This window comes from Syzygium oleosum, unplaced genomic scaffold (genome assembly GCF_021117445.2).
Source record: "Syzygium oleosum isolate NSW1041296 unplaced genomic scaffold, Sole_v2.1 Sole_v2.11, whole genome shotgun sequence".
Classification (NCBI taxonomy): Eukaryota; Viridiplantae; Streptophyta; class Magnoliopsida; order Myrtales; family Myrtaceae; genus Syzygium; species Syzygium oleosum.
Genome location: NW_026607495.1, coordinates 8,344,721 through 8,415,248, shown reverse-complemented (window position 1 = coordinate 8,415,248; position 70,528 = coordinate 8,344,721). Strand labels below are relative to the sequence as shown.

General features: G+C 38.3%; 5 protein-coding genes and 1 long non-coding RNA gene across 13 annotated transcripts in view; all 6 read left to right on the top strand.

The window, feature by feature from the left end:
• The first annotated feature begins 1,036 nt into the window (after positions 1–1,036).
• Positions 1,037–10,178, top strand: LOC115686676 (katanin p80 WD40 repeat-containing subunit B1 homolog KTN80.2). 3 transcript variants are annotated; one of them, XM_030612045.2, is made up of 18 exons: positions 1,037–1,205; positions 1,844–1,974; positions 2,328–2,445; positions 2,617–2,843; positions 2,928–3,030; positions 3,685–3,755; positions 4,024–4,098; positions 4,177–4,320; positions 4,454–4,634; positions 5,534–6,049; positions 6,534–6,590; positions 6,677–7,521; positions 7,623–7,748; positions 8,169–8,243; positions 8,342–8,454; positions 8,919–9,035; positions 9,126–9,194; positions 9,741–10,178. In XM_030612045.2, exons 1-18 carry the CDS (start codon positions 1,181–1,183, stop codon positions 9,799–9,801), a joined length of 3,054 nt encoding a protein of 1,017 aa, XP_030467905.2. In that variant the 5' UTR covers positions 1,037–1,180; the 3' UTR covers positions 9,802–10,178. The 3 variants fall into 3 exon arrangements, with proteins under 3 accessions (XP_030467905.2, XP_030467908.2, XP_030467909.2); XM_030612048.2 differs by lacking the exon at positions 1,037–1,205 and having other exon boundaries at positions 1,958–1,974; positions 2,612–2,843; XM_030612049.2 differs by lacking the exons at positions 1,037–1,205; positions 1,844–1,974 and having other exon boundaries at positions 2,642–2,843.
• Positions 10,179–11,394: 1,216 nt separating this feature from the next.
• On the top strand, positions 11,395–16,134 carry LOC115686677 (uncharacterized). Its single transcript, XM_030612051.2, has 5 exons — positions 11,395–11,786; positions 13,829–13,878; positions 14,152–14,229; positions 14,606–15,143; positions 15,395–16,134. The coding sequence occupies exons 1-5, from the start codon at positions 11,649–11,651 to the stop codon at positions 15,899–15,901; spliced, it is 1,311 nt and encodes a 436-aa protein (XP_030467911.2). The 5' UTR covers positions 11,395–11,648; the 3' UTR covers positions 15,902–16,134.
• A 13,622-nt stretch (positions 16,135–29,756) lies between these two features.
• Positions 29,757–36,951, top strand: LOC115686690 (uncharacterized). Of its 5 annotated transcripts, none has more exons than XM_030612062.2 (16): positions 29,757–29,911; positions 30,975–31,076; positions 31,156–31,263; positions 31,732–31,767; positions 31,926–32,036; positions 32,177–32,281; positions 32,357–32,475; positions 32,996–33,097; positions 33,461–33,577; positions 33,661–33,726; positions 34,023–34,089; positions 34,884–34,937; positions 35,799–35,891; positions 36,036–36,062; positions 36,216–36,251; positions 36,416–36,951. In XM_030612062.2, the coding sequence occupies exons 2-16, from the start codon at positions 31,017–31,019 to the stop codon at positions 36,563–36,565; spliced, it is 1,251 nt and encodes a 416-aa protein (XP_030467922.1). In that variant the 5' UTR covers positions 29,757–29,911; positions 30,975–31,016; the 3' UTR covers positions 36,566–36,951. The 5 variants fall into 5 exon arrangements, with proteins under 5 accessions (XP_030467922.1, XP_056172084.1, XP_030467924.1 ...); XM_056316109.1 differs by having other exon boundaries at positions 35,799–35,895; positions 36,416–36,524; XM_030612064.2 differs by having other exon boundaries at positions 29,764–29,911; positions 30,978–31,076.
• A 3,757-nt stretch (positions 36,952–40,708) lies between these two features.
• On the top strand, positions 40,709–46,236 carry LOC115686731 (secretory carrier-associated membrane protein 3). Of its 2 annotated transcripts, none has more exons than XM_030612118.2 (14): positions 40,709–40,869; positions 40,997–41,077; positions 41,440–41,499; positions 42,186–42,311; positions 42,408–42,470; positions 42,918–42,951; positions 43,243–43,365; positions 44,463–44,525; positions 44,622–44,715; positions 45,017–45,062; positions 45,147–45,214; positions 45,603–45,651; positions 45,789–45,854; positions 45,968–46,236. In XM_030612118.2, exons 2-14 carry the CDS (start codon positions 41,021–41,023, stop codon positions 46,052–46,054), a joined length of 936 nt encoding a protein of 311 aa, XP_030467978.1. In that variant the 5' UTR covers positions 40,709–40,869; positions 40,997–41,020; the 3' UTR covers positions 46,055–46,236. The 2 variants fall into 2 exon arrangements, with proteins under 2 accessions (XP_030467978.1, XP_030467977.1); XM_030612117.2 differs by having other exon boundaries at positions 40,732–40,869; positions 40,991–41,077.
• A 3,511-nt stretch (positions 46,237–49,747) lies between these two features.
• Positions 49,748–50,419, top strand: LOC115686668 (glycine-rich cell wall structural protein 2-like). Its single transcript, XM_030612034.2, has one exon. It carries the CDS (start codon positions 49,784–49,786, stop codon positions 50,267–50,269), a length of 486 nt encoding a protein of 161 aa, XP_030467894.2. The 5' UTR covers positions 49,748–49,783; the 3' UTR covers positions 50,270–50,419.
• Positions 50,420–64,190: 13,771 nt separating this feature from the next.
• LOC130139214 (uncharacterized) overlaps positions 64,191–70,528 on the top strand; it is a 7,788-nt gene continuing 1,450 nt past the window's right edge. Inside the window, exon 1 of the long non-coding RNA XR_008817412.1 lies at positions 64,191–64,554. This is a non-coding gene — a long non-coding RNA (uncharacterized LOC130139214). The remainder of the gene's footprint in view (positions 64,555–70,528) is intronic.

Below are 70,528 nucleotides of genomic sequence, written 5' to 3'. Positions count from 1 at the left end.
AAAAACAAATAAATGCCTGTGAAAGTTATTTGAGTTGTGTGAACGAGAGGGGAGGGAGGAAGAAGACCAAAATGAGAGACAGAGAGAAGACCCTCCTTTTTCTTTTCTTTTTTTCTCCCTTTTTTTCTTACTTTCCAAGGTGGTGCCACATAAGCATTCACATTGGGAAAACTTTTCCACATCATACACCGGTAACCTCCGACGCCCACCTCAGCTGAATTTGGTCAAATTCGGCCTCGGACATACTCAATTGGAAATTTGCGCAAATAGAAGGACTCGATTATTCAAATTAGAGGCCCGCGCGGTGACTCAATCAGAAAAAAGCACGGAATCAGAGCCACGAAAACCGAAGCTTTGCCAAAGGAAAACAAGTAGGGAATAGGATTCCAAATGACTCCAAAGTATATGGTACATCTAATGTATCCACTTCACATCCCAAGATACTATTCTATTTGCTACTTAGAAACGTTCCTTTCCAAACAAACAAATAAATAAATTACATTAAATTAAATTAAATCAAATCAAAAAAACCTCCTCCACCGACCGACGTGCCCAAGTCTAACCAAAAAACCAAACCCCCCCCCAAAAAAAATAAAAAGAACAGAGAAAATCCAAAGCCACTAGATTTAAGAGCCACGTCACCCAATTTCCATATAATCAATTAATTTGAATTTTTACAAAATTTTTTTTAATTGGAATATTTTCTGGGCCACCGGGGAAAGAAAAAACCAGGAAAAATCCCAGTGGGGGGCAGGTCGGTCATTTCGGGCAGCGCCCGAGACTGGCTCAATCATCATGGTCCGAACGGGGAGCGCTCTTTTGAAGCAACGCAAGTGACTGTTCTTCTTGTCTTCTTCCCTCGGAGGAAAAAAAGCAGGATCAAGACACCGCCTTTCGTCGTCCTCGGGCAACCTCTCCGCACCTCACTGTTGAAACCAATCTCGCCGCCGAGATTTCTCCCCCCGGCGGCTCCTCCTCCGTTCTCTTTGTTCCTCCGGGGGTCCGTGAATCCGATCCCCGTTTCGAAAAGAGCGAGCGTGGCTTTGCGTTCTTGCGCTCCGGATTCGAGCTTCTTGCGGGCTGCTGAAATCTGGGTTCGGGCTGCTTCGTGGGCACGCGGGGCGTCGGCTGAATCTGGTTCGGATTCTGGGTTCGGCTCCTCCTGGGACGGGAGGGGAAGATGTCCCAGCGGGGTTACAAGCTGCGTATCCTTTTTTGTGCAGTGTTTTGGAGCTGCCTTTTCTTGTTTTGGTGTTCCGTTCTTCTTTGTCGAGCTTCGAGGTTGTGGTCGATGCCTGGTGTTCCTACGCGGGTGCCGTGGTGTTGGGTTTTGGGTGCTGGATAGATCTATGGGTGCGTTTTAGTTCGTGGGCAAGTCGCCGTAGTTCGATGCGCTGTTGTAATTGCTCGGAATGCGATTTGATTTCGAAGTGGCCGATGGAGTAAGTCTCTCTTTGGGTGGTTAGAAAATAGAAAGATGGCTTTTTCTTTTTCTTTTTTGGCGGTCAGAAAATTCATGGAGGTTAGGATGTTTTCTGGAATTCTTTTGACGAGCAGGATTTGTTTGTAGTGCTATTTACTGGGGGAGCTGGAAGGAAATATGTAACTAAAAAGATTCATCAATGCCGGGAGATTTGTGTTAAGAGTAGTTCTTATCCTCTCGAAGGTTGCTATAGTCCTCGTTAGGAAATTAGGAGTCGCTTGTTTCTAAATCTGATGGCCCTGGTGATAGTCTTGATATGCTTTTCCTATGCGATTTTCGGTTTTTGGTTTTTGTGTGGCGGATAAAGGGATGGATCGCTTGTTGGGTGGATTTGTTTCCTTTGACTCAGATTTTGTGCAGAGGAATTTGTGGCCCATTCGTCGAATGTCAACTGTCTCAGTATCGGAAAGAAGGTATGCCGGCTTTTTCTCACGGGTGGAGATGACTTCAAAGTCAATCTATGGGCCATTGGCAAACCGAATTCCTTAATGGTTAGTTGAGTTAGCATTTTATCTTGCCTTTCCTTTTTCTCCTAGTTGATGTGCTGCTATATCAATTCTTTGGGCTATTCTAATTCATCTCTCCACTATAGTGCAAATTTAAAAGGTTACTTCTTAAGTAACTAGTTCTGTGGTTACTTGTAAACAAACGTCTTTAGGCAGAACAAGCGCCAATGCTCACTCTTTATTGCAGTCATGTTCTTCTGTGTAATTGTAGTTCAAGCGAATTATCGCGAAAACTGAAAACTAATTTGATTAACTAAAATTTGGAAGAGAGCGAATTTAGTGGTGGCAACATTTGCTTGTAAGAATGATTAATAATGTTTTTATGCCCAACAATGCAGAGCCTCTGCGGTCATATAAGTCCTGTAGAATCTGTAGCCTTTAATTCTGCAGAAGTGTTGGTGCTTGCTGGAGCTTCTTCTGGTGTCATTAAGCTGTGGGACTTGGAAGAAGCAAAGAGTAAGTTGATTAAATTTTTCAATAGTCGAGCATTCGAGTTATCACTTGCTTGAATAAGAAACCTAGATATGTACCCACTTGATCACAAGCGAGAGTCCATTGCATATATGGCAGCGTCATTTTTGTTTGTTAGTATAATTCAATTCACTTTTAATTACTCTTGAAGCGTAGTGGTCCGTGGTCTTACTGGACACAGATCCAATTGCACTGCTATGGAATTCCATCCATTTGGAGAATTCTTTGCATCTGGTTCCACCGACACAAATCTAAAGATCTGGGATATCAGGAAGAAAGGATGTATACACACGTACAAGGGTCATACTCGAGGAATTAGCACCATCAGATTCAGTCCTGATGGTCGCTGGGTTGTTTCAGGGGGATGTGATAACGTTGTGAAGGTAAATTGGTTACCCTGTGAGGCACAGCCTTTGGCAAGATTGCTTAAGTCCTTTGTTGAGTAAAGCATTTGACTGTTCATGCAGGTGTGGGATCTAACTGCTGGAAAGCTTTTACATGATTTTAAGTTCCATGAAAATCATATCCGATCTATAGATTTCCATCCCTTGGAGTTCCTTCTTGCTACAGGTAATTGTTGCTTTGAGATTTGTTGAATGCATTAATGGCATTAAAATATTACTTTTGGTTCTGACATTATTTAAGGATAATTTGTTTAACATGATGATGGAAAAGCTAGAGTACAATATTTAGGATTACGTAAAAAGTGCCCTTAGGGGGACTTGATACCAAGTATGTATAATGCTTTTGGCATTATGTTTTTGTTATGACCTACTAGAAAAGTGTGTTTCAAATTTGATGTACTTTCATGTGCATTAAAAAAATTGTAGGAACAGTTTTAGGTACTTATTGAGTTGCCTTACCGCACTTGTTAACAAGACCTAATAATTTTTCGGTAAAGCATGATATCTGGACTTAAATTTGTGGCTTCTTGTGATAGAAGCTCCTGAAATACTCAATATCTCCTGAATATATTTAATACCATCTGCATATGACCTTTGGATGAGTAAACCTTTAATTGCATATGTCAATCCAACAAACTATTATGACTCACCACCAATCCTCTTTGACTGTTCACTAGTATCTTTCTTATGTGTGAAATCCAGTTTATTTCATTTGCATTCTCCTTGTTTCTTCCTTCTTACAAGCTGGACAGTGTAAATTTTCCTTTGGATTTGTCCATACTTCTAATTTCTGGTAATCTAATACAGATTCCTTGTCCAGGTTCGGCAGATAGAACGGTTAAATTCTGGGATTTGGAAACATTTGAACTAATTGGATCTTCCAGACCTGAGGTATCTAATGGCTATGTTTCTTGGAATTAACAATCATTTCAATTTATTTTTCTACTTCCTGCTTTTAGGGTCAGAGTATTTCGTAACAATAAGTTGCAAATTGTCCTGTGTCATATATGTGAAAATTTACATGGAATTTTTCCTCATGATTGATGTGCTTGTGTTTAAACTGAACCCTCTGGAATCTCTCATCTTTTATAATGATCCTAGGCTCCTGAACATTGCTGGTTTTCCTTACTTCATGACTGAATTTAATTGTTTGTTTCAGGCCACAGGAGTACGTGCAATTGCCTTCCATCCTGATGGGAGGACGTTGTTCTGTGGTTTGGAGGATAGCTTAAAGGTCTGAAATGTCCTACTCATGGATTTTTAACACGTGTTGGAAGATACTGGCATGTGATTTCTTGCTTGGTAAATGTAGGTTTACTCATGGGAACCTGTAATCTGCCATGATGCTGTTGACATGGGATGGTCAGCCCTTGCTGATCTCTGTATTCACGACGGAAAACTCTTGGGTTGCTCATACTACCAAAATTCTGTTGGTGTTTGGGTAGCAGATGTATCGGTAGTCACTAGTCACCTTCATCTTTCCTACACTAGAATTCCACTACCCTTTTTTCCTGTGAAGATGGCTGTTCCTATACAAGTTCAATAGTTCAGATGGATTTTTCTCTTATGATGCTACATCCTCTTTTCAGCTTATTGAGCCTTATGGAGCTAATTTAAATCCTCAGCAGAAGGATTGTGGGGATAATGAAATTGAACACCAAGAAAGTCGTTCCTCAGCTAAAGTAGGGACTACCATAAGATCAACTTCAATCATACGCTGTGCCTCTCCGGATTATGACACCAAAGAGATAAAGAATATATATGTGGACAGTAAGTTGGTTTTTGTGTACTTTTATCATACTGTCAAATTCATATACCATGACACATGATCCTTTGCAAAGTAGTGGAAGCTTGATGGCCTATACTACTCAGTGGAATGTAGATATACGGTGCATATCTGATGAGGGTCAGGAAGAAGATGGTAGCTACATATCAAAAGTAGTTTGAAATTTTGAGCGTCTATCACAATAGTATCGAGTGTGATTGGGTTCACCATCGAGTACCTTGGGCAAAGTGGAGGATTATCATTTTTTTTCTCTTGTTCTAATCTATTGTCAGCCACATATGTTTGCATACAGAAGGTTTTCCTTAGCAAGTTACTTTCTAGTTGTCGGAGTTCAAAAAAAGAAGTTTGACTTTGAATAAGAGACAGATTGTAACTTGTGTAAAGGATAAGTATTCCTTGAACTTGGGTTTTTTTTTGTCTGTTCCTCTTGAGTATACAAAGCTCTGAGAGTCTGACTTTACAAAGCTGCATCTTCAATTATTGATGCTCCCATTTTTTTCTGGAAGCACTTCTTGCTGAGAGTTTCTTTATGCCAAAGACCTGAATCCTCATCCTGGAAGACAGAAGGTTGCTGGCTATAGTGGCATCATTTCTCGCCCATGATTTCAAGTCTTCTTCCTGCACAAAGCACTAACTCCGTTAGGGTGTTTAGTTTCCCACTTGGTTGATGGCTCTTTGATGAGATGTGAGCTGATTTAGGTCCCGGATCATTTAAGAGTAATTTTAACGCGATACGAGTATAAGACATATTACTTTCCCCACCTTTACAGGTGGAGCTTCTTTTAGAATATTCGTGTAGTGCATGTATTGTTTCTGAACTCTGGTTTACATCCTAAGGTATTTTATTTTGTTATTGATGTGTTGTTCCATCTTCTTTGTGCAGCTGCTAGCGGAAATCCTGTTTCTTCTCAGCGTGTTGGTACCACAAACTCTGCGAAAGTGATTCAACCGATGGATTTTAGTGACACCCCTAATGTGACACTACAGAGGCAGGGTTCCGTAACAGAAACGCCAGATAGATTAAATGGGCATGTTCCTAGTAAATCTTATACTGTACCGAAAGTTGTTAGTAGGGACAGTCCCGATGGAAAAGACTCATCTCGAAGAGAATCTATTACTTTTTCAAGGACTAAACCGGGCATGTTGCTCAGGCCTGCTCATTCAAGGAGGCCATCGAGCACCAAATATGATGTTGACAGGTTATCAGCTTGTGCTGAAAGTGGAGAGCTTAGCAGTGCAAAAAGTAATTCCGAAAGTCTTGTAGATTCATTTTCGAAGATCAAAGTTGCACCTGAAGATGGAGCAAGAGATGGCTGTGAAGACAATCATTCGACTATCAAGAATGTCTCTGCGGAAACTGAAAAGGTGCTACCACTGCAGACACCTAAAACAGAAAAGTGTAAGCAATTTTTCTTGAATATTGATGGTTCATTGGTTCATCTCCACAACTCTGCATAACAATATTTTTTGCGGTACTTTTTACCTGATGAGTGACTAATGGGGAAATTGTTACCATGGTGTTTTCCATACTTTTGAGTCCTCTTCATTTTCTCTGAAGAATTTTAAGCAAATCATTGCTATGACAGTTTCTGCAGTTCAACAAAAATCTCGATTTTGCAATGCTGGTAACTATTGCTCAGAGACCATGGTTGTTCATGTCGTTGCTAATGTAGTTCTTATGTCCACTGATTTTACATTGGAGAGAGAAGTATGAAAGCATATCTAGAAATTAGTCAATGCATAATTGTCATTGGTAAAGATACAGCAGTTGCTTCTTTTGAAAGTATTTATGCCACAGTTGAATAGTTTTGTCGGAGACTCAGATGCCATTTTGTGAACTAGATCGGAAAATCTGCTGACATGGATTTGTTATTGTGTTCAAGGTGACCAAACTGTCGGTTTCAAAGAAGGAATCAGCTCTGTCAAGTTTGTCAATGGAGGTTAGCTGCTGCTTGCCAATTAGATTTAACTCCTAGTAACTATTGAATAAAACTGACCTTTTGCCCCTCAAACTTGGTTTTGGCAGTTGCAGTTGTGCCAGGCAGGACGCGCACTTTAGTTGAGAAGTTTGAAAAAAGAGAAAAATTGAACAGCACTGAAGATCAACCAATCAATGCGCCTCCTGAAAAACCCGCATTGGATAAAACCCCTCCCTCTCTGGTAGAAAATGTGGAAAAGAGTGACAGATTAAACATCAATGAACAAAAGGCAACAAGTATGTCTTCTCATATGGTAATCACTGAGGATAGAACACCTGTAACTCTTGTTCGCAGTATTGAAGATCAGTCAACTGTAATGGCTCCTCAAAGAGAATTATCAGCTGATGAATCAACTAAAACTCCTCCATTGCCGGTTGAGGATTTTGAAATTCATCATGGATTAAATGTTAGTGAAGATAAGGCAACTAGTTTGTCTTCTCAGACAGTATCAGGGGAGGATAGCAAACGCTCTACTCTTATTCGCAATTTCCGCGGAAGAGGCAGATTTAAAAATTCTGAAGTTCGATCCCCCGTGATGGCTCCTCAAAGAAAACTACCAACAGATGAATCAAGCAAAACTTCTGCTTTGCCGATTGAGGATTTGGGAATCAAAGGTGGATTGAATGTGAGTCAAGATAAGGCAACTAGTTTCTCTTCTCGTGCATCACCAGGGGAGGATAGAGCACCCTCCGCTCTTGTTCGCAATGTTCGAAAAAGAGACAAATTTAGAAGTACTGATGATACAACCACTGTAATGGTTCATCAAAGAGGTCTATCGACAGATGAATCATCAATTGTTTCAGTTGAGAGGGTTGAAAGGAGACAATTATCTAACAATGTAGAGAACCTGCTAAATAATGTGCCCCCTCACTCTATACCTCCAATGACAACGGTACAACTTCAACCCTTTTAAAATGGTTTAGGTGGCTAGCATCGAGTTCATGATAGTGCATTTTGTTTCCTGGGTTGTTTATCATTTTTTTCAACTTACAGATAGGGGAACCTCAATCTATGGGAAGGGACTCAGACTCTGTTGACCATGAGGATGTCACTGAAGTTCTACTGGGAAATCATGAAGTTCTCTTAAGTACTCTCCGTTCTCGCTTGACAAAACTACAGGTAATTTAGCTGTTTTTGAATGTTTACATAGTTGAGTAAGACTAATTTGTATATTGCATGTCACTGTATGCTTTCGTTTTGTATGTTGGCTTCCTTGAGCATTAGCTATTCATCTGATGACTAGTTTTTTATTTACCGCCACAATCGTACGGCTTGTTGGGTAGGGTTAGGTCTGCTAATAAGGGTTGCAATTATGTTAGCACCGTTGCTAATACTTAGAAGACATAGTATTAGTTGAAGGTATAGCAGCTGCAGCAAAGAGTGACGACTTAATGCTTCTAAATTCTAATGCGTAAATCTAATCACTGAATGGACAGTTCAGAAGCCATAGAAAAGAGCATCTTTGACTGAGAATTTGTTACTTTGTTATCTGCACTTCTACTTGGTTGTTGCCTTGACAATTTTCTCTTGTATTTCCAGGTAGTCCGGCATTTCTTTGAAAAGAAAGATATGAAAGGTGCTATTAACGCATTGAGGAGGTTGCCAGATAATTCTGTGGGTGTCATCATTTGCATGTTTATCTTAAGATCCCTGATATATGAATGATAATTTCCTTTATTTTTCTGAGACACGTGATTGTGATTCTGGTGCAGGTGCAAGCAGATGTAATCAGCATTCTTATGGAAAAGATGGAGATGCTGAACTTAGATTTATTTTCTTGCTTGCTTCCCGTGCTTGTGGGTTTACTGGATAGCAAGGTAGAAAGGTAATGTGGTTATATATATATGCTGGTCAGATTAGTTATGTTGCTAGAGATAGTTATCTGTTTGAAATGGTATTTTTACCGTCTACCGTACAATGGATATTATGAATGCTCATAGTATCTATAAAGGAGTAATGACATAATTCTGGAGCATTAGTTATTGTATTTTCAGAACTTAGCACGAATTCGTCATTCTCATGTGTATTTAACCTTTGATACTTTAACTGGTTTACTTGCTGAAGGTTTCAAGATGCAATGATTTCTTGATTTGTTCTTTTATATTACACTCTAGCACTGAAAATTCTTTTTTTATCACTTAAAAGAAATGGTTGATTCCTAGTCCTTTCAATCGGCAGTATCACTGAAATCCTCGATGTAGATTATGTACATTTTTTCAGTGATAGCGAATCTCTGGATTTGGTGGCTATTCATTCCTCTAACCGATTTGACCTTTTCGAATTTTATAGGCACACGTGTGTGTCTCTGGAGATGCTACTGAAGTTTGTAGCAGTTTTTGGTTCAGTGGTTCGCTCAACAGTTTCTGCACCTCCGACTATTGGTGTTGATCTACATGCTGAGCAAAGGTTTTCTTCGTTGGACTTGGGCACTTCCTATCTCTCATTTGGCTGTGTTCTTGGTGCTGGGTACTTACAGATTTGAATACTTGATCTCAGGCTAGAGTGCTGCAACCAGTGTTTTGCAGAGCTGCAAAAGATCCAAAAAATTCTCCCTATACTTGTGAGGTAGGCATGTTGGGAGTTGTTGATGGAAATTTATATTATCCCTTTTAACTTGGAAAATGTGTAACCATTGTTTCATAAATATCAGGACCATCTTTTGTTTCTACAGTATTTTATGGTGTCTTATCTTTGGAGTTTGGTCAATGAATTTATGAGCAGTGTTGCCTCAGATTATATGCCTAACACTTTGTTATGATGACGGGATCTTGGTATGGCAATGTCAGCACAACACCATGTCCAGATACCTGAAAATGGTTATTGAGAGACTTGTCAACCATGTGTGACCAACTCAAATCTGTGAGCAATCAGTAGTTTGAACTTCGAAATTAAAAGTTACACCTTAATGGGAGCGTTTTAGTTATGACGCACCCACATGAACGGTGTGAATCTAGTATTCTGAGGTGAAAGCGGAATGTTGCCAGATGAATTTGATTTGCTTTTCTTTTCCTTTTTTGATCCTTTATGATTGAAACTAGGGAATGGCGTTTGCTCATTCATTGATTCCCATGTGGACTTAGGACGTAAACTTCTCTGTTGCTTCTATTGCAGGAGAGGTGGCTTAATTGCAAGAAGTGCTCAGGAATTGAATCTAGTCCTTCAACAATGCTAATGGACCATACCAACTGCATCCCTTTTCTGCTTACCTGCAAAGTCCAGTTTGGATGACATCTAACAGAATACTCGTGTATATGGACGCCATCTTTCCTTAACTCGGAGTTTGGCTTTACGACTACTGATTTTGCCACTTCAGTCGGTCAGTGTTGCTTGGTTTCTCATGAGGCAAATACCGGAGCACTACGTGCATGGAAATTAAGCTCGAAGACTCGAGGTCTTCTTCGGGGCATGACTCCATGATATTCTGAAAGAGTAGGATCTCTCAATTCTTTGATTCTGTAGTAATGTGTATCTTTTGTATCTTCTATTGCCACCCCGTGTAATTCATGTGCACTTCGCTGGTATAGTGAAAATCCACTTTGTTTATCATAACTGAAAGAGCTTGTCTTCTGTGCATCTTAGCTGTTAGAATTTCACTGTAAAATGAAGGTGCAATTGTATTGTCACGAGCAAGCCTCCATTAAAGATCAGATTGTCTTAGCTTACCCAGTCATTACAAGAATCGCTTTGATCCTTGACACATTGGGTCCATTGCTAAAGGATTTATGGAAAAGTGAGTTGAAAGAAGGTGGTGAGCCCCAGGGATTTGAGTGTCTCTAGCTTATTAAAAAATAGTTTCCAGTGAGAATGAGCCTAAAAAGTTTAGTGTTTCTGAGAATGAGCCTAAAAAGTGTAGTGTTTCTGAGAATGAGCATAGCAGAGATACATGGCGAGGCTGATGCTGCAATTTCACTTTGCCTTATTGAATGTAACTTTCAGAAATTTACGGTGGAGATTAGAGTCTACAGGACCACCCCCAAATCCGATGACACGGGCTGGTGCACGCTACCGGAACCCGAAGATTAAACCCCTTCTACTGGTGCACACAGCCTGGGCCACGTGCCTCCTTGTTGACTAAACCATTCTCTTGGATAAAATTGGCTGTTCAATGTCCAATTACTACACTCTTCGTGAACCTGAGGATGACAAACCCCCAAATGATTAATGCCAAACGTTTTCTACCATTCGAAGATCACAATGCCAAGTTTGATGAAAGGTTTTCACTTATTTTTTATCTAATGTTTAAAAATAAGTTAAAATGGAGGTGTGGTCGAGTTGATTGGATCAACCCGCCAATGCGTTATCGCTGCAGATTCGCGGAAACTATTCGTATTACAAACCTGAGAACACCAGGGAAAATAAAACAAATGAATAACTGATTAAGATTGCCCAGAATGAATGTTATATATGGATGATTAACATGAATTGCAAGAGTGATATTGGCATTCTGTATTTACACAGAAGCTGACAATGGAGGCCATCCATTCCAGAGTAGCAAAATTCCAAAAATAAACAATACAAAAATTTATCCTTCTTTATCATCCATAAAATAGAATCCCTCTAATTCTTTCTTGTTAATCTGATGACAGATTCCCAAAATAGAAAGCTGAATTTAACAAACTTTAGCCATAGAACACCCATAACTTATCCTCCATGAAAGGAAAAACTAGAAAAAGGTAAAAAAAAAAAAAACCCAAAATCACATAGCTCACATAACCTTCATCTCTCTCTCTCTCTCTCTCTCTCTCTCCAAAGAAAAGAAAATTTTTTGTCTTGTGAGGAAGGCTTTGTCAAACCTTTTTTTTTTTGAGGCTCGAGGTTTTTAATTAGGCGGGTCCGGAGTTGGACAGGTCTCGAATGATCTTCGCACAATGATTGTACGCATTCGTTTGATCGCCAATTTGAAGGAAATAGGCGGGTTCCGTCGTTTGAACGCCAACCGGGGCCGGGGCGAATAGGATTTGGAGAAAAGGGAAGTAGGGGATATTCCGTCGCGGAGCGTGCACGTTGGCGTCGAAGACAATGGAGATAGGGATGTGGAGCACGTGGGACGAGCTCTTGCTCGGAGGCGCCGTGCTCCGGCATGGGACTGGAGATTGGGACCGGGTCGCGATGGAGCTTCGAGCCCGGATCGCTTGGCCGTGTGAAATCACCCCTAAGGTCAAAACTACATCCTCTCTTCCCTTAGCTCCTATGATAACGTATATGTTACATGTGATATCTGTGCTTTTTAGGGTTTACCAAACTCATGATGTTCCCTGGGAATTCTCGCTCTCTTTAATTTCCTCTTAGGTTGTAATTTGCCATGTCATTTTGGCTTGTGTTGCACCAATAAGGAAGATAAGAAATTTAAAGAAAAGATAGAATTTGATTTCTATTTTCGAGAGCACGTATTAATGCTCATGCAAGAAGAAACCATTTAAAAAGGAAATGCTATATTCCTTATTTGGTTCTTTCCTGTTTGGGTTGTATTTCCCTTTTTGTCACTGTTAATTGAATATATGTTGAATTAGTGTGAATTTTTCGACCAAAAAAAAAATTAGTATGAATTTCTTAATAAAAATTTAGGGCACTTAACATTACTCTTTCAATATACTCCAAGGAAATTATGACAAGTGGACCGGATTTTTGACTTGTTGCCAAAATTTGGGAAGAAGGCGCGTAGTTGATGTGAAGCTACTTGCTCATCTCCTGTTTTATTTTGTAATTTTTGTGCATTAAGTATTCAATAAAATCTAGAATTTTTTTAAATCTTTTGCAATTTGAAGTTGACGCCTCTTTGGGACTTGCCGTTCTTCGCTTTCACGAGCATGTCGATTTAATTATTTCAATAGGAAATTAGATTTGCCCATAATCTTTCAACTGTTACACATTATTGTTCTGAACATTCATTTTGTTGCAAATGCTAACCCTCAATTGTTATTTCCGTTATGATGTACAATTTACATGATTTTTTAGGAGTAAAGGTGTATTTTTATCTTATTTTTTGGAAGAGAATTTTCTTTCTCCTTAATTGTGTGAAAAATGAAAAAAAAAAACAAATGGAGAAAATAAGTTAACTGAAATATTGGCAGTGGAGAACAACAATATTGAAATATAAAGAATTGTTAAAAATTTGATGAATATAATTTTAAATCTCAATAAGATATTTTAAGAAAAAGAAACATAATTAATTAATTACAAGGGAAAAAGATCAAATTCCAAAAATTGGAGATTCATTAAATATTTTTCAATGGTTAATTAATTGAAAAATGATCGATCCATAAAAGTATTAAAAAATCACTTTAGATTTCGTTAATCATTTTATTTGTTGGATTGAGAACATCATTTCTCTTTATATTTTTATAAAAATATGTTTATTAAAAAATATTTTTCTACATTAATCAATCATTTAAAAGTACGCAATGAGTAACTAATTGTCTTCATCTGAACTTTTTGTTATTGAGCCTTTTTTTGTGATTACTTAATTTGTGTCTACTCTTTTTCTTAAAATCTCCTATTTAGTTCTATTAAAGTGGATATATTCACCAAACCTTAAAAAATTCTTTTCGTCTAATATCATTTTCGATATTTACTTTTCTAATTATTGGCATTTTAATCAATTTATTTTTCCTTTAAAATTAGATAAGAATACACTTTTACAACTTAAAATTCATGCATTGCACATACCAACGGGAAAAATTTAGAGGGTTAACAGTTATAACACAATAAAAGTTCAAGGGTGCTGTGTAATAGTTGTAAAGTATGAGGTCAAACATGTACTACTTTTGTACAATTTCCCCTTATTTCACTTATTTTATTTCATCTCTCACTTAAATTTTTCTAACGTGTTGACCACCATGATGATTTAGCAAATTTGAATTTTTTTAAAAAAGATCCAAATAAGCATGTGTACTTTTCTTTTTGCTCTTCGTATATAGTATTGTATATCTATTGCGTTACAAGAACAACAAGAGTTATAGCAAATGCAAAAACCTAGATCAATTAATAGACTCAACAAATCTTAATGACTTACGTAAACACGTTATAAAGATTAGAAAAGCAGATACTTACGTCATAACACTTAGATAAAGGCGTAGATTCAATAACCCATAGGTGCATTATTCATCCTTCTACTTGTGCAAAAGGTTCATCATCTTCTGCAAAATTATCGATGCAATTGCTAATGATATGTTAAATGTAAATTCGACGTTATAATGCAGGTTTGCAAAGCCAAGTATGAGGACCTGCAACGGCGATTCTCAGGGCGCACGTAAGTAGAACTCTTTTCTTTCTCGAAGGATGTCGCCATTTATCCTTGTTTCTGCAATCTTAAGCGGCGAACGGTAGTGATGGTTATGTAAGACCTAAATGGCATTTTGATTGATTGGAGTGAGAGACATTTGCTTGTCTGTGAGCCTTTCATGGATTACTAAAAGTAGTAGCATTGTAATGCTTCGAGCCTTCACAAGCTGGGGACCAAGCTCATTGCCATTATGGTTTCTCTTTGATCGTGGACTCATGCTTTTCATTGTTTCTATTTTAGAGCTTGGTTCGAAGAATTACGAGAACAGCGAATGGCGGAGTTGAGGCGAGCCTTAGAGCAATCCGAAAGCTCTATTGGGTCAGCAATCTGATCTTTTTGTTTTATCTTGTCTTCCATGTCGCTTTATAGACTTGCTTGTCCTTCTGCATCCATTTCTTTTGAAGGGAAATTAAGGACATGGAATGTGTAAGAACCGCTATCACACGAAGATCTGTTGAATTCTAGATTGAGGTGGAGGTTACATCAATATATGAATTAAACTCGGCCCGCTTTGCTTTTGCAAGAAGCCTGTGATTTCAACTATCTAAATTATGTAGACATCGATACTTGCCCTTTGACACCGGAAGAGTCATTTTTAAGTGAGAAATAGAATCGATGTGTGGCGAGTTGGACAACATTATGTGTCTGTCATTCTGTTGTTCTTTGATTATGGACTCATGCTTTTCTCTGTCAGGACTCTGGAATCGAAGCTCGAATTTCTCAAGGCAGAGGGCGAACCTTATTCCAACGCCGATTATGACTCCAGCCGGACAGTATCGGTTGTACCAGTTCAGAACTCATATGGAGCGAAATCATATCGAAGACAGGCACTGGAAGGTGCACTCTCAGATAGCTTCACTCAAGAAGTCTCTACTAGCTCCTCAGATGGTCGTGTTCAACTTTCAGTTGAGACGGAGACTAAGCCGGGTATTTCCAAGTCGTCTAAGCGAGACAAGGATCGCAAGGTCAATATGAAGCTCCAAGAGCTATGCAGGGGTCAAAGAGGTTTCCTTACGAAGAAGAGAGGTCTGAGAAAAAGGAAGAATTGTGTTGTGCAAATTAAAGAAGGGAGTGTAGGAGAAAGCGAATTCATGGGCCCGGCTGATGTTTTGACGGATTCTCAGAGTCGTAAAGGTCGGAGGAAGCAGACTGTCAATGATCTGATGAGGATCTTCGACTCTGTCGTGGAGCACAAGAGCGCCAGCATATTCTATCGTCGACTTAATTGCCAGGTAAAGTTTAGATTCGATGCATAATTCGAAGCCAGCTCTTATCAATGTTCGCCTGCAATCCTACTTCTGAATTCTGATTATCCCATCAAGTTTACATACCGCTATTAATGCAACTGTGTGTGCAACTTCTCTATGATTTGTCTGATACGCATGTTATCGCTAGGAACTCTAGGACTAGTCATGTGATGCAGTAAGAATAATAAAAACACGCGTCTGACTCCGACATGTTTTGTTGTATTTATTTGTCACAGAAGAGAGGAAGATACAAGAGATTGATCCGCCAACACATGGATTTTCACACCATAAGATCAAGAATATCGAGCCTCGCCGTAACATCTTCCACAGAAGTGTTCCGAGATCTTTTGCTCCTCGTAAACAACTCGTTGGTCTTCTATTCCAGAAGGACAAGGGAGCACAAGTCCGCATTGCTCCTGAGAGACATTGTCACCCAAAAACTGAGGCAACACTATAAAGGGTCCGACTTCGTCCACGCTGACGCTCCGGTCAGGCCTCGAAGCGCCATTCGTCGCATGGCGCCCACGTTGCCCCCCAGGGCTTCGAATGCCAATAGCATGGTTTGGACAGCATCATTGGGAAGCAAGAGCGCAGGCAACTCCGACTCCTCCCCGTCGGCGGAATCTTCGGCTATTGGCAAGAGAAGTTCGATCTCGAATTGGCGGCGGAAACGTAGAATTACAAATGATGGCCCAAGATCTGTGAGGTCTACTAGGGGAAGAAAGAGAGTTAGGACAAGGTGAACAAGTGCATGGTTTTTTTCTTCAGAAGGATGGACCTGGATGCAAATACTTTGTAGGTTTAGGGTCTTTTTGTAGTACAGGCATCCAGTCTCTTCTGTCTCCTGTTATTTTTGTGGGTTCCTAATCCTATAGGGACTATAGGCTTTGTTGTTACTGTTGTTGTACATTCACACAAGTCTTACTTGTAAAAGCAGAACTCCATTGTTTCGTATTTAAACATAGTGTTTTTTTTTTCACATGTAACTTTAATAAATGCTGGTAAGTTAAAAAGAAAAAGAAAAAGAAAAAAAGACTTCGATAATTTATCAATACTTTTATGATATTACCAACTTATTTTTTTAGTTTGCAGATTATCAATTTCCTATTCACTAATTCAATTTTATTTGCGTAACTTGTTTCGAATTAATTAGTTCTTATATGAAATTATTGACCCAAATTAGAGTAATTTATCACCATTTGTCGGATTAAACTATCAACTATTGTTTGGTAATCAACTGTCATTTTAATAACTTACCAACGTTTAATTATTTTTTTTCTTTCTTAATTTACGAACTTTTCTATTGAGTTAACAACTTTTACTTAACTTGGTTAACAACTCCATACATTTACTCACACTATTACTAAGCTAAATTGATGTGATTTGCGAAGTTTTATCCCAATAAATTACCACTTGGTATTTAATTACCAACTCTCATTTGAGAAAAAAATTGATAATCACTCTAATTGAGGTTGATAACTTCTTAAAAGAGTTGGTAAATTTACAAGTTGATAAGCAAGGCAAATAAAAGATGGTAATTTAATGAATAGTAGGTAAATTTGGGAAAGAAATAAATAAATGACCGTAAATAATTCAAATGAGAATTGGTAAATTGAAACCAGTTGATAACTTAATGAGATCCGGTCATACAAATAGAAGTTGGCAAGTTCATATAAGAGCTTATTAGTTTAAGGCGTTTGTGAGAAAAATAAATAAAAGTTGGTAAATAATAACAAAAATTAAAAATTTAAAAAAGAAACCTAAAAAATGTTGGTAAATAGAACAAATGAAAGTTGGTAACTTAATTGTAGTTAGTGACTTAATCGAAAGAGTTGATAAGTCCTCATAAAAACCTGGTGAAGTAAGTTTATGACATTGGTAAAAAAAGGGAATAAGAGTTTATAAGAGATACGAAAAGCTAATAATTTATAAAATTGCCAAAAATTGTTTGTAATTTCATAATAGTACCGGTAAGTTACTAACAAGTTATCGAGAAATCAGGTAATCGGTAACTTCTTCTTTTTGGCCACTTACAAACCCTTTAAAACATCTATGATCTGTCAATGTGATGAAAATTTATTCCAAGTTCTCTGTACAATCTCAAGCTCTCTACCTTGCAATTTGGTTGCAGAGGCCATAAGAATTTCCATATCTTGAGACCCACGGCAGTCAAAAGAAGGCTTTTGCATGCTTGGACTTTAAATATTTAAATACTTCACGATGACGTCGTTTTGATTAGATGTTCCATTTGTTCCCCAAAAATTTAAATATCCGGGTTGTGGGATCACACGCATGGCCATATTAGGGGTAAGAGAACCGCATCCCATGCCCACGGGTGATGTGCGACTAGACCCTCTCGATTCGTGCATGTTATGCTAAAATCCATCTTTTTTCTCCAATTGAGAGTCTCTAAAAATCCGCCCGGATGATTTGAGTTGTTCTAATAACAAAGGAAAAGCAATTGACAGAAACATGTAACTGAGTGTGGGACATATAGATTGATAAAACATAACAAGGATGTCATATAACCTTCTTTTGTACATCTTCCATAAACAAGAAAAAAGAAAAGAGAGAAAAAAAAAAAGACTGTTGAATTAATAAAAGAAAATCAGGATGCTTTTTCAGGCCCATCACACTTGGGCTGCTTGTAAAATGTGAATAACATCATTATCAGCTTGTGGACAGAATTTTTTTCCGGTTGGGCTCAGCCCAGTATTCCATGAGTTTCAACGAATTGCAAAAGTTAACTACGAAAAAATAAAAAAAATTACAAAAAAAACCCAAGGAAATTACGAATTGATCTGGAAAGATACTCATAAAAAGATGAAAAAAATTCCAAATAAGGATCTGAAGTGTCCTCATTTTCTTAAATAAGAGTTTAGAATAAATCTTGTGTTAAATAAAGACTTGAAGTAGCCATGGCAGTCTTAAATAAAGGCCTAAAGTGGTTATGATAGTTTCAAATAAGAGCTTGACCTCGTTGGTCGCCGAGCCTTCGCTAGCCGATGGCGAGGGCTTGGCAACCCTCGCAGGCCGGTTGCTGGGGTGAGGGTCGCCTCGCGCAGGCGAGGTTGTTCCTTGCTAGTGGCCGGTGGGGGTGGCCCTTGCCCAGCCCTATCCAGGCTTCGCCGATGGCCAGCCCAACAATTGGCCACTGGCGCAGAAGAAAGAAAAAACCGGAAAAAAGGAAGAAAAGGGAAAAAGGGAAAAATGGAAAAAATTCAAAAAAATTAAATGACGAAAATGTTCTTGACCATCTAAAAAGTCAAGTCGTTCTTTAAAACTAACATAATCACTTCATACCCTTATTTGAAATAAGGTCCACTTCAAACCCTTTTTTGAGAAAATGATGACGTTTTAGATCTTTATTTGGAATTTTTCCAAAAAAGATGTCACTATTTTAACCTTTTATTGGAAGGAAAGAGGAGTTTTCACCTAATACTATAGAGTTACGATGTTACCTAAAATTTGGGTCAAAATGGTTTGAAATTTCGTTAACCTAATCAAGTGCTCTTCACAGCCAAAATACTCTCGTCACATTCTTGTAATCATATTAACGAAAAGAAAGAAATTCCTGTTATAAATGGAGATAAGAATTTGCGAAAAAGAGAGTTGTGTAATTTTATGAATAGTACGCGAGCTATTTATAGGATTTAGAAGAGAACCATTTAAATTTAAGAGATATTATGATATCAATTATAATTTATCGGGATTCTAATAGATGGAATGAAATTCATATATTTTGTAAAAGAAAAAAAAATAAAGAAATCATTATAGAAAGAAACAGAAGGTCGCTTCAATATCAATTTTCTTGGGTTTAACGTTTAATGCGTTCCCCACCAGGCAACAATAACTTTTTTTGGACCAAACACTCCATTTAACAACCCACGAAAGTCTGTTGAAGCATCGTGGTCACATTCGAAAGATGCAACCACAATTTGTCATTTATTTTTGCGTTAAAGCAAATTAAATTTAAGGCTAAGTTTGTTTCGCAGAAAATAAATAATATTAAAAATATATTATTAAAAATAATCCCTCATATTGCTTAAAATAATTAGTCGATGAAAAATATTTTCATTACCGACAACAATTTATGTCTAAATTTTTTTGTGGATAAAGAAAATATTTTTCTTTCATTTATTTTCGTAAGCGATACCAACGAATATTTTGAGGAAATTATTTTTCAAATCATTCGTTTTTCGCGAAACAAGTACACACTAACACGGCAAATCACAAAAGGACAATGACACTAATTGACTCCGAACTTTAAATAAACGTGTCATGTCATCTTTAGACTTTTTATTTCTTCAATATGGTCCTTCAACTATTCCCAAATGTTCGATGCGGTCCTTTTGTTTGACCAAACAAGAAAGACAACCTCTACAAGCCTCTAAACTAGAGCGAAATAAAAAAATAAAAAAAAAAACGACTCGGGCTAAAGTTTCTCCCCTATTTGATAAAAACACAAGGAATACATTGAATATTTAGGAAAAATTAAATGATCAAAGTCTAAGGATAATATTGTACATCGGGTCAAAATTAAGGACTACTAGCGTCGTTTTTCCAATCACGAATTAGACATTTGATGGAAAATATAAAAAAGAGAAAAAAAGCTTGCAAACCCTTTACAAGACTGATTGAGAATGCAATAAGCTGGGCCGTCACTTGGATATATTCAGCTTCGAAAGCGATTGCTTGACGATGACATGTTATTCACGCCTATGTCCCAATCAAAGTCTAACAAAAACCTTGGGGTCACCAATCATTAAATTTTTTATTCCTTCTAAGTTCATATCCATTTGACGTGGAATTCACAAGATCAATCGCAATCTCCTTTTGGCGTTTCAATTTTGCTTCATTTTTATTTCGTTTTTCCCCCCCTCGAGTGGACATTGAGATTGGAATAATGATGCCATGACCACGACAATTAGGGGACCGTTAACCCTAATATTCTAGAATAGATCAACGACCAACTTCATAACGTATCATATGATCTAAATCGAAAACTTGTAGCTAAAGCCTCTCGTGAACCCATTAAAGAATAATCAAAGAAGGGATCCCTTAGAAAGTCATTAAGTTGAACATGGTTAGGTCGAACATCATGTCGCGCCGGTCGATTCTCGTGGACATATACGAAGCGAGAGGAATACTCGAAGCTTTTTATGAAACATGAACTCATCGAGCGTGTATGGGACTCCGTACTTATGCAATGGCTTGTTTATCTAAAAGGGGAGTCAAAACCCAGTTCGATAGCCGGGTTATCTGCACTTGGTGGCATGAGAAATCAAATCTTAATCTACAGAAAAGAGAGCGCATCATTAGCCATCAGTTCAGCCCCTGATTGATTCGTCCTTCGATTCGCCCCTCGATACACTTTATGAGAATGAAAAATCAGTAAGTGTTAGCGAGATCTGAACGTCATTGTGTCCTGAGAATCCATCGGATGCGGAAATTTCAACAGATCAGTCACAAGAAGTCAATGGCTCGTGCACTAACTTATTAAGAGTAGGACAACTTCTAAACTACTCTATGACCTTCCCCAGCTAAACCAAAAGAGAAAAAAATTGTTAAGAGAGGAAGAGAGGCAAGAAGAACGTCCCCAGTTGATACCTTTGTCACAGCACTAGATTACAATCATAGAGCAAGTGAGGATTGGTTTGGCGGGGCCCCAGTTGCCATCACCTGAGCAAATTGATACAACATTAAGCACAACTTGTGCATGGTCAACATTTTTCACATTTTCCTTTGGGTTAGGGCCAATCCCTACTTATCTTGCTTTTCGGGCACTAAACATGATATTTTAAATAATTATAGTACAGACCATCGATAATTACTTTTGACAAGCGGCATTATCCATCATTGATTTGATTTATATAAAAAAAAAGTTAGGTTATTGAAACCCCTCGAATCAAGGGTGGATAAGATCGCCGGCATAAGTGGGTAATTAAGTATCAATTTAAGAGATTAATGAGAAATAATCTTAAAAACGATCAAGCCCTTTCGTTCCTACGAGGGCCCCTGGGGCCTGTCTCCATTTGGTGGAGTGGGCTTCTTGGATGCGTTCCTTTTTTTAATGTACCGGTATCCGCACTCCTTATGCTCCCAATTTTTCCAGTATCTTTATCTTCTCCAAGGAAAGGAAATACCCTCTGGAAATTTTATATTTCGGTGATTTTGAGGTTTGGACGAGAACCGAGATAGAGCCTTTTAAGGACATGCTCATGTCCAAAAGTAAATCTCTAAAGGCTGTTTAAGAAGGTATTTACATCGGTCAAGTATATCTTTTATTATGTAGGCAAATTGAAACAAATGAAGGTTAATATCACGAAAAACTCTAAACTAGTACACATGTGATAAATTTATCAAAAACTAATTTTTTGATCGCTAAAAACCCCAAACTGGTACACTTGTGACAAATTTATCATAAACTAATTTTTTGACCACAAAAAACCCTAAACTTATACATTTTTGACAAATTTACCCGTTGTTAAATTGGATTAATAACACGAAAAATCATAAATTGGTACGCCTGCGACAAACGGAGGGTAAAATCCCAAACTGACATACCTGTCAACTGCCAAGTGCCATTTAATTCAGTAATTTGACGGCAAAATTTAACGGAAATTAACAGAGAGTAAATTTGTCACAGGTGTACTAGTTTAGGGTTTTTGGTAGTCATAATATTAGTTTGGAATAAATTTGTCACAAGTATATTAATTTGGAATTTTTCGTAGTATTAACTCAACATATTATATTTATCAAAAGATCCATTTTATAAATAAAATCTTCACGTCAACGACTTAGGTGGCGGTATACCTGCCGGTGCCACCACGTGTCTGAAATATGGATAGCCACGGGTGGAGTTTGGTACTGACAAAGTTGCCATATGACTAGATATTTAATTTCTATCATTAATCTAATCTAGTGCCCTCCACGCCAACCACTTATGAAATTGTGATTTGTGACCACCTTGGGTTACCGTTTCAAGCAACCATATTGGAAGTGCGTCGAATAATTACTTTTTTTTATATTTCATTTTTAAAATCCTTTCCTGATTCCCAGGAAGAATATCATATTATTTTGGGATAAGTGTACTGGAAATCCTAAAATTTGTCATGAAAGTGCGATTGAGTCTTATAACTTGCAAAATATGCAATCAACCTAAAACTTGTCAATTGATGCAATCGAGTTGTTCCGTTAACTTCGTCCGACTTAACTGACGGAAACTGCTGATGTGGTTTTTTTTTTTTCTCTATCTTACGCGGCGATGACGTGGCTAAAACGATCTTTTTAGCCCTCGCCGCCTGATTTCTTACCTCTTTTCATTTACAAGTTTAGCTCATTTTTAATTTAATTTAAATAAAATAAAAATCAGATTTATACAAGCAACGACATCGTTTTCGCCTTACATTTCACGTTTTAGCCTTAACATCGTCACGTAGGAGAGAGAATATATTAAAAAAAAAGCCACTTCAATATTTTCCGTTAGTCAAGTTTGACGGAGTTAATAAAAAGACTCGATTGCACCAATTCGATAAGTTTTAGGACTTGATTATATTTTTTGCTAATTTTAGGACTCAATTGCACTTTCGTGGTAAGTTTTATGACTTTCAGTACAGTTACATCTATCTTTTTGATTTAGAGCATGTCTAGACCACGAGCATGTAATTTTGCTCTTACCGAATATGCCAGTACTATTTTTGAAAATGTTAAAGAGCGTCCTTCCGACGCTCATCAAACCCCATTAATCGTGCTTTATTTAAATCGGGTGACTTTTTCGAAATGTATTTATTGCTCGATATTCAAAATGCGACATATGGGTCGTCTTTATTTTCAACCATCTTAATAGGTGTCTCGGGGCACCCGTTAGCAATACCAAAGATTTTAATTGCTATTAAAGGAGCGCACGTGTATTTCATTCGATTTCATTGATACGATCTCAATAGTTTCCAATCATACCAACTTATGTGATTATTCAATCGACCAAAAAAAAAAACACATGTGCTTAGTCCATTTTAAATTGAAAGCGCATGGATTAGACTTGTAAAAGGCTTTCTCCATTAGCCTTTTCACCAAGGTCAAAAGATTTTTCGTACTCAGTAAAATTAGGCATATCGGCGCTTTTGCCTGTTCTTCGCCGTGTCGCGATTGATGACTTGATGTTAATCGCTGGACTAATCTCCATAGATGGACTAGTCGATATGCGCACATTACAAGTACCAACGGTCTCTTTAATTGAGAATAGCCAAACATTCCTTCTGTAGATTAATGCCTTCCTTTATGCTAGAATCCCCTCTTTAGGTCAAATCATCAGCTAGTCAACATGACTTTATGCCAATCTATCTTCGTGATGAAACTTGTAAGAAGGGACATTAAAGTGGAAGGTTGTTCTCTTATTGATCTTTAAGATCGATATCTCTAATTTAAAGTAAATCTATATTTAATTTGACCTAACTATAGGGAAGAGACAGATCAACATATAGGATTTTGACTCTTGACATGCGCTTCTCGTTGTCTTTTTTTTTTTTTTTTTATGGTAACCGAGGTGTCCGGGCCAGCTTGCGCGCACCTCGACTATTCCTCGGGAGAGACTAGCACAGCAACCCCACCGCCATGGCCCCCCACTTAAATCACAAGTGCTCAGCTGGGGAATCGAACTTGGGACCAATGCGCCTAACCACACAATCCCAAGTACGCTCTAACCAACTAAGCTACCCATGGGTGGGTTCTCGTTGTCTTTGTTATCTCTCTTTCCCATTTTTCTCCTCCTTTCTTCTTCTTCCTTCCCAAGCAGCCCCATCCCCCTCCGTGGAGCCACTGTCGCCGCCCGCCAACCGTCGGTGCTCACCGTCGCGATGCCATCGCAATCGTGGCCCCCCTCCACCTGTGCTGCCATTGCTCTCTATCTCTAAGATAGGCGACGACAATGACGGCGGCTTGAGTTTTCGTTCCGAGATTGCATGTGCTAGAACAATTGGACAGCGACGGTGCACATAAGATAAATCGTTTTCTCATTGGATTCTTATCAGTGAGAGCATTAGTTGCCTATGTAAAACATTTTTAAAAATCTCACCAACCATAGCAAAGCTTCCTCTAATCCCAATTGGAGAAAAACGCAGCACTGCACGCGAACTTTTCATCGTAAAAAATTAGAAACACGACGTCGTTGTCGGTTCTTTCAGGACCGTCACCTGCGATCTCCGTTAATATCCACATAGTCCCGCGATCATATTAGGTTCTTCATGAACATAACGTAATTGCCCATGTCGCTCGGCATGCTTAGTCAAAATTATCCGCGACACGTGAAGGTCGATAATCGATCGACCGAAGAACTACGCGCGAATCGCCCGAGGCTCTTTCACGACAGGTAAAATCACATATGGCCCCCACTTGGCTAAAAGAAATTGGGCAATAGAAAGGCAAGGATTCGGATCAAATTGGGGGGGTCTCGCTCAAACTTTTGGCCATGAACAAGTTTTGCTTGCTAGGACCCTTAGAAGGAAAGAGAGAGCCCTACAAATTCACCCGACAAATAAAGGACCATGCACAGACCTAAAAGAAGATATCAAAGGAGCAAGCTAAGGATCAAAAACAATAGTGGGGGCTAAAAGCTATGAGGCTTCTCCATCACTATCTCTACTTCTCTAGATACTTTAATGCAAGAGACTATCTCTATACCTTGTTCTTGAAATTCAGTACCAAAATAGTCAACTTTGATCTCCTAGGTTTTTTTTGGTAACCGAGGTGTCCTGCCGCACCATACAAGCACCTCGACTATTCCTCTAGGAGAGAAGACAAAGAACCCACCGCCATGGCCCCCACTTAAATCACAAGTGCTCACCGTGAATCGAACCCGGGGCCAGTGCGCCTAACCATACAATCCCAAGACGCCATAACCAACTAAGCTACCCATGCGTGGGTCGATCTCCTAGTTTGACTGACCTAATCCACGAAATTTTTTTTTTTGAGGGCTTACCTAATTTTGGACCATGTCTTTTGATCCATAATTCAAGATGGTAATGCAATAAGTCTCCCTCATCTGGAAGGCAAAAGAATAATGGTATGATCTCCATCCATCTGTAGGGGTTTTGGTCCGCACCCTCCGCCACCAAATCGACCCGAGGGACATTTATTATGTCATAATTAGGTACGCATGACGTCATCCGAATATCGATTTATTCCCTACATTGTATAAGTTAGGGGGAAAAAAGGACCCAATTTGCAAAATTGGGAGAATTGTCCGATTTCATCGTAAATAATGCAAAAAGGTGGGTTTGATTAAATGGAGCACACGTGCCGCACGCCGGATGTCACGTGACTTCCGGGGAGCATCGCGCTCAGAATTGGTGGGATGCTTCATTACTTTTGGGGGTGGCGGCAACACGAGTACTTACCTACTAATAATACTTTTGATTATATGAACTTGACATTTTTTCGATTTATTTTTCCTTTTTTTTTTGGTCCTTTCGTTTTTCTCGTCACGTATCCGAAAGTGCCATTTTTCGTGGCATTTGGTGATCATACACCGCTTTTAATCGATTGAAAGAAACAATGAATTTACGACGAGAAATCAATTTCGTTGCGACCCCAATTCACTGTGAACCCGAGTAATTTCGACCGCCGAGTGAAGTAAGATTCAAATGAGACTTGCTGACATTTATTCGATTCGCGATGGATTTGGTCTAGATCTGTTCAACGGGACCTAATAATCTAATCGGATATAAGTCGATCGACATAATGATCGCCACGCGTTCTCTCTCTTTTTTTTTATCTAATGTTGTTGGGAGCATAAAATATTTACTAGATTAATAAACAAATAGAGAGAGGGTAACGATTATCATCGACACGTTCAATACGAAATCCAAGACGCTGTATCTCGAAATTGTAAAAGAAATTAAATAATAATAAAATTGCTGCTCACTTTTACTAAAGAATAACCCTAGTAAATAAATAAATAATTAATTAGCTATTAATTAGTTTAATCACACTCCGTGGCCGCAAGGCATCTCACTAACTCACCCCCGATGACTCGCTGGTTTTGGTGCCCAATGTTCTTGATTAGGTCACCCGATTAATCGTCGTTATTTGTCCTGAAATATCGTCGAAAAAAATAAATTAGTCGGATCGACTTCATACGTGGCGAATAGACATTGGCCATATTTTTCTCTTTAAAAAAATCCCGCTTGAAATTAGATTAGAAAATAATCTCTCCCTCGAGGGACGGGGCTAGACAAAAATTACCGCGACTCATCGTCCCTTCTTACCTTTTTTCTTGTTAGAGAAGGTGAATGCCGTGTACTTATCCGGGTCATCTTATTTTGATGAATGTTTATAAAATTTTAAACTATGCTCACTTCGACATCAATATCGTGAAATTTTTTTTTGTATCGTAAAAAATTCTAAGTTATGTCTATTGTGATATCGATATTCCAAACTTAAAAAAAAAATTAAGCTATGGACAAAGTTTAAGATTTCTTTTATAATAGACAAATGTTATTCTTTTCGCATCCGTACAATTTTGGGGTTTTGGTAATACAAAAAAATCTGGGCATTAATGTCACAGTGAGCATAATTGCGAATTTATGATGGTATTTTCCTTATCAATTAAGAGAAAATGAGGTCCGGAATTTCTTTTTCTTGGATACATTATCTATTTCATTTAAATTTTTCGTGGGACTAATGCCAATCGGGTGTTGATTTTATTGAATATCTAGAAGAATTAGGGTCGTAGGATTTGATTTGTTTCCCATTTGAATTATCTCAAATATAATAAGAATATATGAGCTAGAGCTACCAATATTTAATTTTAAGGGGACACTAATCCTAAAGTTGCTATTAAGATTCTCAAAACTTAGGGCATTATTTTATTTTGTTTTTTTATTTAAAAGGTTGGCAGGTAAAGGTAAAGAGGAGATGGCGGGCCCCATCATCCCCGTGTATTTTTCTACATTGAAATTTCATTGGTCTTTTTCTATGGTATCAAAACCCTAAGGTTGAAACCAATTTTCTGGTTCCCCTAACTTCACGATACAATAATTTCAAATGGAAATAAAGTCAATCGAAAAGAAATTTCCGGCGTCGGCCCAAAAAAATGCTCGAAATTTTTTTTTTTCGTAAGGACGATATTGCTCGTTTCCTTTTGGCATGTCCCGATCGTACTTAAAAATTTGAATAACACCTTATCGTTTCATATTGTATCTAAACCCATCCTTTCTATTTGAAATTCTTTCTTTTTATTGTTATTGTCACTTTTCAACAAATCATGGTCAAGATTTATTGCCGTTGTTGCTCTCGATAGGACGACGTAGATGGTTTTGGCGCCCAATGTTCTTGATTAGGTCACCCGATTAATCGTCGTTATTTGCCCTAAAATATCGTAAAAAAAAATAAATTAGTCGGATCGACTTCATACGTGGCCAATAGACATTGGCCATATTTTTCTCGTTAAAAAAATCGCGCTTGAAATTAGATTAGAAAATAATCTCTCCCTCGAGGGACGGGCTAGACAAAAATTACCGCGGCTGATCGTCCCTTCGTTATCCTTTTTTTGTTTTGTTTTGTTAGAGAAGGTGTATGCGGTGTACTTAGCTAGGTCATTTTATTTCGATGGATGTTTATAAAATCCTAAATTATGCGCATTTCAACATTAATACGGCAAAAAAAATTTCCATCGTAAAAAATCCTAAGCCATGCCTATTGTGACACCGATATCCCAAATTTCAAAAAAAAGAAAATCAGGCTATTCATGTCACAAAGAGTAAAGTTTGAGATTTTTTTTTATAGTAGACAAATGGTATTCTTTTAATTTTGGGGCTTTGGTGATACGAAAAAAATTGGATATTAGAGACACAATGATCATAATTTAGAGTTCATGGTGATATTTTCCTTACCAGTTTAGAGAAAACGAGGTCCGAAATTTCTTTTTTTTTGGATACATTATCTATTTCATTTAAATTTTTCGTGGGACCAATGCCAATCGGGGTGTTGATTTTATCGATTATCTAGAAGAAGAATTAGGGTTGCGGGATTTGATTTGTTTCCCATTTGAATTATCTCAAATATAATAAGAATATATGAGCTACCAATATTTAATTTTAAAGGGACACTAATCCTAAAGTTGCTATTAAGATTCTCAAAACTTAGGGCATTATTTTATTTTATTTTTTTATTTAAAAGGTGGGCAGGAAAAGGTAAAGAGGGGATGGCGGGCCCCATCATCCCCCTGTATTTTTCTACATTGAAATTTCATCGGTCGTTTTCTATGGTATCAAAACCCTAAGGTTGAAACCAATTTTCGGGTTCCCCTAACTTCACGATACAATAATTTCAAATGGAAATAAAGTCAATCGAAAAGAAATTTCCGGCGTGTCGGCCCAAAAAAATGCTCGAGACTATTTTTTTCATAAGAATGATATTGCTCGTTTCCTGTTGGTATGTCCTGATTGTACTTAAAAATTTGAATAACACCTTATCGTTTCATATTGTATCTAAACCCATCATTTCTATTCGAAATTCTTTCTTTATATTGTTATTGTCACTTTCCAACAAATCATGGTCAAGATTTATTGTCGTTGTTTCTCTCGATAGGACGACGTAGATGGAAACTCATTCGATGCACACTTAAGTCGGTTTAGCCAAAAATGGTTGCTTAGGAGTCATGGTCACGACATCGATATCACGTCGAATGAATCATTTTCTTTAAAAAAAATTTAAACCGTCAAGAAAATAAGCTAAACGAAATTCATATAGCAAGAGAGAAAGAAAAAAAACGAATGTAATCGTGAGTCCTTAAAAGCCTTCATCTTCGTTTTCGTCCGGATCTCGAAATCATTAGAACGTAAAATTTTCAGATAGTATTCTGTCTCACCAGAAAAGAAAAAGACATCATTGAAATTAGGGGTGTGGTGAGTGTGGGCACCGCACGCGGGCCAACGAATTTCTTTTTCTCGTTTCTAAAATATTAAAATAACATTTCTTTTTTTGGGGGGGGTGGGAATCGCCCGACCAAAAACTCTTTTCGTGTTTAATTAACCTAATTTTCAGGTGGCTTCCTCGTAGAAAAAAGAGACAGAAAAAAGGGTAAAAAACAAGAAAATTATTATTATTATCAAACTCAATATTATTAGAAAAATGGGGAATTCCAATACCAAAAAAAAAGAAGTAAAAAAAGAAAAAGAAAAATGGGGAATTCTAACAGCTGTTGGGTAAAACAACGACCAAAGGAAGGGAAGGAAAGACAACCTCCGAGCAGACGACACGAGAGAGAGAAGAGAGAGAAGAGAGGAGAGAGAGAGAGACGACTGTTCCTCCTCGTCGGCGAAATTTACCATTCTTGCAAATCGCGTTCGCATGCAAAGCTCCCTCCTTTATGCTTTCTCGCCTTCCGCCGTTCCGCCCTCCGCCTTTTCTCCTTTCTCTCTTTTGTCGTCTTCCATGCCTTAGTCCCCTCCTTAAAGCCTGGCCGCTCCCCGTTCCTCTCCTCCCTCGCGCTCTCTCTCTCTCTCTCTCTCTAGCTTCGCTCGCTTCCTGTGTCGCTCCTCGCGTTTCTTGGGCGGGTGCTGTTGGCGCCCCCCCTTCGTGGGATCCCCACGGAGGATTCTGATCCTGGCCCCCGCGCAGAGCCGCGCCGAGCCGAGAGAGGGAGAGAGAGGGGGGCTGATTGGAGCCGCGCCCATTTGAGCCGGGAGCTACGAATCGCCTCGGCAACCTCGCGATCGCGCGTTCGTTTCCGGCGGGCCTCCGGACGGCGGCAGGTGGGTGATTCCTTTGATCGCCTGAGCTCCCGAGGGGATTCTCTGCTTCATCCGAGAACACCCAGATAAAAAAAAGGGAGAGGGAGTAGAAAAGACCGTGGATTTCGATGGCGGATGTTTTCGGGTCCAGGGAGTTCGTTCTGGGTTCGTCTTGTTTTTTTTTTTTTTCGCGTTTCGGGAGTTTCGGTTGGTTTGGAGATTTCTTTTGAGATCCGAAGAAGGGAAAGATGAAAGAACTTGGCGCGATACTTGCATGCGGAGAATTCGTGAAGTTTCTTGTACTGTGTTCGGCAATCATTAGCAGTGTTGTCTTCGTCGGTGTTTGTCTACAACGATTAGATCTTCAATCAAAATATATGGAACTTGCTGTGTGATCCTGTTTTTTTATTCCTCGGAAAGCAAGGAATCGAGTCGATTAGTTGCGATGTTCGCTTGGTTGTCTTTACATTCTCTTTTGCTTTTTTAGTGGGGATTGTTCAAAATTAGATTTTTGAGGAGATTCTTTAGGTATGGTACCAGATTGGCATGTCTTCTGATGTCTTGTAAGGTTTTAGATGTGAAAATCTGAAGCGTATCTATGATTCCTCGTATGTTATTTCGGTCATGTCTGGCATTTTTTTAGCTCTCCTGTTGTCAGAGGAACTTTCTTCTTTTTGGCATCGAGACAATTTCTTTACCTGTAATCGTTCAAGCATGTGAGTTGCACTGGGCTTCTTGTGCTTTCACATACAAATTTATCATGCTATGCCCAAATTCATTCCTATCATGACGTTTCTTAAGCAGGCCACAATACTCATCATCTCGTTGGAAGTTGTTTTAGTGAGTTGGAGAAATCTTTGTTGGGTCATGATTTACTTCTTATACTTTCGCTTGTAAACTTTGGAAGATTTCTAGCTTTCCTATCAGTATTTCTCAATTGATTATTTTCAGAGGGAAAATGCGACAAATTTGTTAATTAACCCTTTCGAGAACACTAGTTTGGTGATAAAAACTGTCTCGGGTTTCTTAGCTTGAAAACTTGTTTGGAATGATTTCTGATTGGAGTGTATCTGTTTTGCCTCAGTAGTCACTTTGTTATGAGAGAAAGTAGAAGCATCTGTTGTCTATGAAGTCGTTCAAATCATGGAGACTTCTCTTGAGGAAAAAGAATGCATCCTTTGATGGGGTGAGTTTGATCTTTATTCCCTGTTCATAATTGGATGGCTTTGAACGGTTTTTCATGCTTATAAGTTTGATTGCCGTAGGGAAAATGCGGGATCAAGATGAAACAGCTACCGTTTATGGGGATCATCTGTGTAGTGATGTTGTTTATTGTATATAGAACGACCAAATATCAATACCGTCAGACGGAGGTGAGTTCCTCTATCAGTATTTGAATTTTATAATATATAATCTATGAAAATTAGCAGGGAAACAATAGACTTCAACCTGTATAGGTGAGTTCCTCTATCAGTATTTGAATTTTATAATATATAATCTATGAAAATTAGCAGGGAAACAATAGACTTCAACCTGTCTTCTTTTGGCTTTTATGGATCTTTAAGTCTGCCTAATAGTTAGGCTACAGCACTGATATGGTTTGAGGGATAAAATAAAGTAACAGAAAATAGTAGAATGCAATGTCTAGAAAAAATTCATTGAAATTTGCCCCTTCCTTCGTTGCTGGCTTCACCACTTGCCAGTTTTAATTTCATCTGGTTATGCTGTTGCTGTATCATCTCTAGACCTTCCAACGTTTACCTGTGAAGTTGAAGTTATGATTTATTCAATGCATCTTTTAGTGAGCTAATCCTTTTATTTTGCCTCCTTTGTTTGATCAGATGGAAATTAATTTACACCCTTTTGACACGCTAAAGGTACAAGTTCTACCTGATATTATTCACTTTTGCATTTATTACCTTTAGAGTTGAATTAGTGTTGCCGCTGAAGTTCATGATGCTTTTAAGGGATGGATGATGGCTTTCTGTGATGCTTTTGATGAGGCTCTTTTGTTGTCTTGTTTTGTTTCCTTCAGGATTCTCGGGGTCTTTCGCGGAGACTAGGCAGTCTTCCGCACGGCATCATACAAGCGAGATCAGATTTGGAGTTGAGACCGTTATGGTCAACAAGTAGTTCAAGGTCAAAGGTCAGACTTGGTGAATAGAATGCTTCCATTAAAGCTGATATGATTTATATAGATACTGAGATACTAGGGGTGCATTCGGCTTTACCATCAATTGCATTGCATGTCCCTGAACATGAATTGAGGCCTTTCGAAAATTTTAGGTTGATGTCTCTAGCAATGAGGTTGATAGTCGCAGCTACCGTAACTTACTGGCAATGCCTGTTGGGATCAAGCAAAAGCATAATGTCAATGCTATTGTCCAAAAGGTAATACTTTCAAGCTTATGATTTAAGATTGGCTATGGTTGAAGTGAGATTCACTACTTAATTTCTTGAATTCAGTTTCTTCCAGACAATTTCACGGTCATGCTATTCCATTATGATGGCAAAGTTGATGATTGGGGAGATCTTGGCTGGAGTAGCAAAGCCATTCATGTAGTTGCTCGAAACCAAACGAAATGGTGAGTCTGACCTTCAGCACTTTGAGTTTGAGATTGCTTATTAGGAATATGATTGCTTATTAGGAATATGCTCTGTGAGTTGAGTTCGAAAACTTAGGAACCAGTGCACTTTGCGAGGGAAAGCTGGTGTAGTGTGTAATTTAAGCAATGTCTATAGGTTCAGAAACTAAGTGAACTTTGTTAATTTAGCTGCAGAGTCTTATAACAAGTTTATCTTGCCATTGAACTATAAGTTTACAACTCATTTGACAAAAGTCCTATTTCTGGGAAGAGGTTTGAAAAGATTCAAGAGAGAACAAGTGCCTTCAATTAGTCTGAGCTGTGATTCTTTTCTTCTTGTTCTTGGCTAGCTGTGTGTTGTTTGAGATGATGATGTCGACCATTGTCTCGTCTTTTCTTTGAACTTATGAGTTGCTCTAGAAGTCTTCTTGTGCAATTCTTAAGCAACATATGCTTCTGCTAGTTCTCAGGCAAAACTTTGTGTCTCCAACTCACATTCCAATCAAACTTTCCGTTGCAGGTGGTTTGCAAAGCGTTTTCTACATCCCAGCGTTGTTTCAGTATACGATTACATATTTCTCTGGGATGAAGATTTGGGTGTGGAGAACTTCCATCCAGGGAGGTAATAGTAATGAGCATTTTTTAACATCATGTCCCTGCAATTGTTATCCATATTCTTATCTCCAACCTGTTTGCTCTCGACATGTTACTCTCAGTTTTTTTTTTTCGCGCAAATTTCTCTGCAATTTATTTTACTTTGTAAGTGTACCCTTGTAGTTGTAGAATCTTTTGGAATCTTCAGTTTGCTAAAACCACGTAAGCTTTATTGTTTTCCGAGGCTTCCACGAAAGGGAATGCAATTTTCTCTCCCCTTTCTCAGGGTTCTCTAGTTCCAATATGGCTTTTTCCCTCTGTTTTGTTAGCTCATACTCCCGAATGATCTGCGATTTTTCTCTGATTGTTTTCTTTTTCGGGCTGCTCCCAGATACCTGAAAATAGTGAAATCAGAAGGCTTGGAGATATCTCAGCCTGCTCTACATCCAAACTCGACAGATATACATCACAGGATAACAATTCGTTCAAGAACAAAGAAGCTTCATAGGTGAGTCAGATGTAATTGTGTAAGGTTCTTATGCTACTATGGCACGCAGTTTTGGAGGTACTTATGTCAAATGCATGATGCAGGAGGATATATGATGCAAGAGGCAGCACAAAGTGCACAAATGCCAGTTGGGGGCCGCCCTGCACCGGGTAAATATCACATGGGATGACAGTTAATTCTGTTTTACCTTGTTTTTTTCCTTTTCACTACAAGATTTGATGGATAATGTCATGGGCCTAATTCTGTTGCACAGTAGTAAAACCTTTTGATTACATTAATGGAGTTGGTGGAACAAGTGTTCTTATAGGAGCCTTTGTACAACAATGTCCCTCCGTCAATGTCATAATTCGTTGGTTGTCCGTGAATAAGAGAGTCAGAACGCGATGTCTTAAGATATTATTTGTTGGGAATTTGACAGTAATACACATTCTTTGGCTAACTGTAGATTTGTAGAGGGAATGGCTCCAGTTTTTTCAAGATCTGCTTGGTTTTGTACTTGGCATCTTTTGCAGGTATTATTATGTTTCTCGCCTATCTTCATTAGCATAACTCATGCTTTATTATTTAAGCACGTTAACGTGTCAATGGTCGTTTCTCCTTTTGAAATTACCGCTGACATGACAGTACAAGCAGTAGAGCTTTCACTTGATTCTGGAGCTTAATTCTTCATCCGCAAAAATCCTTGAAGAAGGGAGTCAACAAAGTCTTATGATCTATCCTTTTTCCAAATTTGCGAGCAGCTTTTCATGTACAATAAGCATTTTTTGGTCCTCAAATGTCATTGCTAATGCAGCCTGTTCGTTAGGTGATATTTGAGTTTTGCTTTTATGTAACTTTTGTTGTTATCACAAGTTAGGTCTGTAAGGCTTCAACCTCTAGGTGGTCAATTGATGACAGAGAAAGTGACCTGGATCCTTGGCGTTTCTGTTTAATTAGACTGGCATTATACCATACATCCGTGGTTCTCTTAACTGTTCTCATTCAAGATCTCTATTAGGATGAAAATGCTTTACTGTTCCTTCCCTTTTTGTTGATCCTTTTTTCCAGTAACAGCGAATCACTCTTCTACAAACTAGCTTAGTTCTGTTTATTTCGCTTTTCTTTTTGTTTTTAATGTGTCAGAAGATGATTATATCTTTGCCTTTGATCTTCGACAATTTGATTCATATGTAATACAGTAACGTTATCCCTTTAACCACTAAGAGCCTTCATTGGTCTAGAAAATTACAATCTTTAATGGCTTTGTTTGACTATATCTTTCACTTGGTAATAGAACATTAATCGCTCTTTAATTACTCTCTTCCAGAATGATCTAGTCCACGGATGGGGGATGGATATGAAACTCGGGTATTGTGCACAGGTAATACTCTAGTTCAAGCTGTCAACCTCTGCTTTAATGATTTGCGAATTATCTTTTCTTTTTTTCACAACCACCTGTGGCATAAGTACCTTCAAGTTTGGGTGTACTGTTGCATCATCTTCGAAGCATCATTTTGTTCTTGAGGATATGAAAGATTAATTAGAGGTCGAGAGATATTGGCAGAAGAGTGGGATAGGGTACTCTTCCTGAATTTGAATGTAAATAGTGAAACAAACTAGCACTAACTTCTTATTTATCGGGCGTATTATCTTTACTGAAATTTCATGACAAAAAGTTTGGCTGCTTGTGGAGGTTGCCATCATTTTTGTTCATTTTTCCCACTTTTCCTAGGATACACATCAGTTGAGAATGCTCACATGCAACGTGGAACCGTTTCCTTTTGAAAATCTAGTTTTATCAGCCACTGAATCAAGATGTAGTGACAAGGTTACAGGGTAGAGTTGGATCATTGGGGGGGCTTATAAACCTATCATTGTCAGAAAGCACTTCTTGTTATCAGAAGTGAAATTTTTTTTTCATGTAGTTTCATTTGGATTCTTCTTTTAAACCTTGAGCATCAAAATTGTTTTGCCTCTTCATTTAATCTCTACAATACGTTTGGAACAGCTGGTATTGTATCAGAATCAGCTACTATACCCCTGTTGGATTGGGTTGTGAAAGTGTATAGGGTCTAATATGTCCTCCCATATTTCTCCTTTATCCTAAGGTTAAAATTGCTGGTGTGCAGTCCGTTGTATTTAAATTCCAATTATAGGGAAGTGGAGTGACTTTATTGGCTTCATTTTGGGGGATCTACAAGGTCATGTATAAATTTCTGCTTTGCCGTAATTTATGGAACAGGGAGACCGTACGAAGAAGGTAGGAGTCATCGACAGCGAGTATATATTTCATAAGGGTATACAAACTTTAGGTGGAGGTGGTCCTGGAAAAAAGGTTGGTTTTTTCTTATCTTCCCTTTTTCCGGTTTTTTTTTTTTTGGTCGGATCCCTTTTTCCGGTTTGAATTGTTCCCTTGCTCTATAATTTTTCAATTGTTGTTTTCTTGTGCTAAGTATGTGCTTCGTTTTACAATTCTCAGGGTTCAAATTCAGAAGAGTTAACAAAGGTAAATATCGATGTGTGTATGACCTTACCTTCATTGTACTATAAAAATCACGACATTAAGCGACCACAAAAAAAAAAAAAAAACATCACGGCAGTCACTATTTCCATTACTTAGTGGTGAGGCTGATGAGCTTACTGGTTCCTTGTCTTGCAGAGACACAGCGCTTCATCAGTTGACATGCGAGCAGAGGTGAGACCCATTCCTTTGCTATTTATTCCTTCTTCAGGGCTATTCCAAATTTGGTTGTATTGAAAAGGAAAGACGTCTTCCAATGCTTTAAGCACGCCTAGTTGAGAGGGGAGAAAGAAATTACACGGGACTCTTATTTGGACGTTGCCTGTGTCTCTGAGCAGATTCGGAGACAATCGACATGGGAGCTTCAAGTCTTTAAAGAGCGGTGGAATAAAGCCGTGGAGATGGACAAGGATTGGATCGACCCGTTTCCTAAAGACACATTTATAAGAGATGAAAAGCGTCGAAAGCATAGGCGGCATCATCAATGAATGCCAAACCCAATGGCCCTGGGGAGCAGCTTGGCAATGTTAGGTTCGTCTCGGCCACACTCGCGATTCTGGTCTCATCTATACTTGTAACTTCTTCTTTAGTTCTTGTAGCATGCCATTTGATGTCGGCAATTAAATTCATTGTTTCTCAACTTGCTCGGTTTTGGTCTTCGGCCATGTGAAAATTTTGCCCTTCACATATCTCTCTAGCCCAGCATAATCCCCCAGGTGTAGCACATCTCAATTTTATTGGGTATACCATATGATCATTGAAGCAAATTAGAGTTGTGATTAGAGAGAGCACTCTTGTTCTGCATGATCCAAAGATCAAATGGCTATACAGAACTCCACTACTTTACATTGGTTATGCCTCGATTGTTCTCTGATGGGTTGCAGTTGTATTATTCCCGAGTAAAGCGATTCGCGGTTCTTGTAAAGTCAAGAGTGCCCGAGCATCCGAGCCCGTTAAACCTTGCCGTCGGCGATTAACTTATGAATGGCTGAATCTGAAAAAATTCCAGTTTTGTGGGTGAAAACTAGTCCTGCTCATCAAATGGGCGGGTTCAGCACAAGCTCTTCTTGGACATTCCTCGAGGACGGGTGTAATCGTGGTAGTGTCATGGTAGTTTCTGAAATTTTTATTCGGTTTTTCTCGGAAACTCTTTGAATTTCGCTCAATGTAATCATAATGTAATCATTTCGTAAGTGAAGCGCCATGCCAGCTTGTTGCGCATTGCCGCAATCACCACTTGTGCTTAATCTCAGACCAGCTCTCTCTTGTCTTCTCTCTTTCTTTGTGCTCAACCTCGGTAGGAGGTGTCGTTCTAGCCAAGCGACGGCCCGTGGTGCGGCGGCAAGGTGGTGGAGCTTGGCTACACAACGACCACGATGGACAAACAAATGTGACACGATATACCCTTCAACAATTTCAACAACTTTTTCGTTAGTCTACTTAACGGAAGGATGATATTGAACCTAATTCAAAAAGTTCAGCGATTTCGTTAGCCCACTTAACGGAAAAATGAGATTGAACCTAATTCAAAAAGTTCGGCGATTAAGTTAAATCGAAAGGAAGTTTAGGGGAAGTTTGGGAGACTGTGTTGAAATCCCGAGCAAAAATTTAGAGATTATTCGTGATATTATCTTTATGAATAAAATCAAATTTAAAGATGTATGGTGGACTATTAAACACAATTTTTTTGCCTTTGAGCTTGACCAACATCTCTCCAAATTAGGGGTGAGCGGTTCCCGGTCCGGTCCGGTCCAACCCAAGAATCGGGAACCGGATTGGGAGGACCGGTTTCCATTTTCTAGGACCGGGGACCGGACCGGCTAGTCTTGGGACTGTGGACCGGACCGGATCATCGGTCGGTCCGGTTCCAATGTGACCAATATTAAATATTATTTGTGAACCGGGAACCGATTGTTCCGTTCTTTTCTTTATAGTTCTGATTTGATCCCATAAGGCCATGGAAAAAATTGAAAAAATATATATAATATATGAAAAAATTGAACAATTGGTTCCAATGGGATCAATATTATATATATGAAAAAAATTGAAAAATATATATTTATCGGTCCGGTCCGGTTCCCACCCTAGAATCGGGAACTAGACCGCCCGAAATCCAGTTCCACTTTTAGGAACTGGGAACCGGACTGATATTCCCGAGAACTGGACCAAATCGGTCGGTTCGGTCTAGTCCGATCTGGTCCCGATTTGGGTAGTCCATCTTGCTCACCCCTACTTTAAATTAGCACAAGCCGAGACAATTCTTGGTGCCCATTCAAATTGTTACAGCTAATTCAAATTTGAAAAAAAGGGAATGGAGAAACATTCCTTTTGGACACAAGGGTTCTATGGATTTGAAATGGGTCTGCTGTTGCCTTTTGATTTCTATGCGGACAAACGTACGGAGCTCAAACTTAGCTGTCTGCTGTCTGTTGTCATATGCTGACCTCGCATTGTTTAGACCACCTTCTTGATTTGTTGACAATAACAATAATTTTTTTCTTTAGATTCTTGAAAAAACAAATTACAGTTAGTTGGGTTTTCCTTATGGTGTCCCAAGAATGTCAACGATGTCCCTAGGACAACTACTACAATGCAAGAAAAAAATATGCATATAGTAAATTAACCACGTATGTTTAGGGGTTTAGGGAGTGAGCCGCCAAAGGATTCGCCAAGTTGATGAAACGTCTAGGTATTTGCACCACCGATGTGATCGTATCTCTTAAAAAATTGAGTCGGAAGTAATTCTTTATGAATCCTCCGATTTCGATACGAATGACTCGCCTTTAATTGATATTATCATTTACGAAAGCTGACCTGAGTAACGGGTATATAAGTCAACGTCCATGAAACTGGCTAAGTGGACAAAGCAATCGATCCGGACATGGCAAATTCCGTGTTCGAATCAAAAGGGTCTCCCTTTCATAATAGATTCAGGGCAGAGGCCACCTCTCTCTCGAGCGAAACCCTTATTTCATGTTCGCAGACAGAACGATTTTGGCGCATTTATAGGGAATTTCGTTGTCGAGCTAAAAGGTTCGGATGACCCGACATCGTGATAAACGGCACCAGCGGCGTGCCGGAAAAGTTAAAACGAAAGAAGAAGCATAGGAAGGAATGAAAGGGCTTGGCCAGGCAGGCAGGCAGACTATAGAAAGGACCAACAAATCAAACATCGAAAGGGCCGGAAGTCAACATCCACAATTGATTTTCAAATGATTATACATGAAATGTTGAACTTTCCGAAGGAGAGGTCAAAAGTGGAGCGCGTCGTCCTGTTCCCCGCAAAATTTTTATTTCAATTATCACGAGGATTTTCATTTGGGAAAAATAATGTATTTTCACATTTGCATCTAGAAAGTGGGGCCCCGTACGGAACAGCTCCAAGAGAAGATACATCACAAAGGCTAAAAATAAATAAATAGTATAGATAAAAAAAATAAAAAAGGAGAACACTAATCAACCACTCTATAAGAGTAGCTACTAAAGAGATAATGTCGTATAGGATATTTGCCTATGGATTAGCCCTAATCTAATGGTGTTAGGTGAGGTTCGATGGAACACAATTCAGGAGGTCTTTTTAGGAGCTCCAACGTTCCAATCTCGAGATTAGTATGGACGACCCAATTTTCAAAAAAAAAAAAAATTCCTTGACATGGAAAAATAAAATTTGGGTTCATGGAATTACATATATAAAAGCTATGTTGGCCGACATCGGGCGCAACAAGCAACCCCGATTTTAGGGTCCCTGAGGCCGGCAACCTTGGATTCGAGGTCTAGAGCGTCAGCCCATGTCAATTCGACAGGTGGAGAGAGAGAGAGATGTGGGACGATGGCTAGGCGATGCTCGAACATCGAACCATGGTAGAGCTCGCGGGCTGGTCTTCGATTGTAGAGCTTGACGATATGATAAGACTGCCATGGATAGGATCGTCCCTTGATGTGCTCGCGCTCTTTTTCTCCTCCATGGATGGATCTCCGCGATTTTCAGCAAAAAGTTCCTTTACCTCCTCCATCATCTCCTTGCTAGCTTTTTCTTTCCAATTGTTTACGACCCTTATCCTATCCGGATATATTCTATTGTGAGATTTTTTGTCTGAATTATATCCGGAATTCAAGTCTCCCAAACGCCGGATAGTAGATTATATCCGGTCTACCAAACCTAAAAGGGTTTGCTAAATTCAGATTATGCAATAAATAAAAAAAAAGAAGAGAGACTAGGTGATCATCAACATGACTTGCGAAATACATTTTCCTAGTTCGCTTTTTAAAATTTTCTGCCACGTAATTTTTTTAATTTCTTCGGCGAACACAATGCATCGACATGAACCGCACATATTGTACTTTTTTTTAATGTAATCGTGTTTGGATCAATACTGTCCAAACGCAAGTTGATGATGCATGGAGTTTGATTAACAAAGTAAAGTGACAAATTCTAATTTCTCAAGTTTTTATTACATGACCAAGGAATTTTTATTTCTATAAAAAGAAATAAGCAGGAACAGGAGAAAGGAAGAAATGAATTAGGACACAATCTGTGTTTTTTTTTCACACATAAAACGACACGAAGCTATCATCAGGGAAAGGAGAAAACGAAGCTGTCTACCCCTCCCTCTCTCTCTCTTCTCTCTCTAACATTTCAAGGCGTACGTATTCGTCCGCGGGGGGACCGAAGACAAGTCCTCTCTCTCTAGAAATTCAACACCCCTCCTTTCCTCTCTCTAGAAGCGCTTAACTTTCGAGGAAAGGCTCGAGCTTTTCCACAGTTGGGGGCGCGTTTTGAATTCCGTCTTCGGTAAGCAATTCTCTCTCTCTCTCTCTCGCTTCCCCTGTTTCGTCCTTCGATTCCATCGGAGGGTGTTTCTTACTCCTCTGTCTCTCTCTCTGTCTCTCTCCGTGTGTGTGTGTGTCCGTGGTTGCAGAGCTGAGACGAAGCATCTTGGGCGATGGCCGGCCGGTACGACAAGAACCCCTTCGACGAAGAGGAAGTCAACCCTTTCTCTGTAAGCTCCTCCCCCGCGGGTTTTACCCGCAATTCAAGCGCGACCCAGTTGCTAATTTCGGACTTTGAGCGTCTTTCGTTTGGTTGATTCGGTAGTTTAGGACCGATATGGGCACTGGGTGATCAGGAGAGGACGGGTGAATGATAACTGAGTGTCTTGATCTAAGTTTCCTGGCGAAGGACCGAGCTTTTTTGGGTTGAATTGCGGGGATGTGTAGTTGCTCTGGATGTTTGAGTGGAATCGTGCTTGAATTGTTGTTGTGATTAGTTGATTGATTAGATCTGCATATGAATTCTTTCGCTTTTTCGTTTGCTTGTGCTATTTGTTGGGTCAGATTGTTCTTATTTGACTTTGACTATCAGGACCCAGCTGTCAGGAGCAAACCTTCCTCAAACTATGGTGGGGGTGCGTTTTACACCTCGGTAAATGCTAAAATTCAAGTGAACTTTTCATCTTTACTGTATTATGCCCTCTGCGATTTGTAGCTCGATTGTATAGTTTGGGATTTTTTCCGTTCAATTTTAAGGTAGGGTCGCGTTTTATACCTCGGTAAATGCTAAAATTCAAGTGAACTTTTCGTCTTTACTGTATTATGCCCTCTGCAATTTGTAGCTCAATTGGATATTTTGCGATTTTTTCCGTTCAATTTTACGGTGGGGGTGCATTTTACACCTCGGTAAATGCTAAAATTCAAGTGAACTTTTCGTCTTTACTGTATTATGCTCTCTGCGGTTTGAAGCTCGATTGGATAGTTCGGGATTTTTTTCATTCAATTTTACGAGATGATCTTTTCCAAGTGGATACTTACGTTTGGTGGGTGATAATAGCTTCAGCTAGTTATTTTATTTATTCGATTTTTGAATATAAAATCTGGTCATTGTTCATGGAGTTTGGGATTCCACTTGCTGGGATTATCTCATCAATTTCTGGTGATTTTACCGGCATTTGTTCCGTCATGCATCGAGCACATCATCACCCATTAAGCAACCACTGGATTTTATTTACTCTCTCGGGGTTTGTATCACGGCACTAGGGTGCAATTTCTTGCTCTAGTTGCATGCTTATCCTTTTCTTTTTTCTGTTCCTCACATTATATGGCTTTTGCCAGAGTACTGGGGGTGTACCACCAGCTTCGAACTCAAGGCTTTCGCCACTTCCCCCAGAACCTGCAGACTTTTATGATCGTGGTGCAACAATTGATATTCCTCTTGACACAGCAGGATCAGGTCATCAGGTTGGTCATAGAATTTAGATGTGCATTTTTATTTGGTCTTTCTTTATTTGGAAGTTATTGTCTGGTCATCTTATCGGTCATTAATCCTCAATATAGGACTTGAAAAGGAAGGAGAAGGAGCTCCAAGCTAAGGAGGCTGAACTGAAGAGAAGGGAAAAGGTTATTGCACTTCTTGTTATCAGCATGTACACGTCTTTCTTTGGATTGCCCTCTACGGAAGATATAGGAAATTCTTGGAAGATAAAACAATGAAAGACAAATGGGAGGATTCACTGCTAACTTGCGATAAAGCGGTGCCCGTCGGTTTTAGTGAAATTTATTTCATGAATTCTCTGCTATAACAATTATGGTGACTCGTTTTCTCTCTGGCAGAAGACACGTGATGATTCTAATTCTCTACTAGGTTTAACTTGACTTATGTAATGAGCATCCACAAGTGAGTGGTAATGGTGAATAGCATCATTACAAAATTACCCTAAAACAGAAGAATAGTATGTAACATGGGTTTGGAAATCTTAGACTCTTAGGTTATACATAACAGGCGCTGTACTCATTGGTGTAGTGTCCCTGTTGATGTGGTGTTTCTTCTGCTTCTGGTGCTTGCAGGAAGTTCGACGGAGAGAAGAAGCTGCAGCTCGAGGTAATTGAGTTATGGAACACTGGTCCTATATTGTCGGGGAATTTATATATTTAGTTCTCCCTGTAACTTCAGACGTGTGTTACTATTTCCTTCGGAAAATTGTTAGTTGATTCTCCATCTGATGGCCTGTGGGTTATCAAGGGATATCTTATCACGTTCAGATCAATACATTGGCATATTCTGTACGATATTCAAGATGTTGCTCACTTCATTTGCTCTAAGCAATGAGTAATGTCATTTGGGCTATTTTCTTCGTCTGACATGGTTATGTGAATTGCAATCTTTTTGCAGCTGGTATTGTTCTTGAGGAGAAAAATTGGCCCCCATTTCTCCCCATTATCCACCACGACATTGCAAATGAAATTCCAATTCATCTTCAGAGGCTACAATATGTTGCATTCACAACATATCTAGGTATGTAAAAGTTGATTGATTCTCCTCTTGAGGTGACAAGATATTTCCCATGGCATTTGACTGCTAGTAGGCTTGTGCTGCACTTTTGGACTCTGAAATACTAAGTTTTTGAAAGATTATTCTGGGGTGAACTTGCCCAAAATCATATATAAGATATTGTGTCCTTTTGGTTTGCTGAGTATTATAATTGGATCTTGTATATCATCTGTTCGATTGCCAGCCGGAGTCAACGGAAGTTTGTTTTTCGCTGTAGTGTGTCAATTTTCCTGCCATCTTGTGGTGCATGATTAGGATTGGGAAGAGTGTGGATGAAGTATTGCCAAAGCTAGGGTAACCAAAAAGTTGAACAACTTTTTTGTGGGCTCAGTGGATCTGAAAGAGGAGGGGGGCGGGCGGGAGGGGAGGGGGTTTTTGTGTGTGCACTGTACACACTAGTTTTTTCTCAGCAAGTCTGACATAAGAAGAGGTTAACAGTGAATACAGTATCCTTGTGGATGTGGGATGTCATTGTCAAAACCTAAATTAATTAAGTTTTGCATGTTGTGTTATGAGCTGCCATCTGTACCATTTTAACTGGCTGTGAGGCGTAGCTGAGGCTTTTCATTATGGTTGAAATTTTTGGCTTTAGTTGCTTTTGGCGATTTGACTTTTGTTTCGTAATTCACAAGGAGTTGTCAATGATAATATTAACAGTAAATATCTCCAAGCCGAAGGCTTTACATTTTACATTTTACTTGGTTCTTTTTCTAGGGTTTGAAATTTGACTTCTAGGTAAATCTCAAGCTTGTGAAATATCCAATTAATCATATGGATCAATATGGTAGTTTTTGCACTTGATGGCATGGGAATCATACTTGTTCGATTTTATGATCCACGCTCAGATGTCTGTTCCTTAACCGCTAACCCAAACTTATAGGGTTAACGAGACCATTTCTGCATTGCCTGATTGTCTCTTGCTTATTTAAGATATTAAGTTGTTGCGTATGCTTGAAAACAGCTCGAGTGATTCTTTTGGTTATCTTTACTGATAGTTTAATTAAACACAATAAGTATGCTCCAGTACATGCTCCAAAATAATTCAAATTTATACTATGCAGGATTGGTGCTATGTCTGTTTTGGAACATAATAGCCGTGACCACAGCATGGATTAAGGGGGAAGGTTAGTGTGCAGTGAAGATTAGTTTACTTCATGCACATGCTGGGGCAATCAATTTGTGAGATTTCCCCTTATCCGAGTTCTTGGCTCTTTTCTTAGGTGTTAAAATCTGGTTCCTTGCAATCATCTACTTCATCTCGGGAGTTCCAGGTGGTTACTTTCTGTGGTATCGCCCACTTTACCGTGCATTTAGGTATGTCGTTCTGCTGCTCCTAGATGGGTTTTTTTTATGCCTCGCTTTCGTCCAAATCTACTAAGTTACGTTATGTCTCCCTTGCTTTGCAATGATCTCAGAGGATAGTATGCCAGCTTTGACTATTTTTTGCTGATAGTCAATCCCGTGTCTATTGGTCTTACATTGTTAAAAAGTCAGTTGGCCAATTGCTGATCATCGAACCAGTTGGTTCCGTCATTGTGTTAGGAACACTAATATGAAGTTCGTTTGACTTTTCATGTTCTTTTATGTGACATGTTATTTGCATAATTCTTTGCAGGACTGATAGTGCTATAAGGTTTGGCTGGTTCTTCCTGTTCTACTTGGTAAGTTAGCCAGACTTGCAACATAGTTTGTCATTTCAACAATTTTCTCTTGCTCTGATCAATTTTTTGTCCTTGTACCTGCAGCTCCATATAGGCTTTTGCATTGTTGCTGCAGTTGCTCCCCCAATAATATTCAAAGGAAAATCTCTCGCGTAAGCCAGCCACTATGATCTATGATTCATGTTCCAACTTCATTGTGACGATTTTAGTTTTCACTTGGTAAATTGCGGACGCTATTAAGGTCTTGGGTCACAGGAAAATATGGCACCTCGTAGCTTTCCATTCCTTTTGCATTTTTAGATATCTTCCCTAAATCTGAACATTCTTTCAAGTGTTGGTCGGTCTGGGAATAGAGTCCCCTCGCTTTTATAACCTGTTTATTAGCTTATTTCCCTCCTTTATGCAAGATTTTCTGCTAAATTACTAATTTGCTTATGCTTTAATAAGCATTCATCATAATTAGTTTATGGGGTACAACTAGTAAGTGCACAATAATATCCTTTCCGGCGAATTTCTGACCTTCTTGCATTTTCTAAACAGGGGCATATTGGCAGCAATTGATCTTACAAACAAAGCTGCCATAGTTGCGGTAAAATCTCCCATTTATTTCGTCTACGCATTTGTCTCGGGGCACAGTGAATGTTTGTCTACCTTTTTGCCAAGATTAATGATAATTAAGCTACCAACGAAGTCATTCCGGACTAATGCACTTTCATCCTTTTGCAGATCTTCTATTTCATTGGCTTCGGGCTATTCTGTTTGGAGACTGTGCTTAGCATCTGGGTTATTCAGGTCCTTTCTTTCTCCTTTCTTTGTGCCAGAAAACCTATCAAATGCATCTGTTGCCTTCATTTAAAGCTTTCATCAAAGTTACTCAAATTTTTTGTTGACACCTTCGGTTGCAGCAAGTGTACATGTACTTCCGGGGAAGCGGTAAAGCCAATGAGATGAAGCGCGATGCTGCGAGAGGCGCTATGAGAGCGGCATTGTAAGGCAGAATCCGAAAGCACGATGAGTCGGTTGGTTTCACTCGTGTTCATACTCGTTTGTGTGGTTACCCTTTGTGGTTAGTGATGTTTTGTTGAAAGCAAGATTACGCATTTTCGCTCAACTCGAGAGATCATTACTGAAATTCCATTGTTGTAATCAGTGTAATGTAGAGCTTTGTTGTTTTTACTAGTCTCATAGTGTTGAACCATACATTGAGTCTGAAGTTGTTATTAAAAGTGCGAGAATTGTTCCCCCAAGCAGGCTTTACTGGTGTAAAACTGGCGTAAACCGGCACGGCACAAAACCAAGGATTCGAAATTGCTGACTTACAAACCACTTACATGTGTGTTTCTTTCGGTGTAAAAGATTTTCAGGAGATGGTTTTTCGACTTTCATGTTTTTGGTTCACAGGAAATATATGGTCGATGGAAAAGACAATTTACGGTCAAAGAAATATCTACACTTGAAATAAGGAAAATGTGTGCATCAATTTTCACTTCTTACTTAATGCAGCGACGAGCGGATTTTGACATTTTCTTGGTCTACAATATGAAATTTCCACAATGTTTTTAATATACTCTTTAGATTTGAATACTATACTTTCAAGGCAAATCTGAATGAGGTTGGGAAATCATTAGATGCTTTCGGAATAAACCGTCGGGAGCATTTCGAGAGATTGCTAAGATGGAGCCAGTGCCGATGACTTGTGAGCAAATTAAGACATATCATTTGTTCTGCGTTAGATCACGTCCTCAATGCCAGATTTCTTTCGCCAAACACTCTCGACGCGCGCAACCTTAGCGCGAACTTTCTCAATGTTCACGAATCGAAGCAAGGTGCACATGAATGTACAACCCAAGATGAGACGACATGACTGTACTTCCGTTCGAAGCACTTTATGATTTGTCCAAATTGTCATATGCTCTAACAAAAGGGGAAAACCTTAAATGCACGACCGTAACTTCTTGATGATAAGCACTTGCCGGGTGATGGAAACATGTAAAAAAAATTAATTTGATGCAACTATTGTTTCAGACAAATGTGGCATAGGGCCTTCATTAATCGTCCGGGCCGTCCAACCCCACCTCTCAACTACCATCTCTAAAGTCAAATTAAAGCCTTTAATGCCCCCAAAATGTCAAATTGAAGAGACCCACTTCGCTTTCCCCACGAAGACTATTGATCCCTGACGGTGCTGTTTCACGAAAAATAAATAATTTAGAAAATATTTTGGATAAAAGTTACCAAAAATTTCAAATATGCCCACTGCAATACATTTGCCATAAACTTTTTTCTATGATACTAAACTATCAAAATTATATATGTGTGACACATTTATCCTTTATCAAAGTTCAGTTAAAAAATCTGCCTATATTGACGCTGAAAAGCAAATGATGTCAAGTGAAATAAAAAAAACATTATTTTGACTGAAAAATCATTTAACAAAATCTTGATGGAAGGTAAATGTGTCACATAGGTACAAGTTTGGGGTTTTTTATGTCACAAGAAAAAGTTTAGGGTAGTTGTGTCACAGTGAGCATATAGAAAAAAAATTAGGGTAATTGTGTTACTGCGAACATAGTCTGGGGCTATTTGTGGCATTTTCCAAAAAATGATCGTTTGTATTACTAACAAAAATGAATGGACGGAAAATATTTTCATCGTTTGTGAAAAATGTTTAGACATATAAATTATTGTCGATAATAGAAACATCTTTCATTGGCTAATTTATTTTAAGCAATATAAGTGGATACTTTTAGAAAAATGCTTTTCAAATCATTTATTTTCCGTGAAACAAGCGCATCCTAATACAATAATCGAAGTCATAATAATTTATATGAACATCTATGTATTTTTCTTGTCTAAGCTGTAGGGTATGGGCTCATAAGCCATGATTAACTTAAAGTTAACCACACCTTTAGATATCGATAATGATTTTTCACTGTACAATATATAACTGCTAAGGAGTACCCTCCTATGCCCTTATTATCAACATCGTTACAATGTGACAATCCTTACAAATTCAAGAATTGGTAATAAACTTACGAGGATTTGAAAATTGTTCTCTTCCTGTTCATATCCTTTCATGCACTTTCCAACATTATGATGAGGAAACATGTCTTGAACGGAGAAAAATTACTAAGGATTACTTTGCTTCCGGAAAAATCGAAATCGAAAAAAGAAAGTAGGGGCAGCAAATGTGTGTAATTCAACTATTGAGCTATGCCTAATCGAGATATTTTTAGTCAAATTGTTAGATGCGTATGTACGAGATTATGTCTCAACATGTTAAACGTATTGTGTCATGTAATCCATTTAATATACTGTGTTGTGTTAGGGTTTCGAGAGTACGCCACGAATAAATGTGTCGTGTTTACAGTAGGCCAAAATTTGACATGACGCGACTATGACATGTACATATACGGATTTGTTTGTTGGTCAGACACGTACATGTACGAGTTGATCCATCAGAAAGGGGATTTTTCTATCTTTAGTAAAGAGCACATATCTCTTTTTTTTTTCCCTTTCATTCCTCCTTTCTGGTGAAGAGTCATAAGTGAAACAAAAAAGGAAAGTTGCACCAAAAGGCCTAATTTTGTACGAGGGATGCGATCTAGTCTTGTCCGGTTGGTGCATTCAAATCTCAAAACCTTTTTTTTCAAAAAAAATAAAATGGAAGCATATGAGTCCTTTCAATTCGCATTAGGTCTACAATGAAGATTATTTCTTACCATTAGGTAAATAATTTTTCGTGAGATGACTTGATTGCACTCTTTCGAAAAAGGATTTAAGACTTTATTACTATAAATGAAAGGTTTATGATCGCTTGCTTCCTATACACAAGGTGTACGATTTTAATAACTTTTCTTTAAAAAAAAACGTGTAAATAGGACTTATTTCATTATCATAATCTGCTATAATTTTCATTGTATTACTATGTTCTAGGAGTGAGAAATGTACTTGCATACTTCCTACTAATACATATATTTATGGGATAAGTATATTGAAAGTCCTAAATTTGTTACAAAAGTACAATCAAGTCCTAAAGTTTGTTACGAAAGTGCAATTGAGTCCTAAAACTTTCAAAAAGTGCAATCAATGGAAGGACTTGATTCGACCAATTTGACAAGTTTTAGGATTTGATTGTACTTTTTGAAAGTTTTAGGACTGAATTGCACTTTTTAAAAGTTTTAGGACTCGATTGCACTTTCACGACAAGTTTTAAGATTTGATTGCACTTTTTGATAGATTTATGACTCAATAGCACTTTCGTGATAAGTTTTAAGACTTCCAGTGCACTTATTCATATATTTATACATTTTAACAAGGATCTTACACATACAAATGATCACGAGCTCTATCTAATCACATCGCGAATCGCATCTTTTCACAACTTTAGTCGTAAACCAAAACCCTAAGTTCATAAAATACTTTTCCCCTATAAAGCAACTCACCGGATAAGAACATTAAGTACGACAAATATCTACATTTCATTAACTGTATAATTAATTGCACGGTGCACAAGGCTTGTGCATGTACTAATGTAAGTAAATGAACTTAGTACGTGTGCTCGGCCTACCCCTTTGTCAATACCTCAACTGTCCCCAGCCACCATTAATGGCTCTTTACCCTTTTCTTCCTCCACTTCCACCGTTTGCCCCCCACTTAAATATTCCCCCAATGCAATCACAGCTTCCATCTCGTCAAATTCCACCACCACCATCACCACGATGAAGAACAAAGCCACCACCACCATCACCACCACCACCACCACCGCCCTCTCCCTCCTGGCCATCCTCTTGCTGCTCATCTCGACCGCCTCCCTCGCCTCGGGCCGGCCCGGCTCGTCCGGATCCGACCGCAAGTCAGCCAAGGGGAAGGGGCACGCGGACGATGACGGGCCCGGCGGGTTCTTTGGCCCGGGGGGCGGCAGCGGCGGGTTCGGGGACATACCCGGGCTCGGGAACGGGTGGGGCAGCGGGATCGGCGGCGGGTACGGGGCTGGGTACGGGGGTCCCGGCGGGGGTTACTCCAAGGGAGGCGTGATTAGGCCCACCGTGGTGTGCAAGGACAAGGGCCCGTGCTACCAGAAGAAGCTGACGTGCCCGGCCAAGTGCTTCACCTCCTACAGCCGCTCCGGGAAGGGTTATGGCGCCGGGGGCGGCGGCGGCGGCTGCACGATGGATTGCAAGAAGAAGTGTATCGCTTATTGCTGAAAATGAGTGAGGTAAGGCATGTGTAAGAGAGGGGTTTCCTAGGACTACTCTCAGAATGCTACAATATGTATTGTGTAAGCGATCGTTTTGATGCTGTTTCATTATGTAAGCTGCTTTTGGCCGAGATCAGTTTACTCTATAGTTCTACTACTCTGGTCTTTGAAGGTTTAGCAAAATATGGCCATTATCAAATAAATGGTGTGCTAGCATATTAACATATGGGTTTTCTTCATTATATTTATTGATTTATTTTTTAAAAAAAATTCGTGAGGAGACTTTGGTTCTTGATGCACTATGTATACTATTGAAGAAAATTTAGGCAATTTTTTTTCCTTTTTTTGTGGTTGAAAATCAAGGAAAAAGATATGTAGTGGAGCAAAAAGTAGGATAGCCAGGGGTGGCGGGGGTGGGACTTTGGGGTTCTGATGGGAGCTTTGATGGATATCTTTCTTGAGTGGATTTAACGGGACCCATCAAAATGCATGACTAGATTACTTCTTCTTTTTTTTTTTTCAAAATAACATTTCATTCATTTTTACAAGAGAAAAATCATGCCATTCAACTACAAACAAGACAAATTCTAGACAACTTCAAAACAAAATAAACTCTATATAAACAAGATAAATCGCCAGAATATGGATAAGAGTTACCTGTTCAAAAAGTAAATTTATGACTTCTTCAAACTAAAATCGGTGGCCGTTAGTACACACCGAGATCTCCATATATTATTACGGCTTTGCTTTTCGGTTGTGCGCTCCTGGACGGTAAATGGTGAAAAAAGGGCATAATATTGGGTGGATAATGGGGTAACTTTGTCCATAAATTGTGAATCATCGTACGAAAAAAGTAACATGTGTATGATAATGATTCAAGACGTTCAAAGTGCCTTTTGCGTTGTCTACGGCGTTTTCGATGTACGTGTGGTCAAAAAGTTTTAGACCCTTTTTCACGGGGTGGCATGCTTCTTTCTTCCTTTATTATTATTGTTGTTGTTGTTATTATTTTTCAGTTTTGGTGGAACTTTTTCAGAATTTGCAGTTACATAACCATCACGATAACTTTGCACGATCAAACCCATCACGATTAGTATTGTTATTAATATTAATATTAATATTATTATTATTATTATAACATGGAGTGGTTGAACCTTTGTGGTTCGGCTATCATTCGTTGAACTACACAAATTATGCGATCCACATGCATTGATTTATATATAGAATCTACCGGATCCGACCAAAATACTTTACCAGTCAACCTGTCTCCTCCGGAATTTAGCCGATGATAAGGCATCGACCGTCTTTAAACCGAACTAGAAGAGTCCTCTCCCCGCTGAATAATTTGCTCGATCTTCACTTGATTGAAGGAATGATACTATTGATGGTCGCAGTATTCTTGTTCGAAATTCAAGAGTACCCCCGTATTATTCTTTTCAAAATGGCCCCTTTATACTTTTAGAGAGAGTCAGAGAGAGAGAGAGAGCGCGCGAGTGAGCGAGCGACTTGCCTCGGGGCTGCAACCTCCGCCTAGGCTCATGACCACCTCATGGTGGCGGCACGCTATAAAATCTGAAACCCGTGTGGAGAGAGAGAGAGAGAGGATGGCTGCTGTCACTTGAGACCGCAAGGGTCATGACCACCCACGGGGTGGTAGCGAGCCGTGTCATGCAGGGTGATTGAGACATTAATTTTAGGTCCTACACCCCAAAATAGAAAATCCCGGGTAGATTTGGCCCGGAAAAGATCCAGGTCGACGTCTTTTTAAGGCATTCGGCTCACATCAGCAAAATCCATTACCAATACGTTTCGAGACGAATATCCCACTTCAAAAGGCACAAGAACTCTTCTGAACAAAAAAAAGTAAAAAGAGTAGGAGACCGATTTTTGAAGGGGACAGCGATTCGAGCCCCACGTCCGGAAACCGAACTCCGAGTCGGCTCATGCCGAGAGGGGGCACGCCCCGTGCCGGCCACTCCGGCGGAGCCGTGGTGACGGGCCGATCCATTTCGTGAAGATCTATATTCAAAGGGGTCAGTCTACGGCTGTGGTACCCAGCTGCAGATGATTATACAGACAAAGGACATATCTGCATGTCATTTACTACCTCCCAGGACGAAGGAGCGCAGCAGACGCGGTTCATTCATCTTGACGCAGAAACGCGTGGGGCCGAATTGAATCGATTTGCATTGATGGATATTTCGATAAGCCGGGGGAAGAAAAAAAAAGGGTAGATTCATAACTTTACTTACCCCAAAAAATAAAAATAATGTAAATCACAGGGAGCAATTCTTTTGTTTGTTTGGGGAGTTTATAAAAATCTTATTAAAAAAAGAGTTTTAATATTACGAAAAACCCTAAACTAGTACATTTGTAATAAATTTACCAAAAACTAATTTTTTGACAACCAAAAATCCCAAATTGGTACGCTTGAGATAAATTTACCATAAATTAATTTTTCGATCACAAAAAACCCCAAACTGGTACATTTGTAACAAATTTACCATCCGTTAAATTGGATTAATACAACGAAAAATCACAAACTGGTACACCTGCGATAAACAGAGGTAAAACCCCAAACTGCTATACCCTTCAACTGCCACGTGTTATCCAACTCATAAATTTGACGGTAAAATTTAACGGAAACTAACGGAGAGTAAAATTATCACCGGTGTAGGGGTAAATTTGTCGCAAGCATACTAGTTTAGGGTTTTTTTCGTAATATTAACCCTAAAAAAAGTTACAAATCGACACATTGGGTATCTAGTGACTCGGATTGGATGGGGCTATTTCCGCTCCCTATATGACTAAGCCCACTCGTTTTCTACTAGATAGACAAGATTGACCTTAATGGTTTTCATATTTGCACATTTTCCTTTCACTTAGTCATTTTCTTTCTATGGTTTTTCATGGAATTTAAACTTATTGATATCTAATAAATAAAAATTAGTCTTTTCTCCATCATTGCTATTATAACTCATTTATTCTTTGTCCGTCCTTTCTTTTTTTTTGTTTTTGTCTTGTCATACTCTAACTCTTGTCTTGTCATACTCTAACTCTTAACTCACTTTCAAACTTTTGTCCTGCCTCTTTAGAGAGCATGAGAGTTGAATCCCACATCTGAAACTAAACGTCCCCACCCCAACTCTCCGAGAAGATGGGGATTCAAACTCTCCACCTCCCCCTTCCCATGTGGGAAGGGTGACCACTGGGGTAACCCCCAGCGGTTTGTCCGTCCTATCTCAGAAGCTCATTTTTTAGTGAACTTTTTATTTTTCAATTTCATTAGTCTAAAAAAAATATAAATTCCGTTAATTTACTATGTCAAAGAATTTTTATTTTTTCCTTACTATTGATGGGACACTTTTACACGAGCATGTATGACGTTATAAGAGTATATAAAATACACTAAAGGCATTGACATGAAAAGGTTATTCACACAAGGCATCTTTGATATTTTTTCGTGAGTACTCCCTGAATGATATATATTTATGTCAAATCCCAAATGAATGAAATTTCATTGGCATCTAAAAAAAGTTCTTATTTTATGCAAAGTTTTTCTATCATTAAATTTGATTTTTAAAGCTTCACGTTCGGGAATGTAATTGTGATTTTGTTTTGTAAAATCTTCAGAGAGATTTTGTTTTGTTTTTTATTTTTTTGCACCCGATCATCCCGTTATATATATGTATATAAAAGACAATTGTAAGAAATAATTTGATGGTGATATACACAACAAAAATGAAAGTTTATAAACATGTGACCCTGTTAAAAGGGTTGTTTACATTAACATTTTTCTAGATTTTACTTGACAATTATTACGTAAATTTTCTCGACAACATATAAAAGAATTAGGTTTCTTGGAATTTCACTTCTTGAAAAATCTAATTTCTACAGAAGTAAAATCTAAAAAAAAATAGAAAACATAGTGCCTCTAAATATTTGGTTTTCAATTGGTTTTGTAAGATCGGTGTGAGAATTTAGGATTTAGGGATTGACTGTTTTGAAAGGAAAATGTCATTTCTTGTAAATAGGAACAAGAGGATAATTGATGAAAATATAAAACATGTTTATTGGTATTTCCGTGGGTTATTCATTTATGGATCTTCCAATAAAAGAAGGCAATCAAATACATGGGCCTTGATCCAAAATAGTTGGCTGGCCCGATGAAATTATATGTTGGCACTTATTGAGACTTGGAATCTTGTACAAAATAGCCCAATAGGAGTTCATTTTGTTTTTATATTTACCCACTATAGTACTTTTGAGCATAAGCATACAATGATGAACACCTATTACTATCCACAAACAGTTTTTTTTTAGCTAAAGGCAATACCACGTGACAATGACACGAGATTACTTAATATAGTCAAGAGTTGTACTAATGATAACTTAATAGAAAACAAACGCATCTATCCCAATGATGATAATATATGATTCGATTGACAATTCTGCGTTCGAGCAAGTCATGTCTTATAATTGTAACTTAATTTCTCGTTGTCAGTGGTGTTGTGGAAGTCATACCAACTTCACTAACAAGGGAAATCAACTTAGTTCTTGAAACGATAGAGTCCATGGAAAGTGCAATCAATCCTCCAGTTAATCCAAGCAGAAGTGCTTTTGATTCAAATGCACCCGCTAACCCATCACTTTGTGCACTGACTTGACCTCTTAGCTTTGGATGCAGATAAGCTGTCACCTATTATGTACCCATCTGCTGTCATCGTCATCGGAATGTGACACGTGTCTAAGTTACTTCAATTCTCTATTTGACTCAACCGCCGCCCTCCGCCCCTCCGCCGCCATGCCTCCTACCACCTCAGCGATGGCAACCACCGTGACCGCCATTTTCTGGACCGTCTTTGAGCTCGTTTCGTCCTTTGCAACTGCTCCCTCGTTTACCATCGTTGTTCGTCTACTGTCATTTTCGCCCGTCTAGTCCTAATATTAGGGATTTTGCTGAAGTGACAATCAAAAGTAAATTACACAGTAAAGCTCGCAAGCGAGCACGTCACATGGCTCAATCTCGCAAAACTCTATATTTACACCATGCCCAAGAGTTACTAACCAATTTTCAACTTTTCTTTAAAATAGACTTCTGACCTTAAAAAATTACACTCTGGATGATGAAATTACTAATGAATAGTACCGGAAAAATTTTCAAAAAAATAGAGAAATCTACTAACCGATACGAATAACTTACTCCATGTGTATCATCTCTATAATAAAAGTGAAATATCCAAAAGATACTCACTAATATCTAAATGAATACCATTAAATCTTAGCTTTTTTACTTTTTATCTGGTCATACCTTTTTAACTTTGAAAAGGTACTAAACGTAAAGAAAAAAAAATTAACTCTAATTACCAATATGGGAAATAGAAAAAGCTTCCAAGAACAATGACCAAAACACAATAGTGAGAATTAAACGCACAAGTGACAATGAATGTAATCAAGGGAGGGACCTCTGCATCTGCCATAAGTCCTGTTTGCTTTTTATTTACTAAACCAAATTTCACCATGTGAAGCATATGAGTAAAAGCCTGAATTAGGTTACAGCATCTTCTTATGAACTTGGCCACCTCCTTTAACATCATGATTTGCTAAAGTGCCATCTTTATAATCTCCACTTAGTCAATCTTATCATTTTCTTTGCTTGCTTTTTCCTTATTCCATCCATTGTTTTATTACCTATGGTGGAGCAAATGATGCTGCAAGAGACTAAACACGGAAGATGTTGTCTATCTACAGAAATGAAGTGTTCTGGATCCATTGTTTATGAAATTTTCACATGGTACACAGATTTGATTTCATACTGTTAATCTTTCAAGTTGTTGCTTAAACCCCCCTAAACTTTGATATTGTTGCGCAATAGTGGCTGAAGTTTGAAAAGTTACAAGTTACCCTCCTTAACTTTGGCGCCATTGCGCTATAGTCCCCGGACTTTGAGAAGTAATGGATTTTCCTGAACTTTTATTTCAATTGAATAGTCGTCAGTTTTTCCATTCGCACTATCGTTTAGTGTTACTCGTACATGGACTAACTCATTTTTCTTGACTGAAATAACCTCTACTAGACTTTCTTATTTATCATGCATTATTCTTTCTTTCTTAACTTCATTAACCATGTAGAATAGGCTGTTTTCATCAAGAAGAATGATTAGTCCATGTTAGGGTAAACGGAAAAAACTAGCAACTGCAACAAGAATAAAAAGTTCAAACGTCAATCTATAACTTTTCAAGTTTCAGAGGAAATTGAGCACCGATGTTGAAATTCAGGGACGTGGTCTATAACTTTTTGAAATTTGAAAGTTATTACGCAAGGTGCCAAAACTTATGGGTATTTTGAGCAATTATTGCCCAATCTTTTCCAAAAGCCATCTTTTCACATGTAAAAGAAAAAAAAAAGACATCATTTTTTTTTTCAAATAGCAACAAGTTGCTAAGGAACATGATAGGTTGTTGTGGCGGCGGTCCTTGCGTAGTGATCGGCGAAGCCGGACTCCATCACTCCATTGTTGGAAGGAAATTGTTATGTTTTTTTTTTACTTTTTTATCCAATCCAGATCTATCCCATCCCCTAACCCGAATTTCTTACTCGACATTTTATCTAGGTATATCCGAGTATATCTAGTCCAAAAGACGTCGCCAAACACTGGATATGGTATTTTGTTATCCTATCCGAACTCAAATCCAGACTATCAAATGTAGCCTCAATTGCTTGATAAAGACAGAATATTTGAAGGAAATTCACCCATAAAACATTGTAAACTGAATACACCCTATGTTTTTCCTTTATATCAACATTGAGTGTCCAATCATCTTATTATGACACAATTAATTAATCTCATCTGATTATAGCAGTCTCCCTAAAAAGTTGCGCCGTCGAAACTCGAACTCCTGATCATCATGATTCCTAAGGTCCGGCTTAGAGTTTAGTCATATCAGAGCTACAATCCCAAACAATGGAGAAAAGTGTCAAAAATATCTAAATCTTTGCATTGATGCCAATTTAGTTCTAAACCTTTTGCATTGGTGCCAATTTAGTCCTAAACCTTTTGTATTTATGCCAATTCACCCTAAACCTTTTCATTGGTGCCAATTCACCCTAAATCTTTTTTGGTGCCAATTCCGCTCTAAACCTTGTGCTGGTTCTAAGTTCTCTTAGTGACCAAACAGTCACCATATATTTCAATATTTTATTTCTTGAGAGAGAAAGATGGCTTTTCTTTTCTTTTTCTTCAATTTATATTTATCTTGCGAATATGTAGTATAGGGGCTATTGGTTCTTGTAAATAAGATATTGGATATTTGATATTTTGCTATCACATTTAAAGAAATAAAAGCCGATTTCTTGATGCATGTTAAATCATAGGCTCATTGATTCCACTCAATTATTTTGAGTGTCGGTGGCAACAATCCTCTCAATCACCCTATATTTTGGTTTTTCCTATATCTAACTCTCCTCACTCTATGTACTTTTGCTCTGCTTCTTGCAAAGTACGGGAGTCGAATCCTGCATCTGTGATACTTGCATCTCACCCTTCAATACCTTTTGCCAGCAGGTCCGCATGCTTATTGGCTTTGAATCATCCTATTAGCAAGTGACATTTTACCCGATTAGTTGGAATGCTTCCAATTCGAACCGAAAATTCGAGTTTTACATACATTTTACACAGTCATTAATTGAATCGAAAAATTCGAATATCTTGAAAATAACGACTTTATCAACGTTTCCACAATTTTGTTTTCTGTGGCAAATTAATAAAACAAAAGTACGGTTTTGGGTCAATGTGCCATTCATTTCAATCTTGACTTTACATGCAATCTTGTACTGCATGGAATACATCCCAAGCAGTAGACCCAGCAAATGTTGTTGGACCAAGTATTGAATATTCATATGATGAATATTTTACATTTTTAGGCCTCTTTCTTCTTCCGAAAAAACAAAAACCCCTCAAAGGGATTCTCATTTCAAGGAGTACAAGTCATTAAGTTTCATTTTCTATTATTTGGATGAGAAGAACGCATTTTTGGAAAATATTTCTCACCTACAACGGCGGTGGCTGGCGATCATCATGGCTACCAGACATCGTGACCAATGACTGGCAATGGTGATGGCGATCGACACTCATCCGCGGTGGAGTTGGGATTTTGATAATTTTGTGGTTATAGAAATATGGGAATAAAATCTCAATACTATTATAGCTAGGTGGTACAATTCATGAGGAATCGAAATCCATATCTTGATTTATCCATGAAAACATGATTTATGTAGACATGGGCCCCACTTCTAGAGGAATTTAATTACTTATTGAACCGTATGAGATTGGTAATTACAACTGCTAATTAGACAACGCAGCTTCCATGCAAGTAACATAATGCAAATGCTTCACATTGAAGGCAACTAATTAGTCATCATTGAGAAAGCACACTACAAATTTCAAAATTTTCGTACGACACTTAATTTAGTGCTATAGCTTTTGATCATTCATGTAAGTTTATTTAAGTTACACCAATCGCTTGTTCGCTGCAAAAACTGACGCGACATTGTTCACAGAAGCCATGTAGGTATGGATTTCATCATTAAGAAAATGTCACGCTACTGTTTTCGACAATCCAAGTCGATGGAATAACTAAAATTTGAAAATGAAGAAATTTAAGCGAGTGGTACTAAACTTGACAAAAAAAAGAAAAACAAATAAGACAAATAGACGAGACGCCACGTAGAATGAGGCCAATAAGTCACTTCCGATGCCTTGTCAGGAGGGGGTGCACCTGCCCCTCCAAGGCTCTTTATCTGATGAACAATCGCCCACGTGAATAAATACGAATTCGTTGGAGACATGAATCGTTCCATAATGCGTGCCAAAGTGGCATCATTCACGATCTTCACTTAATCAAATTCACGTGACAAAATCACCCCTCTTTTCGTTATCTTCTCTTTAATTATAATCCAATCTTATTAACACAATTTGATCGCACGGCAATCGAAATTTGAACATATGTATACATATAAAAGATTCCAACTAAACCTCGATAAAAGTATGCTCCAAGAATTTGTTATATGATTAACTCTATTTATCACGTCATTTATAAAAAAATGTCCCATTAAATGTTGTACCAAAATTTTTACCGTCGCTCTTTTGGGGAAGACAGAAATTTTAGGATAATTAATCGTAGCACGACATTGATGTACTTGGTTATGTAAGAAGAAAACCATAGTGTATATGAGCATGGTGTGACATTTACGCACTTGATTACGCAAGGAGTTTTGGGATTTATTAAGATAACCCTATTTTTTTAAACCATTGGCGGGCGAGGTAAAAAGGGTCAAAGGGGACAAGCCTAGAAGCTAAGGGCCTCACTCCAATTATGATGAATTTGAAGGGCATATTGGAAAAACTCGTTCTCTATAAAGCAATCTGTCACCACAAAGAAAGGCTAAGTGTCCACTCAAGCTTTTGAACGCATAAACTCCTCTCGAATTCCAAATCCCCAAGAGCTTCTTCAGAGCTTTCGTTTCATCTCCAGAGGATTCATTCGAAGCACCAAAGGGAAGAAGAAGAAGAAGAGATGGCGATTTTGAGGAGCACCAAGATCAACGGCGGAGGTGCGTCACGGAGGAGTTCGAGCCGTCTGATCCCGAAGAGAGGGCAAGTGAAGGTGGGGATTGTGGTGGGGTTGGCCCATTCTTTCGCTTCCATCTTCTCTCTCAATCTCAGAAACAGACGTGCTCGGTTTTCTCAGTGACCATGCTGCACTCCCCATGAGTTTTTTGCTTCTTCTTTCTCAGTCCGAGAGAAATAGGGAGAAAGAGATGGGTGTTGTGTTGCTGTGTTTCTATGTTTGTCTTTCTGGAAATCTTAGGAAACAACGGTTTGGTTTGTAATTAAGAGGTTTTTCTTTTTAATTTTGTACACCTTTTTGTAGAATGAAATATAATTTTGCAGATGATTTATAATTCTCTTCTTCTCTATTTCTCTCATATGTTACACTGACGATAGGTGTATTAAGATCGTTATATAAAATTGGTATACAAAATTACGTGACAAATCGTGAGCCGACGGATAATGGGGCCAATTTCAACCCTCAACTGCAGTTTTTCACGTCATTTAGCTTATCAATTTTTAAGTCAAATTTAGTTAACGGGAAGAAAACTAAATGGCAATACGATGGGAACCAAGGGTGAGCAAGAGCCACCGTTGCAGGTGGTACAATTCTACGAATACGAAATGAGTCCATCTAGCATTGTAAGGAGACGCTAATTATGATCTTCAATGATATGGCAAGGTTTCGACCATGGATTTGTGCCAATTTCGAACTTTTGATTCGATGAGTATATTGTATAATCATAACTCAAAACGAGTGTCCTTAGAATAAATGTGATAGCTATCCCATTTGCTAGAAAAAAGAGATCCGGATGGGCTAAAGGCGGCATTCACATTTGCAGGAACATTCTTAATTTACCTAAATTTCATCGTCTCTCTTTTTTCCATGGTCCAGCTTGGTGCCTTTGTGCACAAATCAATCATGCTCTTTTTTCTCGATGGGGCGTACAAGAAGTCGAAAGAAATGATTTGACAAAACAGATTGATACATTAGTATGTGCTGATGCATTAGTATGCCTTTAGGGGAACCCTGCAGATTTAGGGGCAATTATAGGACTCAAATTTCAAAAATTACACGTGATTAGATCCAAATCTAATTCCCACTAGACACAATCCGACACAAACTGCAAAGGTGTCCCTATCAAATATATTCAATCAAGCATTCCATCCAAGGTTCATTGAACATGTTTTCCATTTTGTTCAATCAGTGTTCACAGCCACCAATAATTTATACAATTTAGCTCAGCGCATGTCTAATTTCTTATTTTATTTCATAATGTTAATTGATGATTATGTCCTTTACTTTACTAATAAAGAAAGAGAACGGCAATAACTTTGAGATCTTCATATTCTTTAATTAATTCAATGTTAAGTAGGTTAAATGGAGTGTCACATGGATCATGTGAAAAGAAGAATGATGCTGATTCTTTACCTACAATTATCATATTAGGATGGAGTGTTGCGTTCACATAATCTCATACAATTTGAGAATTTCTTTAGTGTCTCTATAATATTCCACAACGCTTCTTTTCTGAATTTATATATATATATATATAAATTTTTTTATGTACATGCGATTTTTCCTCATCGATTAACTTAAGTTTTTGGGTTAATTTTGTATGTGAGATATCATATCGTTTATCTATTGATGTGTGTGTATAAATATATATAGTCTCGAGTTGGACTCTCTAACCCTGTTACGCATGAATATATATAATTCCTTATTAGTAGTAGAATTTGCATAATCGTCCTCAACATAATTAAATGTGCCACATAATAATGTTGTCACCACATGATGAAACATACGTAAGACAGAATAAGACATGACGAAGACATCTAAATGAGAATGAATAAGAGAAATTGACTCGTATTTGACTGGATTGCATAAGACATAAGAAGACATGTTTCAATCTTTTTAAGACATCGTTCATCTCGACCCAAGAACAGCAAAATAGAAAAAAGTCAGTGTTCACATTTGGTTTGGCTTTTAGCCAACCAAAGTATTCTTTTTCGAAATTCCCTCAACACAAACACGAAATTTAAATAATAAAGAATTTTTTAGTGGGATGAAATCATCATAGTTTGGTCCGTTTTGGAGACCCCATATCGATTATGACTTCTATCAACCGGTCAAAAACTTTCGAAACAAAAACCCAAGTGTTCTTGAAGCACATCGCAAGACAAAGAAGCATATCTGATAAATTTTATGGAACAAAAGCAATAAATGAATGAATGAATGAATGAATAAAAGTAATAAAGCTAAAGAGAGAGAGATTCATGGCCCGTCACCCAATACTTTACCTAGTAAATTCAGATCATTTTATGTATAAAAATCTGCTCTGTTCGGCATATTTAAAAAGTACTGGTAATATGATATTGTTTTCGACAATCCAAGACGATGAAATAATTAAAATGAACGAAATTTGAAAATTAAGGAATTAAAACGATGGGCCGAAAAGTTGGGGTACAAGATGATGAACGAATAAAGACAAATAGAGGTGACACCACATAGAATGAGGCCAATAAGTCACTTCCGATGCCTTGTTCAGGAGGGGGTGCACCTGCCCCGTCGAAGGCGCTTTCTCTGATGAACAATCACCCACGTGAATACATACGAATTCATTGGAGACACGAATCGTTCCGTAATGCGTGCAAAAGTGGCATCATTCACGGTCTCCACGTAATCAAATTCATGTGACAAAATCACCCCTCTCCTCGATATCTTCTCTTAACCTACAATCCAATCTTATTAGCACAATTCGATCGCATGCCAATTGAAATTTGAACATATGCATATATATAAAACATTCCAACTAAACATCGATAAAAGTATGCTCCAAAAATTTGTTGTATGATTAACTATATTTATCACGTCATTTATAAAATATGCCCATTAAATGTTGTACCAAGACTTTTTATCGTTGCTTTTTCGGGGAAGACGAAAGCTTAAGGATAGTTAATCGTAGCCAGACATTGACGTACTTGGTTATGTAAGCAGAAAACCATAGTGTGACATTTACGCACTTGATTACGTAAGGAGTTTTGGGATTTATTAAGATAACCCTATTTTTTTAAACCATTGGGTGCGTATGGAATGCATTCCGGAGTAAAAATTCTGTTCCGGAATGCATTCCGGAACAGAATGGCGTTTGTTAAAAAATTTCCGGAATGCATTCTGAGCGATTTTTGCATTCCTAAATAAAAATGTGTTTGTTAAAAATACTGATTCCGAATGCATTCTCGATTCCGAATGCATTTTTGATTCGGAATGAGTTTTTGGCAAGAAAAAGAGAAGCTACTTTTTGTAGTTTCTTGATTCCGGAATGCATTCTTTCTATTTTCTCACAATTTTTTTTTTTCAGAAAATGCATAAAAATTGAAAAATTCTAGAAAAATTCATAAAAATTTCCAGAAAATAAAAAAAAGTCAGATTTTGGGAAAATATGAAATTTGGTGAATTTTTTTTTTTAAAAATAAAAAAAATAAAAAATTTCAAAACTTCACAGAATAGCTTAAAACACATGTACCACCCACTTTGAATGAAATTTAAATTTTTGAGGTGCCAAAAAAATCAAAAATTTCAAAACTTCACAAAATAGCTTAAAATACCTGTGGCCACCTACTTTGAATGAAATTTAAATTTTTTGAGGTGCAAAAAAAAAAAAAAATAAAAAAAATAAAAATTTCAAAACTTCACAAAATGGCTTAAAATACATGCGCCACCACTTTGAAATAAATTTAAATTTTTTGAGGTCTTCAAAAAATAAAAATAAAAAAAAAAAATAAAAAACTTCACAGAATGGCTTAGAATATCTGTAGCCACCCACTTTGAGTAAAATTTACATTTTTTGAGGTGCCCAAAAAAATAAAAAAAATAAAAAATTTAAAACTTCACAAAATGGCTTAGAATACCTGTGGCCACCCACTTTGAGTGAAATTTAAATTTTTTTAGGTGCCCAAAAAAAATTTTAAAAAAATAAAAAATTTCAAAACTTTACAGAATGGCTTATAATACATGTGGCCACTCACTTTGAGTAAAATTTAAATTTTTTTAGGTGAAAAAAAAATCAATAAATCAAAACAGATTTCTGTTCCAGAAATCAATTTCTGTTTCAGAATTAGTCATATTTTACCAAACAGATTTCTCTTCCAGAAATCAATTTCTGGCAAGAATTTGATTTCTGGAGCAGAATGGTTACCATTCGCACCCTAGGGGCCTCACTCCAATTATGATGAATTTGAAAGGCATATTGGAAAAACTCGTTCTCTATATAACAATCTGTCACCACCAAGAAAGGCTAGGTGTCCACGACAGCTTTTCAGCACATAAAACTCCTCTCGAACTCCAAATCCCCAAGAGCTTCTTCAGAGCTTTCGTTTCATCTCCAGAGGATTCATTCGAAGCACCAAGAGGAAGAAGAAGAAGAAGAAGAGATGGCGATTTTGAGGAGCAGCAAGATCAACGGCGGAGGTGCGTCACGGAGGAGTTCGAGCCGTCTGATCCCGAAGAGAGGGCAAGTGAAGGTGGGGATTGTGGTGGGGTTGGCCCATTCTTTCGCTTCCATCTTCTCTCTCAATCTCAGAAACAGACGTGCTCAGTTTTCTCAGTGACCATGCTGCACTCCCCATGAGTTTTTTGCTTCTTCTTTCTCAGTCCGAGAGAAAGAGGGAGAAAGAGATGGGTGTTGTGTTGCTGTGTTTCTATGTTTGTCTTTCTGGAAATCTTAGGAAACAACGGTTTGGTTTGTAATTAAGAGGTTTTTCTTTTTAATTTTGTACACCTTTTTGTAGAATGAAATATAATTTTGCAGATGATTTATAATTCTCTTCTTCTCTATTTCTCTCATATGTTACACTGACGATAGGTGTATTAAGATCGTTATATAAAATTGGTATACAAAATTACGTGACAAATCGTGAGCCGACGGATAATGGGGCCAATTTCAACCCTCAACTGCAGTTTTTCACGTCATTTAGCTTATCAATTTTTAAGTCAAATTTAGTTAACGGGAAGAAAACTAAATGGCAATACGATGGGAACCAAGGGTGAGCAAGGGCCACCGTTGCTGGTGGTACCATTCTGCGAATACGAAATGAGTCCATCTAGCATTGTAAGGAGATGCTAATTATGACCTTCAATGCTATGGCAAGGTTTTGACGATGGATTTGTGACAATTCCGAACTTTTTATTTGATGAGTATATTGTATAATCATAACTCAAAACGAACGTCCTTCAAATAAATGTGATAGCTATCCCATTCGCTAGAATAAAGAGATCTGGACGGGCTAAAGGCGGCATTCACATTTGCAGGAACATTCTTAATTTACCTAAACTTCATCGTCTCTCTTTTTCCCATGGTCCAGCTTGGTGCCTTTGTGCACAAATCAATCATGCTCTTTTTTCTCGATGGGGCGTACAAGAAGTCGAAAGAAATGATTTGACATTACAGATTGATACATTAGTATGTGCTGATATATTAGTATGCCTTTAGGGGAACCCCGCAGATTTAGGGGCAATTATAGGGATCAAATTTGAAAAATTACACGTGATTCGATCCGAATCTAATTCCCACTGGACACAGTCCGACACAAACTGCAAAGGTGTCCCTATCAAATATATTCAATCAAGCATTCCATCTAAGGTTCATCGAACATGTTTTCCTTTTTGTTCAATCAGTGTTCACAGCCACCAATAATTTATACAATTTAGCTTAAAGCATGTCTAATTTCTTTTTTCATAATGTTAATTGATGATTATGTCCTTTATTTTACTAATAAAGAAAGAGAACGGCAACAACTTTGAGATCTTCATATTCTTTAATTAATTCAATGTTAATTAGGTTAAGTAGAGTGTCACATGGATCATGTGAAAAGAAGAATGATGCTGATTCTTTTCCTACAATTATCATATTAGGATGGAGTGTTGCGTTCACATAATCTCATACAATTTGAGAATTTTTTTAGTGCCCCTGTAATATTCCACAACGCTTCTTTTTGAATTTATATATATTTTTTATATACATGTGATTTTTCCTCATCGATTAGCTTAAGTTTTTTGGTTCATTTTGTATGTGAGATATCATATCGTTTATCTACTGATGTATATATATATATGGTCTCGAGTTGGACTTTCTAACCCTGTTGCGCATGAATATATATAATTCCTTACCAGTCGCAGAATTTGCCTAATCGTCCTCAACATAATTAAATGTGCCACATGATAATGTTGTCACCGCATGATGAAACCTACGGAAGACAGAATAAGACATGATGAAGACATCTAAATGAGAATGAATCAAAGAAGTTGACTCATATTTGACTGGATTGCGTAAGACATAAGAAGACATGTTTCAATCTTTTTAAGACATCGTTCATCTCGACCCAAGAACAGTAAAATAGAAAAAAGTCAGTGTTCACATTTGGTTTGGCTTTTAGCCAACCAAAGTATTCTTTTTCGAAATTCCCCCAACACAAATGCGAAATTTAAATAATAAAGAATTTTGTAGTGGGATGAAATCATCATAGTTTGGGCCGTCTTGGAGACCCCATATCGATTATGACTTCTATCAGCCGGTCAAAAACTTTCGAAACAAAAACCCAGTGTTCTTGAAGCACATCGCAAGACAGAGAAGCACATCTGATAAATTTTTATCGAACAAAAGCAATAAATAAATGAATGAATGAATAAAAGCAGGAAAAAAAGCACAAAAAACTCCAAATTTTGCCACCTGTGACACATTTATCTTGAACTTTTTTTTGTGACACCAAAAATCCCAAACTATGCTATTTATAACACATTTACCCCAATGTACTTTAGTCCATGGGTATTTTCGTCTTTTTTGCTTTTTCTTGTTTTTTTCCTTTCCGGTGAGGAGGGCCCTCGCCGGCGTCGAGCGAGGGTGGCCCTCGCCAGATCCGGCAAGGGCTGCCCTCACCGGATTCAGGCGAGGGCCCCCCTCACCGGATCTGGCGAGGGCCGCCCTCGCCCAGGCGAGGGAGGGCGGCCCTCACCTGAGTCGGGCGAGGGCCGCCCTCGCCGGATCTAGCGAGGGCCACCCTCACCCGACGCCGGCAAGGGCCGACCCTCGCCAGATTCTGCGAGGGCGGCCCTCGCCTGGGCGAGCAAGGGCGGTCATCGCTCGACTCAGGCGAGGGCCGCCATTGCCCGACTCAGGCAAGGGCCGCCCTCGCCCGACTCAGGGCGAGGATCGCCCTCCCTCGCTTGGGCGAGGCGGCCTTCGCCCGACACCGGCGAGGGCGGCCCTCATCGGATCTGGAGAGGGCCACCCTCGCTCGACGCCGGCGAGGGCCGCCCTCGCCGGAAAGGAAAAAAAAAGGGAAAAAAAAGAAAAAGAAAAAAAGACGAAAATTTCCATGGACTAAAGTACATTGGGGTAAATGTGTCACAAATAGCATAATTTGGAGTTTTTGATGTCATAAAAAAAATTCAGGGTAAATGTGTCACAGCTAGCAAAGTTTGGAGTTTTTTCCCATAAAAGTAATAAAGCTAAAGAGAGAGAGATTCCTAGCCCGTCACCCGATACTTTACCTAATAAATTCAGATTATTTTATGTATAAAAATCTGCTTTGTTCGGCATATTTAAAAAGTACTGCTAATATGATATTTTTTCCGACAATCCAAGACGATGAAATAATTAAAATGAACGAAATTTGAAAATTAAGGAATTAAAACGATGGGCCGAAAAGTTGGGGTACGAGATGATGAACGAATAAAGACAAATAGAGGTGACACCACATAGAATGAGGCCAATAAGTCACTTCCGATGCCTTGTCAGGAGGGGGTGCACCTGCCCCGTCGAAGGCCCTTTCTCTGATGAACAATCACCCACGTGAATACATACGAATTCATTGGAGACACGAATCGTTCCGTAACGCGTGCAAAAGTGGCATCATTCACGGTCTCCACGTAATCAAATTCATGTGACAAAATGACCTGTCCCCTCGATATCTTCTCTTTACCTACAATCCAATCTTATTAACACAATTTAATTGCACGGCAATCGAAATTTGAACATATGCATATATATAAAATATTCCAACTAAACCTCGATAAAAGTATGCTCCAAAAATTTGTTATATAATTAACTCTCTTTATCATGTCATTTATAAAATATGCCCATTAAACATTGTACCAAAACTTGTACCGTCGCTTTTTCGGGGAAGACGGAAACTTTAGGATAATTAATCGTAGCGGGACATTGACGTACATGGTTATGTAAGCAGAAAACCATAGTGTATATGAGCATAGTGTGACATTTACGCACTTGATTACGTAAGGATTTTTGGGATTTATTAAGATAACCCTATTTTTTTAAACCATTGGCGGGCGAGGTAAAAAGGGTCAAAGGAGACAAGTCTAGAAGCTAAGGGCCTCACTCCAATTATGATGAATTTGAAGGGCATATTGGAAAAACTCGTTCTCTATATAACAATCTGTCACCACCGAGAATGGCTAAGTGCCACTACAGCTTTTCAGCGCATAGACTCCTCTCAAACTCCAAATCCCAAAGAGCTTCCTCAGAGCTTTCATTGCATCTCCAGAGGATTCATTCGAAGCACCAAGAGGAAGAAGAAAAGCAAGAAGAAGAAGAGATGGCGATTTCGAGGAGTGGCAAGATCAACAGCAGAGGCGCGTCACGGAGGATTTCGAGCCGCCCGATCCCGAAGAGAGGGCGAGTGAAGGTAGGGATTGTGGTGGGGTTGGCCCATTCTTTCGCTTCCATCTTCTCTCTCAATCTCAGAAGCAGACGGACTCAGTTTTCTCAGTGACCATGCACTCGCCATAAGTTTTTTTGCTTCTTTCTCAGTTCGATCGAGAGAGACAGAGATGGATGTTGTGCTGCTGTGTTTCTTTGTTTGTCTTTCAGGAAGTCTTAGGAAACAAGGGTTTGGTCTTGTAATTAAGAGGTTTTTCTTTTTAATTTTGTCCACCTTTTTGTAGAAAGAAATTTAATTTTGCAGATGATTTATGGTTCTCTTCTTCTCTATTTCTCTCGTATGTTACACATCATAGGTGTATTAAGATCGGTATATAAACTGGTATACAAAGTTACGTGGCAGATCGTGAGCGGACAGACAATTTCAATTCTCAATTACAGTTTTCCACATCATTTGGCATATAAATTTCTAAGTCAAATTTAGTTAACGGGAAGAAAACAAAATGGCAATACGATGGGAACCAAGGGTGAGCGAGGACCACTATTGCTGGTGGTACGATTCTGCGAAGACGAAATGTTAATTATGACCTTCAATGCTATGGCAAGGTTTCGATGATGGATATGTGCCAAATCTGAATTTTTTATTTGATGAGTATACTGTATAATCATGACTCAAAGCGAACGTCCTCAGAATAAATGTGATAGCTACCCAGTTTACAAGAAAAAAGAGATCAGGAGGGGCTAAAGGCGGCATCCAATTTTGCAGGACCATTCTTAGTTTGCGAAAACTTTGTCGTCTCTCTTTTTCCAATGGTCCAGCTTGGTGCCCTTTGTACACATGCTCTTTTCTCGGCGGGGCATACAAGAAATCGAAAGAAATGATTTAACATCACAAATTGATACATTAGTATGTATTGATACATTAATATGCCTTTAGGGAAACTCTGCAGATTTAGGTGCAATTATAGGGCTCAAATTTCAAAAATTACACGTGATTAGATCCATCTAATTCCCACTAGACACAATCCCACACAAACTGCAAAGGTGTCCCTATTCAAATATATTCAATCAAGCATTCCACGTAAGGTTCATTGAACATGTTTTCCTTCTTGTTCAATCAGTGTTCACAACCACCAATAATTTATATAATCTAGGTTAGAGCATGTATAATTTCTTTTTTCATAATGTTTAATTGATGATTCTGTTCTTTATTCTACTAATAAGAAAGAGGACGGCAACAACTTTGAGATCTTCAGATTCTTTAATTAATTCAATGTTAATTAGGTTAAGTGGAGTGTCACATGGATCATGTGAAAAGAAGAATGATGCTGACTCTTTTCCTACAATTATCATATTAGGATGGAGTGTTGCGTTCACATAATCTCATACAATTTGAGAATTTCTTTAGTGTCTCTATAATATTCCACAACGCTTCTTTTCTGAATTATATATATATATGTATATATATTTATGTACAAGTGATTTTTCGTCATCGATTAACTTAAGTTTTTGGGTTGATTTTGTATGTGAGATATCATATCGTTTATCTATTGATGTGTGTGTGTGTGTGGTTTTGAGTTGGACTCTCTAACCCTGTTGCGCATAAATATATATAATTTCTTATCAGTCGTAGAATTTGCATAATCATCCTCAACATAATTAAATGTGCCACATAATAATGTTGTCACCACATGATGAAACCTACGTAAGACAGAATAAGACATGATGAAGACATCTAAATGAGAATGAATCAAAGAAGTTGACTCATATTTGACTGGATTGCGTAAGACATAAGAAGACATGTTTCAATCTTTTTAAGACATCGTTCATCTCGACCCTAGAACAGCAAAATAGAAAAAAAGTCAGTGTTCACATTTGGTTTGACTTTTAGCCAACCAAAGTATTCTTTTTCGAAATTCCCTCAACACAAACACGAAATTTAAATAATAAAGAATTTTGTAGTGGGATGAAATCATCA

Coding starts and splice junctions, on each gene's coding strand:
- LOC115686676 (XM_030612045.2), top strand. CDS start 1,181: ATGTCCCAGCGGGGTTACAAGCTGC. Junction 3,756..4,023: donor TTGGATCTTCCAGACCTGAG/GTATCTAATGGC, acceptor TGTTTGTTTCAG/GCCACAGGAGTACGTGCAAT. Junction 4,321..4,453: donor TTTGGGTAGCAGATGTATCG/GTAGTCACTAGT, acceptor TCCTCTTTTCAG/CTTATTGAGCCTTATGGAGC.
- LOC115686677 (XM_030612051.2), top strand. CDS start 11,649: ATGGAGATAGGGATGTGGAGCACGTGGGACGAGCTCTTGCTCGGAGGC. Junction 14,230..14,605: donor CAATCCGAAAGCTCTATTGG/GTCAGCAATCTG, acceptor TTTCTCTGTCAG/GACTCTGGAATCGAAGCTCG. Junction 15,144..15,394: donor ATCGTCGACTTAATTGCCAG/GTAAAGTTTAGA, acceptor TATTTGTCACAG/AAGAGAGGAAGATACAAGAG.
- LOC115686690 (XM_030612062.2), top strand. CDS start 31,017: ATGAAGTCGTTCAAATCATGGAGACTTCTCTTGAGGAAAAAGAATGCA. Junction 31,264..31,731: donor ATCAATACCGTCAGACGGAG/GTGAGTTCCTCT, acceptor TTGTTTGATCAG/ATGGAAATTAATTTACACCC. Junction 33,578..33,660: donor AGAACAAAGAAGCTTCATAG/GTGAGTCAGATG, acceptor TGCATGATGCAG/GAGGATATATGATGCAAGAG.
- LOC115686731 (XM_030612118.2), top strand. CDS start 41,021: ATGGCCGGCCGGTACGACAAGAACCCCTTCGACGAAGAGGAAGTCAAC. Junction 42,952..43,242: donor AGAAGAAGCTGCAGCTCGAG/GTAATTGAGTTA, acceptor ATCTTTTTGCAG/CTGGTATTGTTCTTGAGGAG. Junction 43,366..44,462: donor TGCATTCACAACATATCTAG/GTATGTAAAAGT, acceptor TATACTATGCAG/GATTGGTGCTATGTCTGTTT.
- LOC115686668 (XM_030612034.2), top strand. CDS start 49,784: ATGAAGAACAAAGCCACCACCACCATCACCACCACCACCACCACCGCC.